Raw genomic sequence first — 72089 nt, forward strand, 5'->3', positions numbered from 1 at the left:
TCACACAACACCTAGTCACTACGAGGCAGAGAAAATCCCTGACCCCGCCGGGAATCTAACCCGGGAAACCGTGCGCGGGAAGCGAGAACGCTACCGCACGATCACGAGCTGCGGACGAAACGAGATGATGTTGCTAAAAGTGTGCTAAAAGATATTTTCGGGTTCTGGACTCTACTTACACATCACAACCTCTTTAAAAAGTATGTTGTTAATAGAATTTAGCAACAGTAAACGTATTTTTTTACTTTTTCAGAGATGGGCATAAAGTAGCCCCCCCCCCCCCCCCCCCCCCGGTAATGCGCGTTACGGAAAATGCGTTTATATTAACATTGTAGTCGACATGACGTAAAACCTCAGTGTTCTTTACTTCTGTCTCTCCAAGAGGAAATAAGCACACTGGACAAATAATTTGCCATCCCAAGGAAGCAGCACGTTAATACCGTGTAATGCCGCCTCTTTCCTTCATAATGCCCATCCTTTTGAGAGGAAGAGACTCCTTAAGTTTTTTCAGGTACTCCATATCCAGCTGCAGCCGTTCATTGATGTCCAGGTCCTGTCGAGCTACCAAAGTGCGGGGAAGCTGACAGTTAAGTTTCGCCCACTAGCTCATGTCTTACCAGACAGTTTGTGCGGGAAAGAAAGCGGAAGCTTTAGCGGATCAGTTGGATTGTGATAGGGCGCCTGATTATTCGTCAAACCAAGAACGTTTGAGAAAAACACCTAGAAAAGTCACAGAACCACCTCCGGGTTGAAGTACTACCTCCACACACCATAGATAAAACGCGTCACTAAATGAATACGACGTTTTGTATCATTTGAAAAGAGGGAAAATCGTGACTCGTCACACCATACTACACGTCTCGATCCAGTTACTGTCTTGTTTCGGTGATTTCTGGTCCACTGAGGGAGTGCTTCTTCATACACTGCTGTGAGCAAGGAGCTTAAGAATTACACGAATCTAGGAGTTGTAACATCATAGATTAAGGGTCGACCTGCGACAGAAATCGCACAACTTGTGTACGGGCCGCTAGACGCCGCCGCGAGCGCAACCGTATATAAGTGCCGACGGAGTTCGGCCAGGTTCATTTTGTTGGCATCTCATTTTTGCCAATTCTCTTATTTGCTTAGTTGCTTAGCTCTTATTCGTTTATGGCTCGTGTTATTGTGCTCTATTTCAGCCATCCTGATTGTTTTGATTTACTCCCAATTGAGAAGTGCTCATTTTGGCATTTCACTTTTGCATATTTCTCATTTTGCTAATAATATGCTCCTTAGCTTTTTACAGTTGAATTAATTAACATAGTCTCATGTACTGTTTGTTCATTTCAGTCTGTTCATATTTTGATGTTCTTTAAATACTGCAATAATTATAGGAAGCATTTCTTCCCTTAAACTTGTGTAAAGTATTCTCGATGTAGGATTTGTTCTGTGATACAGGTGTAAGGTTTTGAATATAAATTATTGAAACGTCCCCTTTTGAAAAATTATATACGACTGTGCTTAAACTGACACACAATATTTTCTTAGCGCAACATAGTCTGACTTTCAATAATCCCTACAAAAGAATGGCCCTGACTAATATTAACCTATACCTTTCATGAATCACTTACCTCACAAAAATCTTCGTTACTCGAACTACTGCAATATAGCAAGCGCCACTACTGACAGCTAAATAAAAGATTCTAACTACTGAAGGCACTAACTACTGATAGGCATAGTTAGCAAATGAAAGATTTTGATAGAGAACAAACAATGTATATACCTTAATAGTGTTGAAAAATCATAATATACATCATGACATCTAGTCTTACAAATTTCAAAACTCCGCCATTTCTCTCCCCACATCCACCACTGCTGGCGGCTCACCCCCAACTGCGCAACGCTATGCGCTGTTAACAGCCAACTGCTCAACACTGCAATGGCAGACAACAATGAAAACTAGCCACAGACTGCACACAGCACAGCCAGTGATTTTCATACAGAGCGCTACGTAACGTTGCCAATAAGAAAACATAAACAGCCTACTTACGTATTTCGTCTGTATTTTGTGAGCTGTTCATATTTTTTCGGAACCATTGTGATACTATGAGAGCTTTGAATGATGTATTTGGTATGGGATCATGATTTTTAAAGTACGTTTGAGGTAGATGACACTTTTGACATGAGCAGAGAATTTTTTTTTAGGTTTTGAAATTATTGAAGGAAGCTACGACAATTTTGAGATTTGGCTGAGGTTTCATGATGTTATGATGACGATGTGTATTACGCTGTTGCGGTATGTTTATGATCAATAAGCTGATGCTATATGAGGAATTTGATTATGCTACGTATCTATTATGATGAAATATTGAAGAAGTATCGACGAATATGTATATGTGTAATAAGGTAAGGAATAATGAGTAGTGGTTAGGGACTCTGACTTGTGGAAAAGGATGTTGGAAACCAAGAATCGTACTTTAAGAGTTATGAAATGTATGTAAATGCGTGAATGTATTACAATGCCGACGAAAATTTTTTGGACACTGTTATATCAATAGGATTTTGTTTCTACAGATTTGTAACGCAAATTCTAGAACTGTGAAATTTTGTATATGAGGCTGTCACTGTAGTGCAAACTGGTGTCGTAAATATTTCGGTAAGAAAGCCAAGTGACCTTGACGTAATGCGCCTTGAGCGGCCAGCTGTGTCAAACGCCTGGAGAAAAAGCCATTAGTGTGTGCCTTTTCAGAGGCACAGGTAGAAAAAAAAAGAGGCCATTATCCTCCCTATTGACATTTCTTTGTCGAAAGCATCGAAAATACAACACGCTCAAACTTAAAAATATATAATTACACTGTGGAGCTCTTAATTTATGATATTTAATAAAATACCTAATGAAACGATGAGAAACATTTCACGGTTATTGTCTTGCTAGTTGAGAAAAATGCCATATGGCTTGCTTTATGTATTTATTTACTCATTTTGTTTAATATCTACTTTCTAGCTGCACTGCAGCATTGGTTAAAACAGAATTTTATAGATGTACTAATATAAATATTTTCTGTCTACAGATCCAGTAAATACTAATTTTGTAATACACTTCCCAAAAAATGAGGGAGCACAAAGACATTTCCCTTCACAGGAACTGCATACATAATTTACTTTTCAAGTACTTGGTAATTTTTATGGTAGAATAAGTTGTGGTGCACCACTTTAATTACATAGACATTAAGATGTGAATAGACGTTTCCCTTATCTGCATTGCTGTCTTTAGTGTAATATCTTTTCTGCTTGAGCTATGTGATATTTAGGTATAAGTTATTGCATTTGCTGCTGCTGTTTGCCAGGCATAGTGTTACTGAATTTCACTTTGTATTACTCTGTTAAGCCAGTTTCACTACTGATTTATTTTTATTGTTTGCTGCACATTGCCTTATATTAGTTGTAATATTGCAATTGCTTTGGTAATTTCTATAATGCTGCTTGCTTCGCCAATTTCCATTTTTTTGTCATTGCTGTTTGTATTAATTGTTTTATGCGGCTACATTGCCTCGTCCCTTAGTTTATGCATCTGAGCTCAGTAGATTTAAGTTAGCTTAAGAGGGGGTGGACTATATAAGAAACTAACTATGATGAATTGGAAGAAATGCATTAAGAAGCTATAAGAAAATGGTTTGGCCAAAAAGTATTTTGAAAGAGGATATGAACAAAAAAGTAGGGTTTAGGGACAACAGGTTTAGGTAGGATTTTCTTGGAAATAAATGATGAGGTAAGATAATGGAAAATAAATAATAAGGTAAGAAATATGTGAACATATACATACAGAAAGCATGCTTGGATAGGATTTTTTTTTTGGTGGAAACAAATGTTGAAATAAGACGAAAGATATATGGAATGAAGTTTTGGGTTGGACTGCAGTACCAAATGTCACACTGAAAACAAACCCTGTCCTGTATTTTTGTGTTATTACACTATGTATATTTGTGTTTTTCCTGTCTTTATGTGTTTATCTGGTAAGACTTACGTTGTAGAATTTTTCTAATACTCAGCTACATGAATTATGATGAGGAATACTGTTATCCCTAAATATAATTTGCATTAATAATATGTTATTTACTTTGTAAAGATGTTAGACATTATTAATTCTGTTCTGATTTAATGATCATGTGTGAAGTTGATGTTTCAATAATTATTCTGATCTTTTATATATTTACTTATGTCATAATTCCTGTAACACTGATGTATATGTTTATTTCTATTCTTTTGTAAAGTCTGTACTACAAATGTTATCTGTATTGTTATGTTTTTAATGATGTATTTTGTACCTTTGTTATTGTATTCTTATGTTATGAAATTGTAATTGACACCAGTTCATCAAATTAAGTAACTTGTAAGTTACATTTCACTGCACACGTTTCTGTTGGTCATAGTATATGGACAATATGTGAGAAGTAGGGACTGATAGTGTTTGCATGTGTGTTAATAATTCAGCAAGGGACTGGATAACAGCATTGCTGGTTCGAAGGTCATTTCAAAAAAAATTTTGTGAGTGCACAAGTGGTGGTTTATGGACTTGCTATATTGTCCGCAAGACTCTTCGATGGTGATTGTGCACCTGCACAGTCGCAACAGATGGTTGCTGGCCGTCTCTACAAGGACTACAGTGGGTCTGCATCTTTGATGATCCACCAATACCATTATTTCTACAAGGACTGCAGTGGGTCTGCACCTCTGGTAGCCCACCAATACCATAATCTCTACCAGGACTACAGTGGGTCTGCTCTGTGATGACCTGCCTACCAATACTCTTCAAAATTTCGGCTGACTCTGCTGTGGGTTTGCTCTGTTGTGGACCAATACCTGTCTGCATGTCAAGAGTCAGCACTGTCTTTCCGTTGGAAGGGCAACACTACTTCTTCAAGACTGCATGGAAATCCACTACTTTCGTGTGCAATTTCTTTTACTGCTCAGACTTTGAGAAAAACACTGCAATTTTACTGTGATGAATGATCAGGACTGTCTTTATGGACTGTGAGAAAATTTTAGCTTCTGACCAACATTGTATCAATAAGTGTGTGCATTTGATTTCTTTGTTATTGTAATTATGAAAAATTTTATCAAATCATTATTGGCCACTGCCCAAAACAATTTGTAAAATTTTTTGTGGGGAGCATGGGGGCTATGTAAGTAGGCTGTTTATGTTTTCTTATTGGCAACGTTACGTAGCACTCTGTATGAAAATCACTGGCTGTGCTGTGTGCAGTCTGTGGCTAGTTTTCATTGTTGTCTGCCATTGTAGTGTTGGGCAGTTGGCTGTTAACAGCGCATAGCGTTGCGCAGTTGGATGTGAGCCGCCAGCAGTGGTGGATGTGGGGAGAGAAATGGCGGAGTTTTGAAATTTGTAAGACTAGATGTCATGAACTGCTATGTATATTATGATTTTTCAACACTATTAAGGTAAATACATTGTTTGTTCTCTATCAAAATCTTTCATTTGCTGACTATGCCTATCAGTAGTTAGTGCCTTCAGTAGTTAGAATCTTTTATTTAGCTGGCAGTAGTGGCGCTCGCTATATTGCAGTAGTTCGAGTAACGAAGATTTTTGTGAGGTAAGTGATTCATGAAAGGTATAGGTTAATATTAGTCAGGGCCATTCTTTTGTAGGGATTATTGAAAGTCAGATTGCGTTACGCTAAAAAAATATTGTGTGTCAGTTTAAGCACATTCATGTATAATTGTTCAAAGGGGACGTTTCATTATATACGACTCTGTGCTTTAAACGGAATTTACTTTTTCAGTTTGTACTACATCAGACGACAATTTTGTTATATGAGGAAGAAATTTGAGGGCCAACCCATGCAAAAAGTCTTAAATGATCCACTTTAAAAATAAAAATGTAGTACAAACTGAAAAAATAAGGTCGTACAGGATCCACGTGGGGGAGGGGAGGCGGACGCAATAGGCTAGGCGAAGAACATGGCATTCTAGGATCTGAAGGGATTTGTAAAACGTTGGGGGAGCGGAGATCCAGGCAGGGTGGGCGTAGCAAAGGATAGGGTGAATGAGGGATTTATAGGTATGGAGGATGGTGGAGGGGTCCAGACTCCAAGTACGGCCATAAAGGAGTTTGAGGAGACATAGTCGGGAGCGTGCCTTGGCTTGGATCGTCCGGAGGGGGGGGGGGGGGGGGGGTCCAGGAGAGGTGACGGTCGAGGGTGACACCAAGGTACTTAAGGATGGCGGTGAGGGCGATAGGATGGCCATAGATGGTGATGTAGAAATCGAGGAGGCGGAAGGAAGGGGTAGTTTTGCCTACTATGATCGCCTGGGTTTTGGCAGGATTGACCTTAAGCAACCACTGGTTGCACCAAGCGGTGAACCGGTCAAGATGGGATTGGAGAGGGTGTTGGGAGCGCTGCAGGGTGGGGGCAAGGGCAAGGAAGACGGTGTCATCGGCCTACTGGAGAAGGTGGATGGGGGGTGAAGGCGGCGGCATGTCCGCCGTATACAAGAGGTACAGAAGAGGTGAGAGGACGGAACCCTGGGGCACACCGGTGGAGGGGAAAAAGGTGTAGGAATCCGTGTTGTGGATGGTGACGTAGGAAGGATGTCGGGAAAGAAAGAAGCCGATCAGATGGACGTAGTTAATAAGAAGGGCGAAGGTTTGGAGCTTGAAGAGGAGACCGGAATGCCACACGCGGTCATAGGCTCGTTCAAGGTCAAGGGAGAGGAAGATAGCGGAACGACGGGAATTAAGCTGTTCGAAGAGGAGATGAGTGAGGTGAAGGAGAAGGTAATCGGAAGAGAAGGACGGCCGAAAGCCACACTGGGTAACGGGAAGGAGGCGGTGCTGGCGGAGATGCTGGTGGATGCGTTGGGTGAGAATAGATTCCAGGACCTTGCTGAAGACCGAGGTAAGGCTGACGGGACGGTAGGAGGAGACAGCGGATGGCGGTTTACCGGGTTTAAGGAACAAACCTGGCCGAACTCCGTCGGCACTTATATACGGTTGCGCTCGTGGCGGCACCTCGCGGCCCGTACGCAACACGCGCGCCTGCGATCGCAATGCACTCTTAGCGTTCGCGGCGGCGTCTAACGGCCCGTACGCAAGTTGTGCGATTGCTGTCGCAGATCGACCCTTAATCTATGATGTTACAAAGTCCACTGCATGCAGTTCCCCTCGTATTCATTCATGGTGTACTAATGGAAGCTTCCAAACTCCTCTCTTCAAAAAATGTTCAAACCTGTGTGAAATCTTATGGGACGTAACTGCTAAGGTTATCAGTCCCTAAGCTTACACACTACTTAACCTAAATTATCCTAAGGACAAACACACACACCCATGCCCGAGGGAGGACTCGAACCTCCGCCGGGACCAGCCGCACAGCCCATGACTGCAGCGCTTTAGACTTTTTTTTTTCTTTTTTCTTCGTTATGGTTCGTTGTATTTCGTCGTAGCGGACGTCACATGACATCCGTTGAAGCTCGTTGTTGATCTTTTCACTCAGTTTTTTTTATTACAGAGGCTAGCCAGCTCTCTGACCGAAAACGCTGAGCTACCGTGCCGGCAACCGCTCGGCTAATCCTGCGTGGTCCTCTCTTCCACTCTACCACGTATCCACGTCGATTCGCCATCTTACTGCGCTATTCCATACAACTGACTGGCACATACAGCACATGACTACCATGACTTACATCAGCGATGGAGGCTCACATGACCGCTCGGTAAGAGTTCTACATCATAAACGGCGCTCCAGACCTACCAGTGTGCTATTTTAAAGGGAGCATTCATATTTAGTGAGTTTACGTGACTTTTTCTGGATGACGTTGCTTGGTTTAATCACAGGAGCCAATTTCACGTTACAATAGTGCATGTCAGAAAAGCTAGGCTGGTGCAAAGAATTAGCTAAATGAGGCTTTCTTGATGGATAACAGATTATACTTCCCTTTTATACATCAATAGGAAAAGATCTGCAGTCACCTTCACGATACCCAGTTCGAAATTTTGCTTCACCATCATTTCATTCATTTTTATGTTGGTAGGCACACTCTTGTCGCTCACAGAATATTTGGTTATCTTAGAATTCGACAGGAACTGCATAATTTCTAAAGATAATGTGTTTGACACAATAGTTACTTAATTCCCATAAGTGTATCTACTTTCCTGTGCGGTGACTACAGCCTGTACATCATATTTGCTTATCGCAAGTGCTCAAATGTGTGACACAAAGAAACAAGAAACTTGTTCACAATTTACAGATAGTAAAAACTAAAGTATTTACAGGGTTGTTAGCTGAGATTTTTCCTGCATTTCTGTTGCTGTCTACTGCGAATCTAACAAGCCTGAGAACATTCGCGCTCACCCATTTTTGTTTTTGGAATTGCACAGTTTTATACGTCTCACCATGAACAATAGACTGATTATGTGCTAGCGTTCAAACTCCGGTAGACAACGAGGGTATTCGACACAGTACTGATTAACAAGGACGAAGAAATTCCTGTTGGCTTTGTACAAACCATTCTGCTATTCCCGGTTTACTTCAGTAAAAGCACTGGAAACTTACACAGTCTGACAAAAAAAGTAAGACACTCAGAAGGGGAGGAGTAAACTAAATTAAATTTCACAGGTTGAGAATATTTGTTCAAATGGTTCAAATGGCTCTGAGCACTATGCGACTTAACTTCTGAGGTCATCAGTCGCCTAGAGCTTAGAACTAATTAAACCTAACTAACCTAAGGACATCACACACATCCATGCCCGAGGCAGGATTCGAACCTGCGACCGTAGCGGTCGCTCGGCTCCAGACTGTAGCGCCTAGAACCGCACGGCCACTCCGGCCGGTGAGAATGTTTGTGATGTTATTTCAGTGATTACGAAATCAAGTCAAATATATGAAGAACTTGGTAGTATGAGCATACTTATCGGTATGATGTTGCACCCCATCTGGCTCGAAAGCATGATCTGATTCGGTTGGGATTGGTTACACAGATCTTTTGTATCCTCTCCTAAGGCAAGCTGAGCGACAACAGTTAAACGGGTCCTTTATATTCTGGATACTGACACTTGGACGATGTCCGAGCTGAAACCACTCATGTTCTATCTGTGACAGATCTGTGGATGTTGCAGGCCACGGGAGTGCCTTAACATCACGCAGAGAGCCTATAGAGATACGTGTCAAGTGTTTATGAGCGTTGTCTGTTGAAAAATGGCACCACGGTACTGTCCCATGAGACGTGACACATGTAGACGCAGGATGTTCATGACGCACCGTTGTGCCGTCAGAGTTCCTTCAATCACAACCAGCCATGACCTCAAGTCACACGCGATGCGTCCCTGCACCATAACGCCAGAAGTATCACAACTGTGCGTAATCAATACACTGGAAGAACGGGAGTCCTCCCCAGCTTGTCGCCATACTCGCCGACGATGTTCATCCGTCGGCCGGGGTGACCGAGAGCGGTTCTAGGCGCTACATTCTGGAACCGCGCGACCGCTACGGTCGCAGGTTCGAATCCTGCCTCGGGCATGGATGAGTGTGATGTCCTTAGGTTCGTTAGGTTTAAGTAGTTCTGAGTTATAGGGAACTGATGACCTCAGAAGTTAAGTCCCATAGTGCTCAGAGCCATTTGAACCATTTCTTTTTTTTTATGTTCATCCAGGGTAACGCAGAACCGAGATTCATCGATGAACACAATGCGACGCCAATCATCAGCATGTCATGCCCTCCAGTAATGACACCACTCCAAAGCCATCCGTTTGCGTTGTAGTGTTAACGACACCCTACGCATGGACGGTAAAGCAGTAGACCAGCTGCAACAAGTCTACCACCACTGGTGTGGGATGACACAGAATGTTCCATTACTTACTCCGGATAGTCGGTGCAGATGTGATGATGTGTGCAGTCCGACTATACTTTCTTGTGGTGGTCAGATGTCGACAACTGGAGCCTTGATGACTGATACATGTGCTGTCACATTCCCATTATCGCGCCACTGTTACATCCAAATGCCTCACAAATCTGAATATTGCACGATTCGATCAGCCGGCTTAATGGAGACCTACAGTGAGACCCTTTTCAAACTCTGTCAGCTGCTCATAACGTCTCAGAAGAATACACGGCGGCTCCGTTTCCAACACAGCGTTCACTCAATATTTGACCCTTTTCACGTACCTTATATTCCCTATCAGGTCTAATAACAACACTAAACGCGAAAAACGCTAACGTTCTCTAGTAGTCGTTGTACCAGTCACAGATAATCTGAACTCAAATTATTTACATTCCCACCATTGTTGTGTACACATACGAAGTTAACTGACATTTGAGTATGTCTTCTGAGTGCTTGCCTTTTTTTGTCAGGCAATGTGCCTCAGGACGCCCTCGGTGGGATTTTAAAAGATTCTTCCAACTTTTTAACATTACTCAACTACCGCCGACATCAATCTCTGAAGCCCTTTTGTCACTGAAAAAGATCAGTAACCAGTTATTCCCCACTTGCACTTCTCGGTACGAAGTACCTAGTTTTAAAAACACTTGAAGCCCAGCAAATATAAAATCTGCGGTCATAACAACGTTGTTCTCTACATACTTGCAGTCCCCGTCTTACTATCCTTGTGTTAATCAAAAGCTCACAGTCTTTTCTTTGTAACTGAAGCTATTATTATAAATTTTTCCCATAGGCTAGGAAGATATGCTTCTCCCCGACTTTTACTGGACCAACAAACATCGTTCGCTCCACAGCTCACGGAATCATCAGAGTTGTTTCCTATTCCTTCTAATGTTCCCACAATTTATAAGGAAATGCCAACATAATTCGAGTAAATGTTTAAGAAATTACCTAATGAATAACATATATGTGTGCCTTCAGGAGAAGTAGGTGGTTTCGATTGGATACCACGTTCCTCATATTTCATCTTTGCAAGTTTCTTTGCCAGAGGAAAATCTTAAAAGGGCAAGGCCAGACTAATGACGGCTTTTTTCGTGTTAGCCTCAAGTGGCATCCACATCTCGTGTAGTAAGCAATATTACTAGTATTATGACTCTTGTAAATTTTTTCTAAGCCAAGCCCACTGGAGAGACGAATTTTTGAAAAATTATGATATGCCATACATATTCCAGTAAGGTACACACACACACACACACACACATATATATATATATATATATATATATATATATATATATATATATATATATATATATATATCGAATTACAACGATAGTTGCCGGCCGCGGTGGTCTCGCGGTTCGCTCAGTCCGGAGCCGCGCGACTGCTACGGTCGCAGGTTCGAATCCTGCCTCGGTCATGGATGTGTGTGATGTCCTTAGGTTAGTTAGGTTTAAGTAGTTCTAAGTTCTAGGGGACTGATGACCACAGACGTTAAGTCCCACAGTGCTCAGAGCCATCTGAACCATTTGAACAACGATAGTTTTTCTTTCATTAAGAGCAGAGTTTTTAGCAAAAAAATTGTACTAAAGTGGTACAAAATGGAATGAGTAAGCGCAACTGTTCTCCAGCAATTTTAACAAAGTAAAAATAGGTTGTGAGATAGTTGCAGGGTAGTCTTATATCCACCGACAGGGCATACTAGATATTGAAATAGGCCGTGTATACGACGAAAAGAATAATACTGTATATATACCAGTAAGGAAAAGCAAGTTCTCAAAATTAGCCCAAAGCACGCACCAGAGGCGTTGCGTGATTCATTGGTTAGCAGACACACAGAAGATGCAAGAGATGTGGATACCACTTGAGGCTAACACGAAATAAGTCGTCATTAGGTTGGCCTTGCCCTTTTAATTTTTCTTTTGGCAAAGAAACTTGCGAAGATGAAATATGAAAAACGTATTATCCAATAGAAATCACTTACTTCTCCTGAAGACGTACAATATGCTATTCATTAGGTAATTTCTTGAACATTTATTCGAATGATGATGACATTTCCTTAGAAACTGTGGAAACATCAGAAGAAATAGGAAACAACTATGATGATTCAGTGAACTGTGATACGAACAATGATTGTTGCACCAATAAAAGACCGGGACAAGAGTACATTCCAAGCCCAAAGCAAACATTTATAACAATAGTTTCAGTTTCGAAGATAATGCTGTGAGCTTTTGATTAAAAGAAAGAGAGAGGAAACGGTTGAATTTAAGAAGTTTGTAAAGCCAGTTCCAGTTCATAAAATCTGAACGTGAATCTTGTAAACGGACTTACACGATGTAAGAAATGTGCGCCTAAATGAAACTGGCAGAAACGTGAAAGAAAAACTGTTCGAAAGAGCTAGAACTTCTCATGAGAGACAATGAAAGAGATCCGCGACACTGGACCTTCTGAACTGCAAGTGTGATGAGCACTACTGATTTCCAGGTTTGTTCGACCTGGTTAATCAGATTCAAGAAATCATACAAATTAAGAGGTAGCAAAATTACGAAGTTTACCTCAAGTAACTATGTAATGGCGATGCCGATAATAGGCACTACTACGGAGAAATACGCAGCTGACATGAAGACAAAGCTTCCTGCTATCCCAGCATCAGCTTTTCAGAAAGCCTATAACCAAGGTTTCGTGAAAGAACTACGTGCAAGCAGCTCTTTATCAATTCAGGGCGAAAAAACGCCAGATTAGTTTGTGAATGCCGGCGATAAGTATGAGTGGATTACTGTTTCTGCAACCATATATCTGTCTTCAGGAACCTCAAGGCATACTAGGACCAAAATTAGAAAAAGGACTGTTTAGTTGCAAAGACTTGTAATCTACGTAGCTGAATCTCGAAAAATGGGAAAGAATTATTTTCAACATTTCATTCGAAGTGTTTTGTTGCAAATTGCAGAAAATAATTCACTGCATTTTTTGGACTCTTGCCCTGGATATAACGATACCTCAGTCGTCGAGAATGACGAAAAGGCAGTTGACGTAATTCAATTTCTACCCGGAATACTAATGTGATTCGACCTCCCGATAAAAAGTTTTTTCGAGAGTGGAAAACATTTTTCAGGAAGCAGCTAGACAATGTCATTTCCAATAGCTCCATGCAACTTCAGGTTTATCAACGGAACAGTATTCTTGAACTTCAGTCGTTTATGCATTATGAGTTTGCATTTCCATGTTATATGAACTGTGTCAGGTGTAACGTCTACCTAGCACTGTATACAGGACGACTGAGACCATTTCTTACATCATTCCAATTCCGTCTAAATAAAAGTGGCGTGTATTGTACTGCGTATTAAACCGGGGACCTAGAAACGACGGAGCGGCTTCGTACCGCCGTAGCCCTCGGTAGTGGTTCACAACTCCAACACAGGACACAGCAGTCCACCCACCCCACCGCCGCCCCACACCGAACCCAGGGTTATTGTGCGGTTCGGCCCCTAGTGGACACCCCCTCCCCCCTCCACCCTCTCCGGGAACGTCTCATACCAGAGTAGTGTTTTTCGCAGCAATCGCCGACACAGTGTAACTGAGGCGGAATAAGGGAAACCAGCCTGCATTCACCGAGGTGGATGGAAAACCGCCTTAAAAACCATCCACAGGCTGGCCGGAGCACCGGACCTCCACACTAATCAGCCGCGCTGATCCGAGCCGGGCACCGCTCCGGAAGCAGCTCGTTAGTTCGCGCAGCTAGCCGAGCGGGCAACAAATAAAACTGGGAGTTAATATTAAATGAGATGAGTGATTTTTCTTTTGTCATGCATGCCTGGTGTAATGAAAAGTTTGTTTTCATCATTCAACAGACAATTCGTATTTTTGTGACGACTATAGCGCTTAAATAAGGAACTGCCACATTGTTAGTAAAATATACAGTATTCAAAAATTATAATACCTCGGAAACAATTTTCCTATGGCTGAAAAAAAATTTCATCAACAATGACTAATCTCCGATATACTAATACACTGAAAAAAAGAAACATCACACAGGAAGCGTGCGAATGACCACGAATATCTTTGGTGCGCGCCTTTTAATACAAGAAATAAGACATTATGTTGTAATGAAACTGTTTCCCGGACCAGGAATTAAATTCGAAACCTTTGCACACTCTAATGTAGGGCGAAAGATTCATTCTGGGTGTAGTCAAAATAATTCCGGTTTCCATACATTTAAAGGACATGACAAGTAGCCTCTGCCTTCCAACATCCTAACTCTCATGCCGGCTGGCCCATTACGCTACTTTAAAAGAACAGGGGATTAATCAGAGTCCAGTTATCCTTCTAAAGACGAAATGTGTACTCGAACATGACGAGTTTGTGTCGAACTGTTGTGGTGGCGAATCCAAAGCACCACCACCACCACCACTACGAAAGGCCGCGTCTGGCACTGTAGTGTGTCCACCACGTGACTGCTTCATAGACTACAGCCGTGGCCGCCCAACGTCGTCTCTCTCTTCGTGGTCAAAGGAAACCACTATGTACAGTCACAGCCATCACTGTAATGGAGCTAAAAGTGAACCTGCGAGCTTAGTGTTGAAGTGAAAATGATCTAAGTGACATTTCGTACATTTGGCAGAAGAATCAAAACCTATACATCTCATTTTGTTCATAATTTATTTATATCCTAAAACTGGGAAGGTATTCTGATACCACAGAGTTATACTGCTCACCTCATCACCGCAAGGAACAGGAGGCAAATTAGGAAACAAATAATTTATTAAGAACGTTCTAAGTGCATACGAGGAAAGTGACTGGTTATTAGGGCCAATATGGAAGTTTTTGTTCCAAGTGCCATTAATACCGGGGTTCTACGTTCTATTGGTGGTAATACTAGTACAGGTATACACCATAAAAATTTTAAGTAATAAAACTGTAGTTAACAAAAACAGCATCTCATTTCCTTTACATATTTTTACAAGAGAATAACATACTTATATGGATGAAAAGAATCTGTCAGTATTGAATTACGTTTTTTACACAACTCCATTCTTGGGATCACATGTTGCAAAGTTACTCCCTGTGCTGCTGAGGAAGAAATGACGAATATTGTCAATAGGTCTTTCTGAGCGATTAACACAGCGGACCTTTCAAACAAAGTACGGCGTGATATAACTCTGCCATGCCATTTCCTCTTTTGAAAACAATGACATTTTTCTATTCTTCTGCTTAAGAGTAACGTTTTATAACAATTAATTTGAGGTGGATGAGTATGAGACACGTTGCTCATACTGTGTTTGGAGATCTTACACGCCAGTATTGACAACAATGTTTCAGCAGCATATTTAAAATCAAACAAGTCAGTTGTACACACTAGAATGACATCTGGACCTCCTGAGGACAGTACTGCTTGGCACGAAGTCCGTGAACCTTCTGGTAATGAATACGTTAAAAAATTTCCCGATGATCAGACACTTTTAATAAGTCTAGGGAAATTCAACAGAGAACAGAGAACGCAACAGCAACGAAAACACGTTTTGAAAAAAATGGCACTTACAAGGTTTCCTATGTCCACTCTTCAATTATAAAGGGTCATTGCGGATTGTATATTCTGTTCAGTCTGTCAACATGTGTTGATGGATAATTTTTAGTTTACATTGTGCACGTAGCAAGAAGGTTTGTCCACACAGCAAATTACCAGCATAATCGCCGTATACCATAGCAAAAATTTGAACATTGTCATTATCATGAGACACTAACTTGTAAGTGCCCCAATGGTAATGGAATAGAATTACATCCTGTCTTTGTTGAGGCAAATGATTATGTCAACCAGGACAGTACAAATATTGCGAAAGCCCTAAGCACCGTGCTGCGTGAAGTAGGCGAAAACTTGAGCCAATACCTTGATCAACGTTATTCGCGTTTCTTCACTGACGAGTGCAGGAAATGTCTTACGCGTGTTGATCATCGTAGAAGAGCCGGGTATCAATGTACGTCTCAGGCACGTTGTCCCATATATTCAGCAGAGAGGTGGGTCAGCCACGTTTTGAGCCGATGTTCGATGTCTTTTATCGCTATATGGGATAATTTCAATGCCGTGCAGAATCGAGTCTGACATCTGTAACCTATTGTCAGCTGTTAGTAAATATCACAGATGTACAAAGATGTGACGTTGGAACACTGCCTTAACTTTTAGTATTTTTTGTTTTTATTTAACATTGAAGCTGTATATTCAGATTCAGAATGCATAGTCTTCTATTTTCATGTTCACTTGAATTTAGACCCACGCTTGTTTGCAGATATGCAGGCGACGCAAAACAAGACGTTGTTTGGGTGCGGTTTATTATCCGTGTGGTCTAAATCTACAGATGTGACGTTGTGGTGACTGATGTGGTACATACTACCAGAAACTGTTTCCGTACTTGGAGATATCCAAATGGGACGAATATCGGTAGCTGTGATGTACTGGTACAAACAAACAACTCCAAGATCAAAAAAACACGACGCACCACAAAGGAATTATCCGAATAGGACGGAAATCGGTAGATATGTTACAGTCAAAACCCGTTTTTAGTTATAACGCGTTCTTACTAGTTAAAACTAGTTTTTACTGAGCCACTTCGTCAAAATGCGTTTTGACTAGTTAAAACTAGTTTTAACTGAGTTTCGCTTTTGACCAGCAGTAAATTCTAGTTGTAACTAAGGCTATCAGTATCATCTAATTTCAACTAGTAACAACCCGTTCTAACTAAACGAGACAGAAATAGCTTTCACTAAAAACTACGTGTTGATTGAAATAAAAAACAGCATTTTTGTATTGTTCAATGCAATATTTATTGGAAAATTGATCATACATCCAATCACATTCCAGATAGTGAAAACAAGAAGGCGCTTCCACGAAAATGGCGAGTGTTGCTGCAAACTGGATGACAACGGGAAAAACATAAGAAGAGAAACACGTGTGTATTGTGAAGAGTGCGATGTTGGATTGTGCAATACCATGCTTTGAGCTGTACCGTGAAAAGAGTCATTTATAATAAATATTCTTGAAGAAACTGGGTTTCCTTTAGATCTACAACTAAAACCCTTCCTCATTATATAAAAATTAATAATAAATAATTTTTAATCCTGCAACAGCGTTACTGCTGTGAAAACCTTCAAATTGTTAGGCATTCAGTTGTTAGATAATCACGGCCCCACAACAATCGCACATAAGCGTGTCAAATGCTGCAGAGCAAGAGAACAGAGGAAGTGGCACATCATTTAGCAGATATATTTTTGACATTTGGTGCTCCTTGTATTTTACACTCTGACAACGGCAGAGAATTTGTTAATTCTGTCATAAACGAGCTGGTTGTATTTTGGCCTGAGTGTAGTCTGGTTCACACAGCCAAAGCCAAGGTTCTGTTGAACGCTTCAACCAAGACGTAGAAAAAATATTGGCTTCATGAGTGCAATACAACATCACCACCAACTGATCAAACGGTCTTCGTTTTGACAGTTTATGAAAAATCGGGCATATCATTCTGGTATGAAGCAAACACCTTACAACGCTATGCTTGGCACATAACCACAGGTAGGGCTTATGACTTCGAGTTTGCCTCTAGATGTTATTAAGGAGATACAAGATGAAGATGATCTTAAAGAGGCTTTAAATAAATTTAATGTTATAGACGCAGTAAATGAGGCACCTGATGAACTGGAACTATCACACGACTCAGAGGAGATAGCGGTTATGGCTCGTAGCAACGGACAGATTACAGTTGCAGGCAGACAAGAAGATGCAGAAGCTTTGCCCAGTACAAGTATACAGTCTCCAACAACAGCAGCAGCCAATCAAGAGGATCCAGAAGCCGTAGTACGAGCGCAGAGTCTCAAATAACTCCACCTTGTCACGAAGATACAGAAGCTGAAGCTATTACAAAACGACAATCTCAAATACGAACAGCTAGAGAAAACGCTCATGAAAACCTGACGAAACAGGCCAAATAATGAAGATGGCTTCAGCTTCAGTACACGCCACTGTAGAAATCAGTAACAATATAATTATACCGATTCCTGTTATCGACAGAGGAAAAGCAGATCTCCCCAATATTATTAGAGTTGTTCTTCAGAAAGATGAACAGGGGTTGCCCAAGATTGGAACGAAATATGGGATACTCGACAAATTGTATTGCAGGTATGTATTTCTGAATTGATTTGAATAATTAAGGACAAATGTCACACATATTCACTACTTCACTGATTTAATGCTCTGAAAATGTTGATAACTATTCAAGTATAATTATAATATATTAAAATTTAAGTTTTAATACTTACATTGTAATATATTTTATAATATGTATTAAGTACCTAAAAGCCTGTCAAACAAGCTAATTAAAAGTTTTCTTCCAGATCCGAATTCGACGTGTCCAAAGAGAAATTCTTGCTGCTGGAAGACGTGCCAGAGACAAAGGTATCATTCAGAACTGCTGCCAAGATGGCAGCCTTAGGATCAGGACAAGGATATGTTCGCTGTGTGTGTAAGGAGGCATGTATTTCAAAAAGGTGCTTTTGTAGGAAAAAAGAAAACCTTTGTAACTCAAAATGTCACAACAGTTTGCCTTGCAACAACAAATAATCAAAATTTAATTGTTAAATTTTTTTGGTACGTTTCTCTTTTATTAAGACTGTAGCAACTTTTGTCAAATGTATGAGTAATTAATATACTTTTACTGTATGATTATTTTTTTCCACTTCCGTAACTAATACTGTTAATATGACTCTGTAATGTTCCTTAAAATGGTTCTTTAGTGTACGGTTATTTTTGTATTTCTGTAGTTAATATTAATGACTTAGATGTATGATCAATATTCTCAATAAATATTGCATCGCACAATACAAAAATGCTGTTTTTTATTTCAATCAGCACGTAGTGGCTCTTAATTTTAATATTTGCCCCTAAATAAATTTAGTGAAAACTAGTTCTGTCTAGTTTAGTTAGAACGCATTCTTACTAGTTGAAACTAGTTGTTATTGATAGCCTTAGTTACAACTAGAATTTACTGCTGGTCAAAAGCGAAAGTCAGTTAAAACTAGTTTTAACTAGGCAAAACGCGTTTTGACAAAGTGGCTCAGTATAAACTAGTTTTAACTAAAAACTGATTTTGACTATAACAAATATAATGAACATCAACAGACAAACATTACAATTTCATAAAAAGTGAATGATTTATTCAAGAGAAAGAGCTTCACAAACTGAGCAAGTCAGTAACCCACTGATCCACCTCTGGCCCTTATGGAAGCAGTTCTTCGGGTTGGCATTGATTGACAGGGTTATTGGATGTCCTCCTTCGACGTAGTGCTGTGGTGTAAGGGTGCCGTGGTTGACAACCAAAGGGGTCCTGCTGTGAAAAGAAATGGCAACCCAGGCACATGTCTTGGCTGGTCATCGAGGCTCAGTTCGAAAAGGGACTCATCTCTGAAGACAATTCTATACCAGTCAATGAGATTCCAGGGCAAAGACACGTCTGGAGATGCCCCGGAGAGCAGTGAGATACCAACCTGACTGTCGCCCGCTGTACGGCCCGACAACCAAGGTGATCGACTGGTGTGCCATTTCTTTTCGTAGCAGCGGTACGTCGACGTCATTCTATACCCCGTCATGTTACCTTTAATGGCAAGCCATCCTGGACTTTCATTTCACCGCGATAATCTCCTCCCACACACGGCGAGAGTTTCTACTCCTTATTGTCGTGCTTTCCAAGGCTTGCCTTGACCAGCCATGTCACCGAATCTCTTCCCCATTGAGAACGTCTGCTGCATTTTGGGTTGGTTGGTTTGCGGGATTAAAGGGACCAGACTATTATGGTCATCGGTCCCTTTTTCCAAATACTAAAAACACCCACAGAGAATAAAAACGATCAACAGAATAGATGACAGACGACACAGAACAAGAGAAACCTAGACAAAGACCAGACAAGACGAACTAAAATCACACAGAGTGTGACAGTGGTTGGCCGTCCATAGAAACAAAAAAGGAAAAGCCAAACACAGAGAAACACATTAAAAAATCAGACTAAAATCGTAGGCCACAGGCCAGAATCAGCACAAAAAGACACACACTTACATTAAGCGATAAAAGCCCCCTGCCCGAATAAAACGCAAAACTAAGTCCGCTATGGCAGAGTCGTCAGTTAAAAGAGCAGGGAGCGTAACAGGCAGCGCAAACGTCTGCCGGAGCACAGTTAAATGGGCGCACTCCAACAGAATATGGACCACCGTCAAGGCCGCCCCACAACGACAAAGAGGTGGGTCCCCACGGCACAGTAAATAACTGTGTGTCAGTCGGGTGTGCCCAATGCGGAGCCGACAAAGGACGACTGAGTCCCTGCGGTTGGCTCGCATGGATGACCGCCACACAGTCGTCGTCTACTTTCTGCCACGGAGTTTATTGGGCGTGGACCGATCGCGCCATTCAGCGTGCATTTTGGGCAGAGCCCTCCAACCAACCAGGGATTTTGACGAGGAACACGACAATTAGACAGAATTTGACATGATATCCGGCAGCAGGACATCTAAGTCTATCAATCATTTACAAGACGAATAACTACTTGCATAGTGACCAGAGGGGGATCAACCCATTATTTTCTTTCTTGATTTATGAAGCCCTTTCTCTTGAATAAATCATTCAGTTTTTCTGGAACTATAATCACTTGTTTGTTTGTTCACGTACATTAGATCTACCGATTTCCGTCCAATTCGGATAATCAAATGGTTCAAATGGCTCTGAGCACTATGGGACTTAACATCTGAGGTCATCAGTCCCCTAGAACTCAGAACTACTTAAACCTAATTTACCTAAGGACATCACACACATCCATGCCCGAGTCAGGATTCGAACCTGCGACCGTAGCGGTCACGCGGTTCCAGACTGAAGCGCCTAGAACCACTCGGCCACATCGGCCGGCTTCGGATAATCCTTTCGTGCCGCGTCGTGTTTTTTGATCTTAGTGTGTGTACTGATTTTTCTTGTTAGAGTGTCTAGTGTTGTAAAGGGTCGTCGTTGCTAGTTCTGGTGCTTAATGTCTGCGCTGAAGATCAACGAAGCAGAAGAATCGCATGTGTAGTCATCTTGGACACTTTCAGTACTTTCAGTGGTAGGAGCACTACTACATACATCATTTGACACACCAGGGCGCTAATAAATATCTAGGATGTTTCAGTCTTGATGCAGATTTTGCTGCCTTGTCAATGTACTTTTAGTACACTGAGACAGAGGCATCATATCAAAGAAGGACAAACTGTGGAAGTCGTGAGGGGGTGAAGAACGCTTCTTACAGAAACAATACCAATACAAAAAAAACTATGATTTTTTTCATGTAATAGTAATTTTATGTCAGTTTTAGCTCGGTTTTCTATTACATAGCTTCCAGTTTTGTGAGTATTGGTGTAGAGTAGTGTCATTATCCTTTAGTATTAGCTCCATTATAAATACATCTATTGTAGAACACATGACAGACCCGAGATTTGGTGATCCTCTGACTAAATCGAAGTGAGCCGTTAGAGGTTCACAATTACACAGGTATGATGAAACATTCTCCTATTATCAGCCGAGTCGTGGCGTTGTCTTTTCGCAACGTTCCGTGGTTTTCACGATTTATCTTCAGGTGTTGCCTGAGAAGATTCAATCAGTGGAATTCGCAGACAAAGCCACCATTCCCACACATACAGACATGATAATAGTGAGCCGAGAGGTGAGAGAAAGACTGGATTTTCATTCCGAGTCAGCCTTCCAAGCGCACTACATCAGCATATGAGTATCTTCACCTTATACGGCTCTTATACATCACTTCTTCATAATAGCTTACAATATCAATTGTTTCAGAGAATTGTTTCGTTGTGGAATAGGTTATATGGTTAAGGGCATTATGTATTTCCCTCATCACGCTTTAACCTTTTGGCTCTGTTTGGTTTTCAATAGTACTTGTTTATGTAAATAAAAATTAATTGTCAGTCTCTCTTTAGAAATACTGGATCAAGTATTATTCAGAAACCGTGTCTTGTGTGACCTGATGGCTGCAAACATCACAAGTCTGGTTAGAAACCAGCGGCTGGAATGGAAGTTGTTCAGGGAAGAGCACTTAGATGCTCGTTTGCTCTTGATGAGCAAATAATTTTTTAACTCAAAAACCCTGGATTCTATGCCACCTAATTCACCAGAAGATGGATGCCTACGCCTCCCCGCTACTCACTGTACAGTACAACAGCACACACAAAGCATTCGTTATAGAAACGCGCAAACTTCACACAGCACGATTTCGTTGTGCTGGAGCGTTTTGCATGACATTTCACTACAAGTAGAGCACTTGAACACGTATGTCTGTAACAACCACAACGGATTTTCCAAGTTCAAGACCGATGCTGGCGCATCTTCAAAAATGTCTTAAGCAAAATGTGAGTTTTATTGCTGTCTTTCAAGATAAATCTCTTACATATTGTATTCCAGCCATTTATCCCAAAATTCCAGTTTTGACAAACTACCAAATTTTTAAATTTCTTCCGTGGCTATCCCAACATGATCATATCGTTCTCTGTAATCCAAAGAAACCTCCTGTTTAGGAACTGGTATTTAGCAGGCAGAGAATGAGTTAACGAGTCACATGTTGGTTTATCATTCAGCGTGTTACTGTTAGCTGGCGAGCTGCGCCGGCAGCAGTTTGCAAGTGGAGTGCTGTTGTGGGGGCGAGTAATGAACAGGAGCGCCTGGTTAACTAAAAGTTGCGGCACAGAGTCTCCGGCCGCGCGTACCTGTTGATTCTGCTACTAAATTGATTCCGCAGTTCCCACCCAGACACTTACGAGAATATAACTTTTCACAGGACAATTCAGCGGAACGTAAAGGAGACCGAATCTTTCCCCCAATATTTACCGGTTCTCTTGCTATCAATTTCCTCCTAAGATCATTCTTTGCGAATGCTGCAGATATTATCAGAAGTGAGTTACACAGCTACTTGCAGGTCTTGCCACGTATTTGCGTAAGACTTACGTCCTCCTCAACGATAAAGCGCTATTCCATATTTGCGATTTTTTCCGTCGTCCTCCACAGTGATTCTTTGCTTTAGAGAGAAAAGAGAGCGCTTTCTTTTATGCAGATCCAACGGCCATTCGCACTGAGACAACGGAGGGGATCACCATCAGGAAGTACTTAATTCATACGTTCATATTAGTAAATAGAAAAGAATAAATCTCCTAGCGTTGCGGTACTATGGTACGATATTGACTTCTGTTCAGGACACGATAGACATGGTAGGCTCTTCTGGATTTATGTCACACGATAGAATCGGTCGATTAAAGAGAGAACGGCACAATCTTTCAACATTATTCACAAAAGAGATCGTTTCGTGTCTCTGTAGTGACTTGGCAAGACAGCCAAGCCACTCGGAGGTAGCCGAAAGGCACGCGTTTAGCTCACGCAGACTGGCGTGAGGTCTGGAACAGGACAATGTCTTGAGAATTGCAAATAAAATACGAAGATCTTGGAATACTTAACTTTAATCCATAATTGGAGAACATCGCTCTTGTTGATACATTAATATAATCTCAATATAACTGGTAATGGCGCTTTGCTAGGTCGTAGTAAATGACGTAGCTGAAGGCTATGCTAACTATCGTCTCGGCAAATGAGAGCGTATTTCTCAGTGTAGCATCGCTAGCAAAGTCGGCTGTACAACTGGGGCGAGTGCTAGGAAGTCTCTCTAGACCTGCCGTGTGTCGGCGCTCGGTCTGCAATCACTGACAGTGGCGACACGCGGGTCCGACGTATACTACCGGATCGCGGCCGATTTAAAGGCTACCACCTGGCAAGTGTGGTGTCTGGCGGTGACACACAGTCTCTTTCTCTCTTAGTTATTCCTGGCATCAGTGTCTGCTCACACTGAGCACTTACTCATAAAATAATTAGCATTACTTTGTTTCTGTGTTAGAATGACTTGTATCCACATCAACAGTTCAGCCACAAATGACAGACGTCTCTCTGAAAATCGTATAACATCTGTACCGTTGGTTTCAACTGTCTGCGTGATATTTCCTTTTTTTTTTTTTTCGTTATTGATTGTTGTGTTTGCTCGTTGCGGACGTCGCAAGACATCCTGTGCAAGTTCGGTGGTTGATCCTTCCACTCAGTTTTTTTATTACAGAGGCCAACCGGCTCTCTGACCGAACACGCTGAGCTACCTTGCCGGCATTTCTAGTGGAGGGACGTAAGCCGGCCGGGATGGCCGAGCGGTTCTAAGCGATACAGTCTGGAACCGCGCGACCGCTACGGTCGCAGGTTCGAATCTTGCCTCAGGCACGGATGTGCGTGATGTCCTTAGGTTAGTTAGGTTTAAGTAGTTCTAAGTTCTAGGGGACTGATGACCTCAGAAGTTAAGTCCCATAGTGCTCAGAGTCATTTAAACCATTTTTTGGAGGGACGTAGGCAATCAGCATAGTCGTCCCACCAGATGTCAAGTAACGCTTAAAAACCGGTCGATTTACTATGTTAACAGTTGCTAAACTGGTGATAGTTGTTCTTACATGCCTCGCTCACCCCACAATGAAGGAATTTGTGTGATAAGCTATACGATCATACACAACACTTTGCTTCTAATCCTCTAGATTTGTTGAAGATATTGGTTAATATGTGACAAATGTGAAGGTTGAGAAACATAATTTACAAACTTTTAAACGTCTATTTTCTGTCAATCGTCTACCGTATTTCGGATTGTTGTGCTAAGAAGGAGCTAGGACAAACATTCTTTTCTGGTCCATCGTAATCATCAGACCTTTGACAGCCGTTGGTGGATAAAACTTCTGCACTGTGATCTCCAGTGATATGTATCCATGCTGCTCTTATATGTTTCTGATATAATCCAACCAGGTTTCGTTGGGTTGTCGTCTCACACTTTGCTAACCAGGGAAAGAATTAGGTTGATCAATGAAGCAGTACTCGCTCGGCTTAATGTCCAGCCCATCCCTACTTCATTTTCATAGAGTCGTGTAGCTAGGTGTGGACGCATGAGTGCTGGGCCTGCCCCATTACAAGACGCTATTACCTGAATCCCCTCAGTCCACCACTCGGAACCATCCTTCACCCAGGCCGGAGTAACAAAGCGGGTGAAGGTCACACGAGGTGACAAAGCCTTCGAAAATCTCAGTCATAGTGCACTAGCCTGCCGTAAGGCGAAGAACTTGTCAAGACAGCTATAACTCGGCAAGACTGTCCTTAGGTCGTAACCGAATATTTCTAAATCTCTGATCCCGTTAGCATCAGGACGATCAGTATGCGAGCACACATAAAAATTAAATTTATTCGAGAGGTGGCAGACTTTGACTCTCACGTAGCCTAAAACGACGCTTTGTGAGTAACGCATCCATATTTGTTCCCCATAAAACGATGTATCAAGATTTTCTGAATGGTACTAACAGCAGCAAGGCATGAAGATCTGGCTTGACACTAACACCCATTCCTTTAACGGAAATGAGAACAACGAATGTCTGTGTGTAGATTTTGCTGTGTCTATGAGTATAATGTATTTTGGCATTAATGAGAAGGAGCAGAGTATAACAGAAAGCAAGAACACGCGCGGCTCTCCTTGATTTAACATGTCCGAGATTCTGAGACTTCTCGTCTTTTAGCAGACTCACGTACCACAGTATGTTTTTCAAGGATTATTGCAAATTTTGTAAAAAGTGCTTTTGCAAAAACGACTATAACGTACTATGTTCCAAAGCGCTGGAAACAAAAATACGATTTTCTGGTGTTCATAACTCGTGTTCGATTGGTGATAAAAAAGTGAGGTCAATTGTTTTGGATATCCCTTGGGCTAGAGACCATTTATATCCCAACAGAAGGATCGTCTTAGTATCACTATCCTACAGTACGGGGCCAAAGTACGAATATTACACATTTCCTCCTACTTACGCAAATGAAGCAAATCCGTTGCTTCTTTCTACATTTGATGTGGGCTTCGTGGGACTTATGGAGGGACCATTATTCACAGGCGGTTCAGGTCACGAGTGTCACGAGTGAACCAAAACACAGACGAGAATTTCAAGACAGCTATGAACAGAAAATGGCTGAAATTTTTACCATATACTACTAAAACATGGACCTTGAACAGCCTTGAAAATTTTCTTGATATCTTTATACGGGTCCAAGATACCGAGGTTCAGAGTTACCCTACTTCTACATGTAAAATCAGGTGTGAGGCAAAATCTAATAATAAATAATCTCAGCTAATTGCTCAAATTTTAACGATATATTCTCTACGCATTTATCTAGAAAAGCCATCTCCTAGTTTTCAAAACTTTTCATCCGTTATCGAGAAATATGGGATTCCAAGACGGCTATGCACAGAAAATGGCTGTAGTTTTTACGATGTACTTCTAAGATCCCGATCTCGAAAAATCTTGAAAATTTTCTTCGTATGAAACTTCCTGGCAGATTAAAACTGTGTGCCGGACCGAGACTCAAGCTCGGGACCTTCGCCTTTCGCGGGCAAGTGCTCAACTTCAATATCAGCGCAAACTCGGCTGCAGAGTGAAAATTTCATTTTGGATTTTCTTCGTATATTTATCCGTTTTCGAGACACAGAGGTTCAAAGTTACCGTACTTGTACACTTAAAATACGCACATAAAATCTGGTGAGAGGCGTAAATGTAGTTTATAAAGTGATACAGCACGGAGAAATATGCAGTAAAGTGTCTTCGTTATCATTTGGGAGTCCCATATTGTAGTACTGAAGCATAAGTAAAATTTTTTTTACGTAAAATCCGGTCTGTGGTGTAATATTAGTGTAGCGTTATTTCAATTTCACATAAGTAAACTATTTAAATTTTAATCTCCAACAAATATATATATGTGTTACATGCCCTGCTGCAGCAGGGAAAAGAAAGGAACCAGTGGAACAAGGCTCTTCTCGGAGCACAAAATGCAAATACGTTCCTGTCTGTTGAAAAGTGGGGTACCAGCTGCCTCATTCTAGCTTACTCGGCACCTTTGAATAATTTCCTAAAAATTCGGGCATACGAACATATTCGCGCTTTTTTATGCTGGGAGAGAAGAAGACAGTGGCTAAGAGACAGAAAAATAATAAAATACCTGAAGAAAGTAGAAAGTGGTCGTGTTATAGAGGGAACGAAGGGGACAATGGCTGTGTTAGAGAAAGAGAGGGATGCAGTGGCAGGAGTGCATAGTTGACAATGACAGAACAGGGTAGGAAAGAGTGAAGGAGGCAGTGCCGGGGAAGAGGAGGGGGGGGGGGGGAATAAAGAGAAAAAGAAAGTGGAAGTGGGTGAGAGCCAGTGATAATGACAGAGTATACGACAATGACAACGAGAAAGAGAGAGATAGTGACAGCAAAAATAGAGAGCATCAGTAGGAAGGGAGGCATGAGATATTAGCAGCAACAGAGAGAAAGAGGGAGATAGTGACAGTGAGAGGAGATTGTAGAAGTAGGACAGAACGATGGGGACTGTGGCTGTGACACAGGAAACAATGACAGTGAGACACAAAGAGATAGTAACAATGAGTAGGGCTGAACGAATGAGTGTGAAAGGGACACTGGGAGTGGGTGGGTATGAGCGACTTACTGAAATGGACTAGTAGGTATGAGTGAGATACAGTTAGGGAAGCTTGCGAGAGTTTGAGGTGCGCTGCATGTTAAAAAACGGAAATATGTTCGCATACAACATGTCAAAATTTTTAAGAAAGTTTTGAAAAGTGTTGAGGAAGGTAGAATGAGGCAGCTGATATCCCTCTTTTCAGGTAAAGTCTTTTAAATAAACAGGAACATATTCACGTTTCTTGCGCTCCGACAAGGGCATTTTTCCTACGGTTAATTTTCTCTTTCAGATACAATGAATGTAAGCGTAACTGATTCTTCCATCACTTCTCGGTAGAACAACACGTTTACAAATAAAAAGAACAATATTGTATATGTTCTACATCATGAATTTATTTAGTTAACCGGTTTTTAGCTTACAAGGTCATCATCAGGTTTTAACAAATATTTTGGAAACAACATTGGGAAACTGCAACACAGAAGCAATAATCTCAATTTTAAGATCGGGAGAAACATTACTCATTTAGAGTGAGACACGAACACAAAGCAAATGTCATATTTGACAATGCAGTTGTAATATAATAAAAAAGTTAAATTTGAACAGTAAATATATATAAAGTGAGCAAACTAAGAAAAACACTAACACAAAATTCGAAAAACAGTGCCTACATAACAGTTTAAATTAAATTAACAATACCAAAAAATAAAATACAATAAGCACTTTATCAGACTACTAAAATAGTACGAGGTGGTATTACACGTGGAAAGTGACACAGAAACAGATAAAAAGATAGAATTGACAATTATAACAACAGCATAGTGCACTGCCTCATACCTGTTTTCATGTCCAGAGAAGTTTGCTAAGGAGAGTGTTGTCTCAACCAATTGTTAGATCCCTGTTCTGATTGGCCACACCTTCCATAGGAAACAAAGATTGAAAATTATGCCAGTCCTGTATGTTCTCTCCGCTGCACCTTGTGACATCTTCTGGAAGTGGAGTACAATCCAGTGCCTACGACGAGTATCACAGAGTGTGGTGAAAACACTTAAATCTTGTAAGCATAGGATTTCCTACTATGTGAGGAACACCACACCCCATTGTATTTTTAATGACAGAGAGAAGACCCAGTTGATAGCCAGCAGTGGATTACATAAGATTACTTGTACTCATTGTGATAAGATATTTGTTGGTCAGTCAGACTGAGACATTGCAGCTACATTGGCTGAACGGGAATGCAGCTGGAGGTTGCAGAATTATGACTTCAAATGTATAGAGCATGTACTGAGTGAAGGCCACAGCTACTAGCCATGGTCCCATGTCCTCCACGTGGCAAACGAAGACTAAAAACTCAGATTGTGGAAGTCTTACAAACACGTAGCCAACAGTTTGGACTCAACATTAAATGAACAAACTCACCTCAGTATTTCCCTCATCTAAGCTTCAGTTAATGCTCATTGTTTTCCAGTGCTTCCCACTTCCTTTCATTTCCCCCTTTTTTCCTTATTTATTTATTTTAGTGTCACTGTCTGTGTACTCCATATATTCTGATGTTACAATTATCAACTCTACCTTTTATTCTGTTTCTGTATCATTTACCATACGGAATACCTCTTTAAGTTATTCCTCATTACGCTTGTCGAGTACTAATTTTCTTTTATTTTTTGGTATTGTTATTTTAATTTATACTGTGGCACAGGTACTGTATTTCGAGTTTAGTATTAATGGTTTTCCTGGTTTGTTCCATTTACATTTTTTTATTGTTCAATTTTTTGAGTGTGTTACCACTGGACTGTCGAAGATAACACTTACTCTGTGTTGGTGCCTCACTGTAGATGACTAACGTCTTTTTCAACTCTTTTCTAACACTAAAACTGGTTAGCTAAAAGAAATTAATCCTATTGAGCATATACAAAATTGTGCTTTGTATTTATGATGTAAATTTAGGTAACACAATATGTCCCTTTCTATCAATGAAGTATAGAATGACAATTGATAATCAGAAGCAGTAATTCTATCCCATAAGATAGTATGCACTATAGAATAGCGATCTTTCCTCTTTTGCAGAGAGGCATATCAATTTCAAAGTATCGCCTGATACACCAAACAAAATTTAAGCGTGAGTCGTGCTTGGGTAGCTCAGATGGTAGAGCACTTGCCCGCGAAAGGCAAAGGTCCCGAGTTCGAGTCTCGGTCCGGTACACAATTTTGATCCGCCAGGAAGTTTCATCATTGCAGATATCAAAAAATAAAATTCAGTGGATAAAAATACTTTTGGATTTGCCTGTGTAGCCCAGAAATGACGTTTATCAACAAAAATGTCGCCCAAAAGGCGTTGTTGCTTTTGAGGAGCATCGTTTCAAATCGTATTAAGTGCGCAGATCCTAATTTTACAGGAAACGAGAAAAACGTTTCTCTTCCGAGCCAAATCAAATATGTCAAAATTCTCTACTGCAGGACCTAAGTCTTTCGATTACGTTCCGGAACCAGTCATGATCGAAATCATTTCCCACTCCATGTACACGCCACTTTAATTTTTAAACTGCATGTGGCGGAACCAGTTTATAGTATTTCGTGACTTGAATTACTTATAAATGATATTTCAGGTGGATCTCAAAAATGGTTATCCTGGCTAATATTTGTCACTCCGCTAAAGAAATCTCCACTTGAAGTTGTGTAGAAATGTTGTCTGTAAAGTCGTGTGAGTGGTACTAAATTGCATATCATTTATCAGATTTTACACAACTGTTAGTTAAGATGGAAGCACCTTTCTCTAGCAAAAGGAACATTTAGTCACAAGATACTACCCGCGCACAACACTGACGTATGTCTCCTATTAAAATATTTCATGTAAATCGTCCGAAATAATTAGGTTTCACACATCAGGAAATAAGAAATTGATATTACGTAACGTGCTGTGAGCACTATGTTTAAACATTCAATCTGAGTTGAATTCTGTCTTTTAAAGTAGATTCGGGACCACCGGTGCACATTTATTTCCATTCATTTATATCTAACAACATTTATGGTTGTTAAAATTCTCTTTCAAAACTGGCGCAGAGATAATTTTGCTAAGATGGCGGCAGACAGACGATAGTCAATTTGTCTATTGTTATTTTCCATTCCTTTTATATCAAGTTAATATATTCAGATAAAAGTCTTTAAACCTTTTGCTTTCTATTCCTTAGCATTTCAAGTTACTCTTAATGATAAATACCAGCCTCTAGTGAACTCCGCTGTAAGTTACTAGCGCTAACGGCTGCTCTCCTAATTGCGGAGCTGAAAATTAACAAAGACATTCATTACATTGGATTAAAACTGAAATAAATACAAATCCACGTATAGGCAATAGCGACTCTATTTTTCAAATAATAATTAACAATATATAGTTACAGGTTTTCTCTTTGCAGACCTCACACGTCTCACGTCCCAACAGTTCATCGGTTAGCACAGGAAGAACAACTGAACCACAATTATCACAGATAACAAAAAAGATTATAATTGTCGTTGTCCATGAATGTAGTTCTCTGATAATAGTTTTAATTCACACAGAAATTAAATTATTACAGACATAATGAAATAATTATCGTCATTTTTACACGATACAGTCTTTTATACGTAGTACCGATAGTATTTGTTGAGGTTTGTACACTTAGTTCATTTTAACATCTTGTGGCTAGAACATAGTGTCGTGGATATTAAATGCACTTTATACATTTTGAATAAATTTAGTTAACAAAATACGTTTTGATTTTATCATATTTTCACGTAATATGATCTAAAACGTTCATTTCAATTTCTATTTATTTTATTGTTGTACACAACCCACCATTAACCCCTAACTAACATATTTTTGACTTTAGATCGATGTGTTATAGTCTTGCACTTAGCCCTTCTTCCTCGAGCTGTCGTCCTCATGAGTCGGCCTGACAGTGCCAGCTGATTTCGCATCGATGTTAAGTAACTAAACATAACATTGCAATCAATCAACCTATTTCCAGTTGTCTCTTAATCTTGTTTTCAACTGTTTATCGACTTCCAGTTTCTTAGTGTCAGGTAATTCGGTTTATCAATGGAACTTCGACTGCGCTTTCATCCTTAATGCTTTCCAGTTCTTCATCATATAACTGAGTTACGATCTCGTTCCACTTTGTTCTGTACGATGTAAACTTTTTGTTTTTGCTTTCGTTAGGCAGAATATCGGAATTCTTTCATACCTGAATCTGCCTCCTTTGTGATTACAAGGTGACTCAAAATTACTTAAATGTGGATAAGTTGAAGTACCTAAAACGAAATACGTCTTGTCACGTCTTAACTACAGATAGTAAAGCTCAATCAAAGTACAGAAACGTGCATTAATGCAATATTTCCCACATGAATAACACATCAGTGCACAAACTGAGGGTAATCATTCGTAAATACATCAGGTGTTATTACTTACTAAGCTTTCTTTTCACTCTGTCTTTTAATTTTCACAGCTCTAATTCTGATTCTACTTCATTTAGATCGCTCTCCCACGGGTAAATTTACCTCCATGGTTATCGGAAATATACAGTAATGAATTCATCACCACACTGTAAGCTGTAAGATGAAAGTAACGAAAACAGCAAGCAAAAGGGCGAGCTAATAACGCAGCCTGCGAAACTTACTGTGGACATAACACGTTTTGAACCGTCGGCTGCTATGTGCATAACACGATTTGACCCAATTCAAGTTTTTCAACACTAAATTAGTATGGTAAAGAATTCTAAATGACCTGATCTGACTAAACAGCCCTAAGAGCATACCACAATTGTGGCGGAAGCTCATCAAACTGTATTTTGAACTAGGCTGCATTTAATACATTTTGAAACGATGCTCCTCATTTCTTTAAAACAACTGCTCAGAATTCTATCATTAGCTCCGGAAATGCAAAATATTGGCCAACCTGGTCACCCGGGTGGTACTCAGTTACGTAAACTGTTTCGGATGCGGAACGACAGGGTGGGTTTTGTGGAGAGCAGAAGAGGTATTTTGATAACAGCACATTCTGCAGTTCGTTCGTTTCTTAGTTTCTAAGAGATTTTTTTTCAGCGGACTGCTTCAATTCGTCCGAGTGACTGCGCCCTACGTCCTCCCGCGCCTCCCCTCCTCCCCCCCCCCCCCACACCAGTTCTGCCAAAATCTATTTACGCTCTTGTAATACTATAATAACTGAAGCCGGGAATTCCATGCACAATTAAATCTTAAAATATGGATGCATTCATGGACTACGAAATGACTACTCACGCTCAATTAAAAGGAAGGACATACAGTATCAGAAAGAATTACATCTTTTGAAACAATTTACGGCAACCAGTTCTTGCCAAATTCTCCACCAACCATGGTAACTCTACGCGTTGTGGCACTGAGTTAGCAATCCCATTATTTAGAGGCGGGGTGGTTCGAATCCATTCACCGGCAGTCTTGAAAATGGTTTTCTATGGTTTCCCATTTTCAGTTCAGGCAAATGCCGAGGCTGGTCCCGTACTATAGGCCACAGTTAATTCCTTCTGAATATCTTTCTTTCCTTAAGGGCTCCAATTCGCCTAAAGGTGCCTGAATGAAAAGAGCTGCATCGAAAGCGAGCCAAACATCTCTTCCAATGACGCACTGATATATCAGTCTTCAAGATTTACTACAGGAATGACGGTCTATTGTGAAATGTCTTATTTGTGATATCCTTGAAACAGTGAGTCCAACCATCACAACTCTAACATATTTGAAAATAAAAGTTGTACAAACGATAATGTATGGTGTACATCGTAGAAGGCTTTATTAGCATCAGAGCTGTATCACCGTGTTGCTGTGAATAAATACAATCCGATTTATTAGGTCACATAGATTAGAAGTCTAGTTAAAGTCAATGTTAAGATCCCGAGACTGTATCTCATAGTATCTGTGTATTCCGTTTTGTTTAGTACATGATTTTGGTTCCTGTAGTTTCAAGTTGACAGTTGAAATAATAAATTTAAAAACAGATTTTGGTAACATAAGGGAACTGAAGCATTTTAATCAAATGAAATATATTTTAATTAAGTTTGAGACTGAACTGATGTACTGAAGGAATTCTGACTTGCTTTAAGATAAGTCATAAATTTCAGTACAAGATTGTTGTAGGAGAAAGATAGCTATTGTCAAACGAGATTTGAACCTGGTTAACTTTATGAGCTATACATCCCAATGTTCAGCTTCCTTTGCTGTATGGCTGTGAACCATACACTATAAGACTGAGCTGTTTCTTTCTTTTTTTTGTAGAAAAGAGGTAATGCAATGTATTATATTAGTTTGGCAATAGAGTGAAGTTACCCCATTGATATATATAGTGTTTGTTATACTTTTTTTGGGAAACGTTTTTCTCGATTTAATTTAGAGAACAATACTTTTGTAATTGAAAAATAAATGTGTTTTATGAATAAATGAAAAATATGGCCTTTTTAAGGTCGTCTTTAACAAACCTAACAAATCCGACTCTCCCTTTGTGAAACCCGTGGCTACGTCCTTGCTTAGACCCAAAACCCCCATAACTATTTGTTATGTTCCATTAGAGCCTCGGGATATTCCCAAGACTCGATACATCTTCTATTGTAAGCGCGTTCTAGACCGCTCACCAAAAATTGTCAACTTGTTACATCCAGTTCCATCAAGGGTTTCTGCCAAGACTCGTTGAGTTACAGGGTGCGTTTGACGATCAATTCTGAACGTTTTTCTTGAATAACTCGAAAACTATGGCCTATAGCGGTAACGTATAGCGGTACAAAATTTAACAACATTAAATTTCCTAAAAAAGGTCCTATTCATTCTTTCTGTAGGACTAATAGTTTGCGCATAGCGAGCGAGAGAATATGAAAATCTAGCGCGTGGTTTTTGATGGCCAGATGTGACATTGCAGGTTGCATAAAACTACAACGGTAGGGGCAGCTGACTTACCTGTGTCTATACTATCGAACATGTTCGACAGAACAGACACAATAGTTTTTGACACATCGCCTGTAAACATCAAAATTCGAGGGAGGTAGCGAAATTCGCTCTACGGTGAAAGAAAAAAAAAGGACACGCAGCAGGGAGAATTATCCGAATGGGGCGGAAATAGGTAGATGTAATACACATGTACAGGCTAACAAACGATTATATTTTCAGAGAAACTGATTTATTTATTCAAGACAAAGAGCTTCACAAATTGAACAAGTGATTTTTATCTATGATGGACTATTATCGATAGTCACATTTTAGCTTTGACTAGTTTTCTCTCTGCTAGTATGTGCAAGCTAGACCACGCCCACTTTCCTCGGTATTTAGGCCGCTCTCCGACGCCCGACTCGCCAGTTGGCAGGACTCAACAGGACCAGCCATACCTCCGAGGATGTCCGACGTAGTATTGGACGAAACGTTAGGAATTGAAGAATTCCATGGACCACGGCCATATAACCTGGAAGAATTACCAACAACAGTACCATCCGGTCGTGAAAACCTTCATTGTGTGATTAGTTTTCACTTCTGTTGTTACGTTCTTTGTCCCGTATATGTTTTTCGTATTTTAAAATGTGACATAATGATTCTGTTCAATGAAGTTTGTGTCTTTGTTATGTTTCTTAGGTGTTTATTTGTGTATGTCTGGTGCCTCATTTCTTTCTTACAGTCTCAGTTTTTCTGCGCAGTCTATTGTGGAGACACTGGATGGGAAAGCTGATAATTTTCCAGACTGGTGCCTACTCGTTTTTAAGCTGTATAGCCTACCTGCTTGCGCCACAAGGGAGCAGGTAAGCTCGGCGTTTCTGTGCGTCCATTAGCGAAATAAGCCGATACTTGTGGATACCCGCTACCAACTTCCCACTGGACGCAACGACGCCACGGATCTATGATGAATTATGGACGAGTCTGTAGCACCCATCCTGCTAATGAGGTACCAGAAAACTACATGTTTGATCAAAGTGCGCATTAACGGTACTAATTCACAAATATTAACAACCTTGAACGATGGAGTTAATGTCGATCAGTATTTACAGTACAAGAATCCGGTGTTTTGCGAACTAACAGTCGGCTCTGCTTGTGCTTCCTGGGTTGCCAAGGTAATTTGTTCTTTCCCCCGGCGCGCCAGATCGAGTGTTGAAGGGAGCTCCCTTGAAACCAGCAATTATCTTGGTGAACCAACTGTGCGCATAAAGGGAATGCTTGTTATCATACTAGGTTTTATCGTGACCGTGAAGGCTAGCTTATGGTGGAAGAACCTGCTGCACTCAATGTGAAAATGTTCCCAGTCACCAAATGAGATTCATAGATCTGACAAGACAATTTATTCAGTAAAACGATAAGTGAAGTTAATGATTTGAAATTCAAACAAAAATGAATTTATACAGAATAATAACAGGTCGCCACCTGTGGAAGGCGTTGGTCAGTTAACATCCAAAAGTCGGTCACTAAACAAATGTAACTACATTACAGCTCATAAACTGACACTTGAGGGAAAAAAGACAAATCCCAAAATTGGGATTTTATGGACATAAGAACACCTAGCTTTAGCATCAACAGGTTAGTGGCTATCTGCATCATTAGTTAATAACATGAGTGATTATTTGATCCGTTACCCTCACAAGAGGAGAAATATAATAATAATGCTCGTGCTGCACCTCTGAACTTGCGCACTGCGTAGATACTAAGAATTCCCGTGAACTTAAACGGATGGTCAAGTCACTTGTAATCCCTGAATAAGACTGACCAGTCGTCATATCTCTGACTTCCCATTTAACCTTGGAGCACCGATAACATTTCTCCTTCATAGCCTGTCCTTGCGCAGCCCCGTAACGCTCTTCTAATTACAACAGGTTGTTACGACCTTCTTCCTTCCATCAGAATGGTAATAGTGGACCAACGAATCAACAAATTTTGCACGAAGCATCGGCCAGCTGGCCCGATTACCACTGTGTGGCGATCGCTCGCCCTTTTCATAAGACTTCTAGAAACAGGAACTGGAAATTCTAGAGGTATACATTCTGAGTCTGTATTGCGGGGAGTATTCTCGAAGGGACGTTTTTTTTGGCTTGGCAAGTCGTGTCCCACTGCCTTCCTGCAGAATGTTTGCACTTCAGGTCAGCAATTATCCACTCCATTTCCGCTCTGGCTAACAGGGATGGTTCACTCTGCCCTGTCTTCATGCTCGGTTACATTATTGTGCGGACCACCTTACACAGAAACTTCGACACAAGGTCCTCTTTTCTCTATAGGTCACTTAGCCATGGTCTGGTGTGTGAAGGTTCGCCTGTGTCAGACCGGTTGGAAACCAGAGTTCAGAGGCACCCCACACCTAGCTCCAGAAACCGCTCCCACATGCACAAATGGTAGACAAAAAAAGTTTGTACTAAAACAGGTTAAAGAAGATTGTAATCAGTATAAAGCCAACTGCAGCACCCATCCAATCTGATAACCACTCACATTTCATGTTCCATTAAAACTGGAATGCAAGACTCACTTATTTACATGTGATGTGATTCTACGCTGGTTAAAAAGTGAGGAAAAGACCAAGACGAGGCCGACGTCTCACAATAAGTCACAATCACTAAGACAGCACATGTAAATCTAATGACAAAAAAGGAAGCGAGAAGCCTATATAAGACAACAATTGCTTGGCGCAGTTGTTAGATCCGTTACCGCTGCTACAATGGCAGCTTATCAAGTTTAAGTGAGCCTGAACGTGGTGTTATAGTTGGCGCACGAGCGATGGGACACAACATCTCCGAGGTAGCGATGAAGTGGGATTTTCCCGTACGACCATTTCACGAGTCTACCGGGACCAGGAACATCAGCAATCCGGTAAAACATCGAATCTCCGACATCGCTGCGGCCGGAGAAAGATCCTACAAGAACGGGACCAACGACGGCTGAAGAGAATCGTTCAACATGACAGAAGTGCAATCCTTCCGCAAACTGGTGCAAATTTCACTGCTGGGCCATCAAAAAGTGTGAGTGTGCGAACCATTCAACGAAACATCATCGATATGGGCTTTCGGAGCCGAAGGTCAACTCGTGTACCCTTGATGACTGCACATCACAAAGCTTTACGCCTTGCCTGGGCCCGTCAACACAGACATTAGTCTGTTGATGACCGGAAACATGTTGCCTGGTCGGACGAGTCTCGTTTCAAATTGTATCGAGTACTGTTACGGAGGCAGTGTCACGAATCAGTGGACCTGCATGTCAGCATGGGACTGTTCAAGCTAGTGGAGGTTCTGTAATGGTGTGGGGGGAGTGCAGTTGGAGTGATATGTGACTCCTTATACGTCTAGATACGACTCTGATAAGTGACACGTACTAAGCATCCTGTATGATCACCTGCATCCATTCATGTCCATTGTCCATTCTGATGGACTTGGGCAATCCCAACAGGACAATGTGACACCCCACACGTCCAGAATTACTACTGAGTAGCTCCAGGAACACTCTTCTGAGTTTAAACTCTTCTACTGGCACCATACTTCCCAGTCATAAACATTATTCAGCATATCTGGAATGCCTTGCAACGTGCTGGTCAGAAGAGATCTCCAGCCCCTCGTACTCTTACGGATTTATGGACAACCCTGCAGGATTCATGGAGTCAATACCCTCTAGCACTACTTTAGACGTTAGTCAATTCCATGCTAAGTCGTGTTGCGGCACTTCTGTGTCTCTTTAGTTCACATTCTTTACTGTCTTTTCTTGTTAACTATATCATCTTATTCCCAACAATTAGCAGCTTTCACTCAGTTAATACGAGGCAGAAATGCAATCTGCATTTGGATCGCACTTCCTTAACTCTTGTTCAGATAGGTGAGCAGTATACTACTACATCTATTTTCAATAAGCTACCACAAGAATTCAATTTTAACAGTAATCAACGCGCTTTCAAATCGGAACTGAAGAGTTTCCTCATGTCCTCATGGGTCACGCCTTCTATTCTGTGGAGGAGTTCCTTGAAAAATTAAGCTGATTCCTATGTTATATTGTTGATTGCATTTATGGTTTGACATTTTTGGATTCAAAAACATTTTATTTTACCTGTTATTACTTTTGTGTTGTAATTTCATGTACTGACACGTTCCATGACTTTGGAGATTTGCTCCTGAGTTTGGTCCTACGGAACTATACGTGTAAATAATAAAAAATAAATGAAAATAAATCATTTTACAAAACCTTCACGTACCGTTCGGTAGTCATCGTGCCACCAAGGAATGTCACACTGATTATTCTGTGACTGGGCATTGCACATCCTACAGTCACCAGTTGAGGGTGAAGAGAGTTCTCGATCGCGAAATGCAGTTTCTCAGTCCCCCAAATGCGTCAATTTTGGTTGTTGACGGACCCATCCAAATGAAAGTGGGCTTCGTCGCTAAATCAAACGCGCATGTGCACACTAATTTCCATCATATGAAGATGGCATCTGTTCTTTCGGACATGTCCGAAAAAACAGATGCTACTGGTGACCGTGCAGCTCTCTAGAATGAAATTACAATTAAATCAATACCATTAGCTGCTGACAGGCGTTGAAATGCATCAACGGGGACAGTTGAAAATGTGTGCCCCGACCGGGACTCGGACCCGAGATCTCCTGCTTACATGGCAGACGCTCTATCCATCGGATAGTGCGACTGCAGGGACTTATCGCTGGCACGCTCCCCGTGAGACCCACATTCTAAACGTATAGTCCACACACTGCATTCGTAGTGCCCCTGCCATTATACCAATTACTCGCGGCAGACAATCCACCGAGTTCTGTAAGAGTTCAGGCAATTCGTGTGCATCCGCACTGAAGAAGGTCATCAGACGGTCCGAAAGAACAGATGCCATCTTCATATCGTTTAAGGCTAACCGGCTGATGACCTTCTTCAGTGCGGATGCACACGAATTGCCTGAACTCTTACGGGATTGTCTGCTGCGAGTAATGAGTATAATGACAGGTGCACTATGAATGTTGTGTGTGGGCTATACGTTTAGAATGTGGGTCGCACGGGGAGCGTACCGCCGATACGTCCCTGCAGTCGCACTATCCTCCGTGCCCTCGGGGGCTCAGATGGATAGAGCGTCTGCCGTGTAAGCAGGAGATCTCGGGTTCGAGTCCCAGCCGGAGCACACATTTTCAACTGTCCCCGTTGATGGATTTCAATAGCTGTCAGCAGCTAATGGTAATGGTATTGATTTAATTGTAATTTAATTCCCATCACGTTCCGCGGCAACCGTGCAGTTAGAATGTTCTAACGCAAACCGTTCAGAAGTTATGATGATTTTATTTCATATAGTTCAATAACTGTCATGCTGTAGATGTTTGCTACTAATTAAAGGTAACTCACCATCATTATCCAAGTTGCAATTTATGCACATAAAAAAATAATGTGTTTCCTGTGGCATCGTCTTCGTAAGCCCACCTTTTACATCTAAGGCATTGGGTCTATTCTTGATAGGTTGTATTGTTTCAAGCAGTAAAACAAAGGTAATTTTCATCCTCTTCACCAGACTGCTGCAGGTTATTAGAGGAGGGAATAAGGAATGGGTGGGATATTGGCTGCAACTGGATGCTAACAGACGTTTCGTAAGGACTGGTTTGTAAGAGGAGACTGAGAAGAAGGTGGAGATACAAGTTGGTGGACGGCAGGAAGGAAAGCGGGAATTACGCGTACCTGAAGAGGATGACAGAAAGCAGGAAAGCATGGAGGGTTGACATCCGAAGACCTGCCTCTGGGCATAGCACTAATGATGCGATCAGTAGTAGGCCTATCCACATTTTTCCTTGTTCTTGCTTTTATCAATTTGTTACTCTTATAAGTTCTTACTTTAATAGAACTTCTCCTTTCTGCTTGAGATTCGTTAGATTTACGTAGTTTCTTAGCCATTCATACCCTTTATTTTTCTTTGTCTTCATTTCTTTAGATTGCATTTCCAATTGTTGTTCTGTTAATGTTTCCTAAACTTGGATATCAGTTACGACGGTAATGCAAAATAGTGCGTAAATGTGCCACAGAAGAACTTCCCTAACGTGTTCCGTGGCAATGTTTGAATTAATTTCGAAAGGACAGTAGTAACTTTCAGATTTTCAAATTATACAAATGTAGTTTGTAAAGTAGAATAATCTCCTGTGAACAAACAAATATTTATCCATTCTCAGTCATCAATGGGATGCTTCCTAGGAGCTCCGTTATTTGAATAATAAAGTTTGCTCACCTTGCACAAAAACACAACTATGTGCTTCATGCTAACACGTTCACTCAACTGGTGCCCGGAAGTTTGTAAAAGCCCTCAGTAGATGGCAGCACTAAATCTTCCATTGTCGGTAGCGCACTAGCAAGAATGGTTCCCGAGGAAAGTGCTCTGTGTAAACATGTCCCGTGCTTAATCGTACCTCCGCTCCCCTACTAGGTTCAATTACTTTAAAAGTTTTCGAGACATTTACATAACTCAGAACCTACTGCATCTGCACAGGCCTTCGCTAACGGTCTGCAGTGTCCCACTCTGTCAAACTGTTTCCGGAATTCTAGGAATACGTTATCTATCTGTTGCCCTTCACCAATAGTGAGCAGGATATCGTGCGAAAAAAGGGCAACCTGAGTTTCGCACGAGCAATGCTTTCTAAATCCGTGCTGATTTGTGTACAGAAACTTTTCTCTTGCAAGGTAATTTATTATATTCGAACTTAGAATATGCTCAAGAGGTCTGTAGCAAGCCGACATTAAGCATATTGGTCTGAAATTCGGCGATTCCATTCTTTTACCCTTCTTGAATGCAGGAGTTAACTGCACTTTTCTTTCAGTCCCTTCGGACTTCGCGTTGGGTGTGAGATTATCGATAGATGTAAGGTTAGTAGGTGGTCAGATCTCTATTTTTTTGTACCCAGTAACGTGTGCCTTAACGCAAATCACTCAATATTAAACAGGAGATTAAAGCTTTACCTGGAATCATAGTCGTAGCTTCGATCTCGATATAGCTGAGCTGTCTTCCTTCTGTGTAAAAGCGAACCTATGTTTCTTAATTCCTTCCACACAGTCCACAACATCCACGCTTTCCTGATAACTATATACTTCTGTTTTCTTTCCTCCGTATAGTAAGCTAACCTCACCCTATCATTTTTTGCTCTTTTCCAGATCGGTAAACTTCCTCTACAGATTTGATTCCTCCTATACCGCTGCCACATTTTTTTGTTAGGTGTCATTGCTCACATTCGACAAACACGTAAGGAAGAAATTATTTACGAGACTGTTAACTAGACTGGTACTTCTTAAACACTACATATTCATCAGTACAACTAATATTATTACTACTATTACGTAATGATCAGGGATTACGCATATTGCAATGACCGCTATATCTACACTCCTGGAAATTGAAATATGAACACCGTGAATTCATTGTCCCAGGAAGGGGAAACTTTATTGACACATTCCTGGGGTCAGATACATCACATGATCACACTGACAGAACCACAGGCACATAGACACAGGCAACAGAGCATGCACAATGTCGGCACTAGTACAGTGTATATCCACCTTTCGCAGCAATGCGGGCTGCTATTCTCCCATGGAGACGATCGTAGAGATGCTGGATGTAGTCCTGTGGAACGGCTTGCCATGCCATTTCCACCTGGCGCCTCAGTTGGACCAGCGTTCGTGCTGGACGTGCAGACCGCGTGAGACGACGCTTCATCAGTCCCAAACATGCTCAATGGGGGACAGATCCGGAGATCTTGCTGGCCAGGGTAGTTGACTTACACCTTCTAGAGCACGTTGGGTGGCACGGGATACATGCGGACGTGCATTGTCCTGTTGGAACAGCAAGTTCCCTTGCCGGTCTAGGAATGGTAGAACGATGGGTTCGATGACGGTTTGGATGTACCGTGCACTATTCAGTGTCCCCTCGACGATCACCAGTGGTGTACGGCCAGTGTAGGAGATCGCTCCCCACACCATGATGCCGGGTGTTGGCCCTGTGTGCCTCGGTCGTATGCAGTCCTGATTGTGGCGCTCACCTGCACGGCGCCAAACATGCATACGACCATCATTAGCTCCAAGGCAGAAGCGACTCTCATCGCTGAAGACGACACGTCTCCATTCGTCCCTCCATTCACGCCTGTCGCGACACCACTGGAGGCGGGCTGCACGATGTTGGGGCGTGAGCGGAAGACGGCCTAACGGTGTGCGGGACCGTAGCCCAGCTTCATGGAGACGGTTGCGAATGGTCCTCGCCGATACCCCAGGAGCAACAGTGTCCCTAATTTGCTGGGAAGTGGCGGTGCGGTCCCCTACGGCACTGCGTAGGATCCTACGGTCTTGGCGTGCATCCGTGCGTCGCTGCGGTCCGGTCCCAGGTCGACGGGCACGTGCACCTTCCGCCGACCACTGGCGACAACATCGATGTACTGTGGAGACCTCACGCCCCACGTGTTGAGCAATTCGGCGGTACGTCCACCCGGCCTCCCGCATGCCCACTATACACCCTCGCTCAAAGTCCGTCAACTGCACATACGGTTCACGTCCACGCTGTCGCGGCATGCTACCAGTGTTAAAGACTGCGATGGAGCTCCGTATGCCACGGCAAACTGGCTGACACTGACGGCGGCGGTGCACAAATGCTGCGCAGCTAGCGCCATTCGACGGCCAACCCCGCGGTTCCTGGTGTGTCCGCTGTGCCGTGCGTGTGATCATTGCTTGTACAGCCCTCTCGCAGTGTCCGGAGCAAGTATGGTGGGTCTGACACACCGGTGTCAATGTGTTCTTTTTTCCATTTCCAGGAGTTTATTATTACTATCATATACTGCTCATTTAATACATATATTACTAAGAACATAGGTTAGATGTAAGAGAGGGCCTGAAGGTCCTAGTCTTACCAGGTGAAATGCACGAGTAAATAAATATACCAAGAAATTCAAATTTCGTGTGAGTTGCTGCGCAGGCAGTGCGGAAGCTCAACGGCAGAAGAGGTGAATGCGCTCATAGAGAAACATGCCGTTTACAGGAAGAAAAAGTATGTTGAACGTTAGGCTGCCAGATACCACCCGAAATCCCCGCGTTGCTTTTTCCCGAGGGAAAGCCGGCAGCCTCGCACCTACCGTTACGCTTCCACGCAACGTACTTTTTCCTCCTGTAATCCATTGGACTCCTCAGGCGAGGAAATAAATACTGGCGTCCCTAGAGTTTCAGAAAGTTCTTTATTGTGTAAGGGCAAGGAAATGTTTTCGGGTTAGAAGATACGTTTATTTTCCTGACACCACACGGAATGAGATAGAATATCGAGAGTATCCCATAAAAATAAAAACAAATTACAGATCACAACCTCATGACGTACTTTATCTGTTTGACGTACTTTATCTGTTATATTTCAGTAATCTCTTACAAAAAGCTTGTTTCATGTTGAAGGGATTTTGTCAGTCGGTGGACTAAACATACCACAGCATTGAATCGTAACTGTAGATTGTTTGCGTTCTGTAGTTTTGGGGGTGGTTAGAATATTCTACAATTTTTCAGGGGTGCAACCAGGACACCATTTTTGCATTTCCGATATTTCCACCGAGAACTTTCCAGCTATCGACAAGTAAAGTCGGTGATAAACTCCCGCAGCTGAAAACGTGCATATTTATTCATTGAGACTCCAAAACCAACTGATTCGATGTTGTAGTTGGAGGTTCAAGGCGTATGGGTCAACAATGTAATAGATGGCACAACAAGCAGGCAAGAGACAAAATTTTTTTTTCTTTATTGTTATTTTAATCGCCTTATTCAAGGCGGGCTGTCAGCAGCATATTACGCTGCTCTTCAGCCGTGAGTGGTACAACAATATTACATATAGGTGGCACAGATAATACAATAAAAAGGGCAGGCAAAAACTGTAGATACGAAAAACAATAAACATGAAGCCGTTCACGCTGGACGAGAAAAAACACTAACACTTGTTGACACGGCGCACATAACACGGATGCACTCGTGAACAGTGGTGGTGTGACGGCGAAAGAACACTAAACACAAAACGAAGGCACACACACGAGACACTGATGGCGATGATCTCCAGCGCGAAGAAGCAAAAATCAATCAATGTATCAAATATAAAACGTTGCAAGTGCCGAGTAAAAGCAAGGACAGAGTGCCTACAGGTGCTACAAATGCTCTGTGTTTGTTTCTCACTGGATCATTGTTCAAATCAGTGGCGGTTGTGAAAGGTGGGCAGTGAAGACACAGAAATTCTGCAAGAGCGAAGACGTGAAATGACAATATCCCCTTAATTGTGTACAGGGAGACCTACGTCCACGTAGTCTGCAGTTGTATTTCCCCTTCTGCCCTTAACGTTGAGACTGTGGCCCGTAAACGTTGTCGTAATTCATGGATTGACCATTGGAAATACAGTGTTCAGCCACCAGCTGTTTGTTCGGCTGTAAAACGTAGATAAGCCGTTGTAGCTTTCATAACATCTCTTTCCTCTTCCTGTGCTTGGACTGGCGGAGATTTCTTATTTTAACTGTGTGAGTATTCATTTTTTCTGAATACAGTCTCTTAATGTACCAGCCCGTCCTGGAGACTGTCGGTGTGACACTACATCATCCCTACGAACTGAAATTCTAAGGATGCTCCTCGTGTTCAATAAACGATAGAAGCATAAGGCATACAAATTTAATCTGTACGGATGCGCTTACGGGGTCACATCGTGCCGTGAAGGCTTATTCTCGTTCCGTCGAACCACTACGTCCAGGAGCGTTGGAAACCAATTCTTCTCCTGCTCCAAAACACATGTAATACTCATATGAACGCAGATGAGGTGCTCCAAGAGGTCTATTAAATTATCCTCGCCATACGTCAACACTATAAATTTATTGTCGAAGTACACTACTGGCCATTAAAATTGCTACACCACGGAGATGACGTGCTACAGACGCGAAATTTAACCGACAGGAAGAAGATGCTGTAATATGCAAATGATTAGCTTTTCTTTCTCTGCCTCGTGATGACTAGGTGTTGTGTGATGTCATAAGGTTAGTTAGGTATATGTAGTTCTACGTTCTAGGGGACTGAGGACCATAGATGTTAAGTCCCATAGTGCTCAGAGCCATTTGATTAGCTTTTCAGAGCATTCACACAAGGTTCGGGCCGCTGGCGACACCTACAACATGCTGACATGAGGAAAGCTTCAAACCTATTTCTCATACACAAACAGCAGTTGCCCGGCGTTGTCTGGTGAAACGTTGTTGTGATGCCTCGTGTAAGGGGGAGAAATGCGTAATATCAGGTTTCGGACTTTGATAAAGGTCGGATTGTAGCCTATCGCAATTTCGGTTTATCGTATCGCGACATTGCTGCTCGTGTTGGTCGAGATCCAATGACTGTTAGCAGAATATGGAATCGGTGGGTTCAGGAGGGTAATACGGAACGCCTTGCTGGATCCAAACGGCCTCGTATCGCTAGCAGTCGAGATGACAGGCATCTTATCCGCATGGCTGTAACGGATCGTGCAGCCACGTCTCGATCCATGACTCAGCACATGGGGACGTTTGCAAGACAACAACCATCTGCACGAACAGTTCGACGACGTTTGCAGCAGCATGGGCTATCAGCTCGGAGACCATGGCTGACCCTTGACGATGCATCACAGACAGGAGCGCCTGCGGTGGTGTACTCAACGACGAACCTGGGTGCACGAATTGCAAAACTTCATTTTTTCAGATGCATCTAGGTTCTGTTTACAGCATCATGATGGTCGCATCCTTGTTTGGCGACATCGCAGTGAATGCACATTGGAAGCGTGCATTCGTTATCGCCATACTGGCGTATTACCCGGCTTGATGGTATGGGGTGCCATTGGCTACACGTCTCGGTCACCTCTTTTTTCCATTGACGGCACTTTGAACAGTGGACGTTACATTTCAGATGTGTTACGACCCGTGGCTCTACCCATTCGGGAGGACGACGGTTCAATCCCGCGTCCGGCCAGCATGATTTAAGTTTTCCGTGATTTCCCTAAATCGCTCCAGGCAAATGCCGGGATGGTTCCTTTAAAAGGGCACGGCCGATTTCCTTCCCCATCCTTTCATAATCCGATGAGACCGATGACCTCGCAGTTTGGTCTCTTCCCCCATACAACCCAACTACTCTTGATAAATTGTGGTATCGTGTTGAAGCTGCATGGTCAGCTGTACCTGTATACGCCATCGAAGCTCTGTTTGACTCAATGCCCAGGCGTATTAAGGCCGTTATTACGGCCAGAGGTGGTTGTTCTGGATACTGATTTCTCACTATCTATGCACCCAAATTGCGTGAAAATGTAATCACACGTCAGTTCTAGTATAATATATTTGCCCAATGAATACCCGTTTATCATCTGCATTTCTTCTTGGTGCAGCAATTTTAATGGCCAGTAGTGTAGTATGACACAGTACTTGCCAAAACTTGAGAAACGTCCTATAAACATATGTCCAGAAACAAATACTTATTGAGATACTGCCCATTTTGTTCTCCAGTTGCTATCTGACTGTCGACATGAGGTGCTCGATGTGGTTTACTCTAACACATCCTTAATACCTCCTCCTCCTTCTCAAACAAGTAGCAGCTCGTGCAAACACACCTGGTGCCCTGGGATTTGGTCACATCCAAGGGCACACGCAACTGTAACGTGTTCACGTCGTCGATGCTTTTGCATTAGATCAACCAACCGCTCGTTAAACTTTTATGTTAGGTGCTTTTGTTGTGAGTCGTGGAAAATGGGGTAGTGCCCTGTAGCGCATAAACCACATTCATTCTCATCTTACAATGGTACCGTGCTCCACTACCGAGCGTATTGTGTCACTCAGAAATTAGCGATAAAGAGCACCTGCTATATTGCCTGGTGTGACGAAGATATCGCTATATGCCTCAAAATAACTATCCAGATGTCAGTCACAAACAAAGCCATCTACTGTGAGAAGTACACTCCAACACATTTAACTTCGTCTTAGATTGTCGTTGGTATATCCTAATGGTAAGGAAGTGAAAAGAAAAATCTCAGCTTACTTCTTGTCTTGATTCGAAGTTCTACCAGATTATTTCATCTTTTTAGAATTACTTATAAAGCTAAAACAGAAAATTCCAGCGAACAAGGCTTTTTTCATGAAGGCACAGTAAGTTTGTGATTGAATCTTACAATTGATTTTTGGTATTTGAATACGTTAAGAATAGCGTAGGTGTACAGTCGCCTAGTCAAGTCAGTGCATGAATAATTAACTGCAACAAAATAAATTTCTACGCCAAGTGGGAATTAAAAACATTTTTAATTGTTACATAGTAACTATAATGAAATTCCTTTTACATGCATTTCTCTGAGATTCATACAATGAAAAATTAGGTTTCAAATAATCCCTTACTTTTTTCTTACACTATTACTCTATACAATGTTATATTGGTCAAACTGAATAAAAAAATTGCAATTGACGTAGACTTAACAGAGAAATCTTAGCCTAATATAGGCTTACAGACAAAGACCTACTTACCGTATATCTCAACTTATAAAATAGATTTCACATATGTACTTTCCTCAAAGATTGATAACTAATTAATCGTTCATCTTCCTGACGCTCTTTTTTTTCTTTCTTTAAAAAAAATCATCGCGGGGACACCTGTATATGCTACCCTCCCGCCGTCTGGCCTCAGAATAACGTATTGTCTGGTTCCTTGCAGAGCCATAAGGAAGCACCGTCGTCTCTTTGCATATGTACTCAGACACGAAAGCAAAATAAACGTACGACTGCGTCAATGTACGCTCTTACAGCTCATCTTCTACGTTTAAGCGTTGTTACCGCTTCCAAAAGTCAATCTTTGATAATCATGTTTTTAGACAATCAAGCAGCACACATATAGGAGCAACGCGAAACCGCAGCAAAATAAATAGACCGTCAAAGAATGGAAATGAAACTCGTTAGATTGTAACTAAGCAATCGCTCGAAGACTTGCAGTTGCCCACACGTGATTATTGTGGTAACTTAAGCGTATTATTTCACTTTGTGTGAATCCCGTCTCATCCTTAAATCAAAAGCCAGTTGTGAACTACGGACCTTCAGTGCTGTCTTATAATTCGTTGGCCGAACCGAAGTTACGCAGGGTGATGTTGTGGGCTGAGAGTTAGCACACGCTGTAAATGATATCGACAAAGTGCACTGCTAATTCAGAACTGACAAAGCAAGAAAGAGTGAGTAGCTCCACTGCTTTGCACTCTTGTTTCAGGATCATCTTGTACTTGTCGCAACACTCGCTCATTCGTGTCCGTCATACGAACTGTGAGAGGCCCATGGTGAATCGTTGTTCTTGTTGAGATTTATCGGAGTCTGCAAGTCGCTGTATTACTCTGCTGAACAGTTTTAAGATGGGATGCATCAATGAATCTGTTGTTAGGTATACATGACACGTGCCTCTCAGTAATGCCGTTGGCTATACCCCAGAAGAATGCCATGTCTTCCACTTCCTGTGTTGAATAATAGGACACCATTTTACTGCTTATGTTGTTAACACTCCACAGAAACACTAAGCTTTTTCCGATGCCCGCACAGTCTCAGAAGACTGTTGTACGTGCTATGTCTGACAACAGCCTCAGTCAGTGAACAAAGTACAGAAACAAGCGCAACCAATAAGAAATGAGCCATGAACTGCAATACTAAAAAAGCTTACACCACTGAGTACTGATCTTTCTCGAAACAAGTAGCAGAAGACGTATTTGTTTCCAGACACAGACTTACAGCCACTGTTTCTAGTTTTGATGATTACCATCTCCCGCAAGAATATGTGACAATTTCTAAGCACCTTGTATTTCTACGTCGTTGAGACATTGTTTAGGTAAATGTGCACTCCATATCCATGATATGGGTGATTTTATTAGAGAGCGTAAAATACTCTTAACAATTATCTTTTCTGGCGTTTCGCACTTGACTAAAGTATTCACTGCTGATTCTTTTATACAGTTTGGCGGAAAGTTTGACTCCGTGATAATGTGTTAATTTTATCAAGTGTTAACCTACAAGTAATTTAATTCTTTAATGATTAATATTTTGAACAGTTTGACAGTGTCGCCATGGGTAGCCCTCTTTGAGATTGCTGGAGGATTTAATTCTGATTCAAGAAGTGAAGTACAGGTCTTCAATATGTCTAAGAAAATAAAACAAAAACAGTAACCGAATTAGGAAGAATGGATGAATACAAGCAACTCAGTAAAAGTGAGACAATAAGGGGGCTAATAAATTGTTTAATCAAAGCATTTGAACTCAATGGAAAATTGTTATGAGAATATAGTTATAAATTCTTATCCAGTGGAAAATTTAAGAGATATTTTCTCTTCATGATTCGTAACTATCAGACAAAAAAGTATACGTCTCACAAAGTCAGGTGATTTAGGCTTCAATGGTCATTTTGAATTGCGCTTGAGGCGAGGTTACCAGCGCCATCGTTGGAATATCCTGAAACGAATGTCGTTAAAGTCGTTCAAACTCGTACATTGTCAGCCATTCGCATTGCCCAGTCATATCCAGCTGTGAAAATGTACCGGGTGGTTATAATTAAAGTACAGCTACTCAAGGGTCATCGTATGTTAGCGAAACTTGGTAGATATACTAATGCGTTAATGAAAAACCGATTAACGCTGAAAAAAAATTATTTCCAGTTTAGCAAGAAGTGCAAACCGGCGCTGTACAGTATCTCGTCGACGTCTCTGATGCTCATACTGAACAAATTGCGTAAGCGGCAGTTAATAATAAAATCAACGTTATGCCATTCTTACCTGTTTGAACTTTTCCTTTCCACGCCCCGTTTCTAATACATTATATGTGTAAACATATAATTCCACAGTGCCCTGTTTGAACCTGGTGACCAAAACTGGAACTAAGTGTTTTACAGTGTAAGTCGGTTTCACATTAGCGCATTAGAATATCTACCAAGTTTAGCTGCTATAACGACAATTACAGCCTACACTGGACATCTATGACTAGCAAAACTTTAATTACACTGAAGCCCCAAAGAAACTGGTATAGGCATGCATGTACATATACAGATATATGTAAACAGGCAGAATATGACGCTGCGGTCGGCAACGCCTATACAAGACAACAAGAGTCTGACGCAGTTGTTACATGGGTTACTGCTGCTACAATGGCAGGTTATCACTATTTAAGTGATTCTGAAGGTGGTGGTGTTATAATCTACGCACGACACAACATCTCTGAGACAGCAATGAAGAGCGTATTTACCCGTACGACCATTTCACGAGTGTACCGTGAATATCAAGAGTCCGGTAAAACATCCAATCTCTGTCATCGCTGCGCCCGGAAAAATACCCTCCAAGAATGGGGCCAGCGACGACTGAGGAGAATCGTTCAACGTGACAGAAGTGCAACCCTTCCGCAAATTGCTGCAGATATCAACGCTGGGCCATCAACAAGAGTCAACGTGCGAACCATTCAACGAAACATCATCGATCTGGGCTTTCGGAGCCGAAGGCCCCCACGTGTACCCTTGATGACTGCACGACATAACGCTTTACACCTCGCCTGCGCCCGCCAACACCCACGTTGGACTGTTGATGACTGGAAACATGTTGCCTTGCCGGACGAGTCTCGTTTCTGATTGTATGGAGCGGATGGACGTGCACGAGTATGGAGACAACCTCATGAATCCAAGGACCCTGCATGTCAGCAGAGGACTGTTTAAGCTGGTGGACACTCTGTAATGGTGAGGGACGTGTGCAGTTGGAGTGGTATGGGACCCATGATACGTCTAGATACAGGTGAAACAAACGTAAGCATCCTGTCTGACCACCTGTATCCACTCATGTCCATTGTGCACTAGGGCAATTCCAGCGGGACAATGCGACACTCCACACGTCCAGAATTAATACTGAGTTGCCCCAGGAACACTCTTCTGAGTTTAAACACTTCCACTGGCCACCAAACTCCCCGGACATGAACAATATTGAGCATGTCTGGGATGCGTTGCAACGTGCTGTTCAGAAGCGATCTCCACCCCCTCGTACTCTTACGGATTTGTGGACAGTCCTGCCGGATTCATGGTGTCAGTTCCCTCCAGCAATAGGTCAGACATTACTCGAATCCATGCCAGTTCGTGTTGTGGTAATTTTGCGTGCTCACGAGGGCCCTACACGATATTAGGCAGATTAGGCAGGTGCACAGTTGTCTTTGGCTCTTTAGCTCAAACTGAGCTATAGGTTAAAAGTTTTAACAAATTTAGGAAAGTGTAGCTAGCTGATAACTTGCCTAAAACGCAGAATGAGCCAACAACACATTAAAATAATCTTTCTAATACGTTAGGGAGCAAGTTCTACATCTTACAGCATTCTACATCTCACAAAATCCTAAAACTCGTACAACATTCATCTCACTGTCTGTTACAAGAGAGAAAAATCTGTTAGCAAACTAATATCTGTCCTCTTGTCTGAATGCAAAGTACATTCATTTAAAATGTGGCGTACTGCAATATGCACGTGAGACGTACATCATTGCGCTTCAATGGCCGGAAGGAAGTACGCCATAGTCTAGTAGTTTGTTTTGCCAACTATAAGAAGAATAGTTCCTCCACAATTGCTGACAGAGGTAGTACTGCCAATTTCAGGGTTCCTTCCGATGGAATAGCTCCTTCTGTTCAAAAATGGTTCAAATGGCTCGGAGCACTATGGGACTCAACATCTGAGGTCATCAGTCCCCTAGAACTTAGAACCACTTAAACCTAACTAACCTAAGGACATCACACACATCCATGCCCGAGGCAGGATTCGAACCTGCGACCGCAGTGGTCACGCGGTTCCGGATTGAAGCGCCTAGAACCGCTCGGCCACAGAGCCGGCGCTCCTTCTGTAATAGCGGCTTCTGACGTCATTGTTGTGGTGTTAATAAGGCCATATGTCTCAATCACAACATCTCTTTCAATTCAAACTGATCTTTAAATAATTTTGAAACCTATGGTGCCTTTTTATCGATGTTTCAATTTCCGTGACAGTGAGGTATGTGAATGGAGGTATTTTGACTTCCTTCTTTGCCGGAGATACCTCAACTGCTTCAAAAGGTTTTTTAAGGTGTTAAGAAAAAGAAAATAAGCCAGCAGTGCACTTGTATGAGACTTGATAGGATTAGTTCATGGACGCTATGACTGAAATAACATAATATTTTTCTGCGAATAGGAGGTGATTCTGACAGAGTAAATGTTAGAAATGCTGGGCAAAAATCCCAAACAGAAAACCAAAAGCGAAATCTTATTTCTGTGCAAAACTTTACATTTATTTATGTTGAGTTTCAGCTGTTACTTCCAATCGTCTACAGGTCTTCTCACATTTCGCTACAATTTTCTGGCGTTGCTACTTACCTATATACGAGACCAGATCATCAGCGCACGGCCCCGTGAAGTTTCCATTGGCGTCCACCATATCATATACGTAAACTACTCCAAAACAGTTCACATCACCTACATATCATTCATAGCTTTTTTAAATATGAAACCTCTTTGTCAGCACTCTTGTGACAGTAGGAAATCGCTACCACGAGACCTAACATTGAATAAATGTCTCTTAGTAGTCGCCTGCTGTGAAACATATCAGCTAATAACAACTAAATATAAATTATCGCTCTTTGGTACCAGAGGAGAAGGCAACGCTAGTACGTTGTGTCGACCCAGACAGTGTGTGACATTCTCCACGTGGTAATTTGGCCTCTAGACATCCACTATGAACAACAGAGCAATACTCACAGCACCGTGGTGCTCGAAGAAGGTGAGCAGCGGAATACCTGCGATGGAACGTGGCTCGAAAGCGTCAAGTTCTCTTCATCGACTTCAAAAATATCTGTCTGACACCTAATGAAAGATAATGAACTTATGGTATTTTTGGCCAGGAGATAGTCTGGACTTGTTTAGTCGCCTGGTGCAACTCTTTCTATTTCTCGTCACTACGGCGACTTACGCGTCGATGACGAGAAGATGAAATGATTAGGAAGAGCGCCCAGTTCCCAAGTGAAGAATATGTCCGATCAGGCAGAGAATGAAACAAGGGATCCAGCAGCGATACTAACCACTAAACCACAAGCAGCGGACTGGTGCATCATAGAATAGTGTGGAGACAGCTCATACCAACGCACGTTCAGCCATGCGTACCAAGGGTCAAGAAGGTAGATGCAACACTCATGTGTAGGATCAATCTCATGTACGAAGACGGATACATCTCATTGCTATTAAGGGTAAGTTGGAGGCTCTGTAGTATCAGGACAGTGCTATACACCAAATAGTACGGGAACGGGAGAGTAAAAATTTTCGAAGTCTCCACAGCCCAGCACGGCTTCAGCACACGCATGTGTCGTCAAAACCCAGCTGTGAGGTATCATTTCGGCACAGTTAGTCGCACCAAGAGTGATCAACACTTCTGCGTGTAAGTGCGAGCGAGTTTAGCAGAAAAGAGTAAGACAAGTGCACACCAAACTGCCCTCGTTTCCCTCGTAACATTCAGCAAGACGCACTATATAGAACACAACAACGCCAATCACGTATCTGAGAGAGCAGTTGTGGTACTGAAACAAAGCCATTAAGCATATGTAGCAGGCCAGAGGCCACTGGTCACTCACAATAAACGGGACCTATTCAGTCATTATGAATGATGTCTCACAGCATACCCTCTCCTCAGTACACCATAAATACTCCGACCAATTAGCTTAGGAGTCGATCAGCAGGATCAATGGCGTCCATGCCATTCTCATTTGATTCTCTGATTATTGTGTTGTAACATCTTGTGTAAGTTTGTTCCAATACTCTTATACTGTGCCAATCATAGCCCAGCTGCCTAGCGTAATGACATCACTTCCATAACCACGGATTACCAACTCCAGAGACCAGGACCGCAGTTGCCACTGATGGATCGTGCATGGTTCCACCATCATCATTCCAGTTCAGAGCACGGACATACTTCACTTTCGTACAGACCGGATGACCTACCTAACCAGTGGGCCAAGATCATCGTATATCACGCATCAGACTTCACGGCATCCTACTCCACAGTCCATCCTATGGGACAATGCGGACAGTGACGAGAGATGGACCGAAAATTCTCAGGGTGGCGCGCGAGTAAGTTACGTACGCACCACGAGCGCGCCTTCTTCGCATCTATCTGCCATACGGGAAGCGCCTATGGATCGGCGTATGGACAACCTGCCACACTATAAGTTACTGGCCGATGCCCCGGCTGACACAGTGACCTCCGGTACTTTGAGTCTGCCACTGATGACAACAGATTCCACTACGGCCCACACAGCAGCCAGCTGTTGCCGAGGCAGCAGCTACGAGATTTGTATTGAACAATTAATTGACTAATTAATAATCTTGTCTTATTAGCGTCCAACACCCCACAGGTCCTCAGGCCACATATCGTGACAAAACTATTGGAGTTACACCCAGGAGCGGGCGACCACTACGATAGGACTGTAGACAGATAACACAGTCTTGAAGAATTTTCGTTCATTTTCAAAAAATATTTAAAGGATTTTTTAAGATTATTTTGGAGAAGTATTGAAAATTTCTTTACAGTACCAATTATAATCTAAGCTGTGGTTGCTCTCACTACAAAACACTCTGTACTAACGTGCCTGCCGTGCAAAAAAAGGCATATTCTAAACTTTTAAATTGCAACAGATCTGTCACCTAAATATGCATCTGTAATGGTGTGAAACCATTTATGTTCCCAAATAAAGGAACGTCTATACAGCCTATACAGCGTTAAAGAATTTTTATTCGCTTTCAAAAAGAATTTTTTTAATTCTTTAAGATTATTCAGGAGAATTTTTGGAAATTTATGTACAGTAACAACGTACACAACTGGCCATTAAAATTGCTACACAAAGAAGAAATGCAGATGATAAACGGGTATTCATTGGACAAATATATTATACTACAACTGACATGCGATTATATTTTCACGATATTTGGGGGTATAGATCCTGAGAAATCAGTACCCAAAACTACCACCACTGGCCGTAATAACGGCCTTGATACGCCTGGGCATTGAGTCAAACAGAGCTTCGATGGAGTTTCAGGTACAGCTGCCCATGCAGCTTCAACACGATACCACAGTTTATCAAGAGTAGTGACTGGCGTATTTTGACAAGCCAGTTGCTCGGCCACCATGGACCAGACGTTTTCAATTGGAGAGAGATCTGGAGAATGTCCTGGCCAGGGCAGCAGTCGAACATTTTCTGTATCCAGACAGGCCCGTAAAGGACCTGCAACATGCGGTCGTGCATTATCCTACTGAAATGTAGGGTTTCGTAGGGATCGAATGAAGGGGGCGATGACGAATACACGCTTCCAATGTGCGTTCACCGCGATGTCGCCAAACGCGGATGCGACCATCATGATGCTGTAAACAGAACCTGGATTCATCCGAAAAAATGACGTTTTGCCATTCGTGCACCCAGGTATGTCGTTGAGTACACCATCGCAGGTGCTACTGTCTGTGATGCAGCGTCAAGGATAACCGCAGCCATGGTCTCCGAGCTGATAGTACATGCTGCTGCAAACGTCGTCGAACTGTTCGTGCAGATGGTTGTTGTCTTGCAAACGTCCCCATCTGTTGACTAAGGGATCGAGACGTGGCTGCACGATCCGTTACAGCCATGCGGATAAGATTCCTGTCATCTCGACTGCTAGTGATACGAGGCCGTTTGGATCCAGCAAGGCGTTCCATATTACCCTCCTGAACCCACCGATTCCATATTCTGCTAACAGTCATTGGATCTCGACCAACGCGAGCAGCAATGTCGCGATACGATAAACCGCAATTGCGATAGGCTACAATCCGACTTTTATGAAAGTCGGAAACGTGATGGTACTCATTTCTCCTCCTTACACGAGGCATCAGCAGGCAACGCTGGTCAACTGCTGTTTGTGTATGAGAAATCGGTTGGAAACTTTCCTCATGTCAGCACGTTGTAGGTGTCGCCACTGGCGCCAACCTTGTGTGAATGCTGTGAAAAACTAATCATTTATATATCACAGCATCTTCTTCCTGTCGGTTAAATTTCGCGTCTGTAGCACGTCATCTTCGTGGTGTAGCAATTTTAATGGCCAGTAGTGTATAATTTAAGCTGTGATTGCCCTTACTACAAAGTAGTAGATATAACAGGAACCTCTAACCTATTATCTAGCCATAAAGATAACATCTCGGTGTCGGGTTCATTTTAGTAGACGCCAATGCATGAGCTCACCGCAATCACACCGTGAACACTTTCCCCAAGTTAACCGAATGGAATGACGTATGGACGCATACTCATTTCTTTTAATTGCGCTGGTCGACTTTGCTGCAATGTGCTTAAGATATTAAATCGTGAACCTCTACAAGTCTGCAGGTTTTCATTCCTAAAACTCTACAATAAACATGTTTCAGACTGCCTGAACTTTAAAACAGCACACAACTCACACTCAATCAGCAACTGTTAACGCAATATGTAATAAAAACGGTAGCATACATTTGCAAAGAATAATTTTTAATCTGTTGGCCAAAAGTGTTACTCGAACTAATCCTGTCAGTTTTACATTACACAAAGCAAAATTTTTAGCTACATCTCTGCCAAAACGAGCGTTCTTGCTTCAGATACTTTTCTTCGAAAATGTTTTGTCGCATTACAAGGAAGCCGTACTCCCAAAATTTCCTGGTATCTTGTAACACCTCTAATGATAACTGTTTACTGACGTCACTTCAAGGGACTCACGAGGAACGTCTTACTCTCTGACTAGTTGAAAGACGTGATGTCATAACTCTCTCTACTGCCACAGTTATAACTGATGACATAAACTCTTCCAAATCTATGAGATTCATATTGCGCTACTTGGCCTGGAAGCTCCCCCTGAGACGGGTCAAGATTCTCCCTCTAGCGGACCTCTGTATTTAATCAAGTTTGTGCTTTCAGACTGTGACAATTGCGTAGTTTTGCTCCAATGTTTGAGCGGAACTAAAGCAAGAATCCCTAGAAATCAAAAAACGGATAGTTGTCCGAATTTTCATAGCCAAACGAAGAGTCGGAAAGGGACAAGGTGAGTATCAAATGAAAGAGCGTGAGGTCTAGCTTTGCAAAAAATAGTTTAATTTGCTCGAAAGTACTGAGTGTAAGAAAAAATTAATTAATGATTTGAGATAAAATTTTTCTCTGAATTTTCATCGCCAACCGGAAAAAAATTAATTGCTTGAAAGTAATGAAGTTATTAAGGAACTTGTAATTATTTATTTGAGGCAAAATTACACAATGGATTTTCCTCCGAATTTTCATAGCCAAATGAAGAGTGGGAAATGGCCAAACGGTTATCAAACAAAAAGTCTTATTGCCTGAAAGTAATCTAGATAATTATGAAAAAATTCAAATATTTCATTAACAGCCACTACTGTCTACGTAAATGAAGTGTAGAAAAGTTCCTCTCTTCAGGACTTAGCTATTTTGCGCATAAGAAGTTACTTTGGTGCACAAACTGTAAAATTCTTTCTTTCAGGTTGAAAAATAAAATAAATATCATATTACAGTATGAATTGATACTTCCCTGCTTTCTCATTATATGTAAAATCCTCATAGCAATAGCACAACGACGTATGTTTAAATATATTTCATTTCATGCTTTCTTAACAAAAGTTGAAAATTTTAAAAAATTGTAAAGATACCGGTCAAATGTTTTGTGAAATGATTTGTCTGAAACTAGTAAGTACAACAATTTGGAGATGTATTTCGCGTGCCTCATTGGCTGTAAGTGATTTCGAGCACCATCAAAGGCATGTCAAATGTTTCACTAATTTATTTTATTTCTTACTTTCAGACAAATCGTTTCAAAAAACATTTGAGACTGCTTCTAAAAAAAGTGTTTGTCACTTGGAGCATTTAGGCAGCGCCATTTGATACAGTGATCGATTGTTCATGGTTCAAATGGTTCAAATGGCTCTGAGCACTATGGGACTTAACATCTGAGGTCATCAGTCCCCTATACCTTAGAATTACTTAAACCTAACTAACCCAAGGACATCACACACATCCATGCCCGAGGCAGGATTCGAACCTGCGACCGTAGTGGTCGCGTGGTTCCAGACTGTAGCGCCTAGAACCGCTCGTCCACCAAGGCCGGCGATTGTTCATTGTCTTCAGTTATCTATCTTTCGGTGCTTTTTCTGGACTGATCTTGTTCTCTTACAAAAACCTTGCTTTGGTTTTGGATTCTGTTTAAAGTAAGGCATTCACGACGTGAACTTACTCCTCACTCACTACGAAGTGCCATTTGCTCTGCTGGTCACCGCGTCACTGCGTGCCTATGACATTCGACCTTCTGCTACCCACGCCGTGTCCGATACTAAACGTTCCGTGTGCTTTGTTACTCTAATCGATAACATTTACAGTGATCAACGGTATTTTGGGTTCCAAGTGCGTCTTTTCGGAGTTAGTGAACTGTTATTAAACATAGCAATGGAGGAGACGTCATCCCATTGACAGAGTACTACATAAATGCATGGAATTTTAAAGAAAATGTGAACAAGTGCAACGAAGATACAACGAAAAGACAAACACAACACAAATATTGAAATATATCAAAGTTGATCTACAATGGTGACAGTGGATAGTGTGTATTCGTTTTCAGATACCGCTAGCGTGTTCAACCTGCGGCATGCATCGCTTCGACTACAAAAATGACCTTGGCTGCATTAGCTCTTCATTGTTCTAGCGTACAGTAATGAGCAGCCCGTTTCAAGTATTCGGACAGAACAAGGAGGTGCATACACCATTTTCCGTGTTAAAAACGTTATCACGATTTCGGAAAACAATTATGCGTACCTCATGGGGCTACACCGCGGATGCCAGATTGTACAATCATGTTTAGCCTTACTAAAGGTCAGATTAATGCTGATCACGAAGAAGACTTTCCCTGGGCGTTGGTTTCGTTCCGTCTCGGCCAGTCTCTGCGACCTTCTCTTCCTGTCGAACAAAAACTGCGGGAACTTCAAATAAATGGCTCCTGATGCCTGCCCTCTGTTTACGTCAGAAGGTAGTCTTTACCACAGATGTTTCAGATGAGAGTACTGTGCATCGTTTGTGTACTTTGACACTGATCATGCCAATTACTTAGAAATAACGTTAACTGTAAGTGTAAATTGCTATCGCTATTTCACACGTCAAACATGGAACATTGAAGCGCTTTACTTGACGTGTATGCACCTCTGGCAAGGAAACGGCACATCTCTATATCTTCCCAGTGATCTCTACACATCCTGCGACTTTCTGATTGGCACTTGAAAACAACCTGCACGTTGATAATGATTTAATGAAATCTGTTTACAGTATGATGACCACTGCATCAATTTCAGATTGTTTCCGTGGTAGTGATACACACTTTCGATGATTGTGGCGAATGCAAATCTATGAATTTAAGGTCTGGAAACCAGGTCCTGAAATAACAGAGACTAAATCTATAATCGAAAAGAAAATGTTTGTGATCAAAGGGCTCTATAGATCACTTGTTTGTACTATAATTGCTGTTTTCGGCTGAATTAGGCTGTATACAGATGTAAAAGAACAATAATAAAAACCATTAAAATAGTGAATTCTTTTATCCAAGTTCTTTATATGTAAGACAGTAAAGAAATTTTAAGTATATAATACGATGGCGTGCCGAAAGCATTGCCTCCAAATTTTTTACTCTGTTCTCAATATCGGCTGGGATATTGCATGTCATAAGGAACACTGCATCGTACGTCGGAATAACATAGGCAATGCAATATCGTATTTATCCGCCGGCACCGGGCAAGCGTCTTCCAAGTAAAATGTGTACCCTGTACGGGACTATACACAATTGGTGCACGAGTACATGTAGATTAGATTAGATTAGATTAGATTAATACTAGTTCCATGGATCATGAATACGATATTTCGTAATGATGTGGGACGAGTCGAATTTTCTAATACATGACATAATTAGGTTAATTTAACAACATACTTAAGTTAATATAACAACTTTATTTTTTGTGTTTTTTGTTTTTCTTTATTTTTTTATTTTTTAAATTTTTATTTCTTAATTTATATCTAAAAATTCCTCTATGGAGTAGAAGGAGTTGCCATTCAGAAATTCTTTTAATTTCTTCTTAAATACTTGTTGGTTATCTGTCAGACTTTTGATACTATTTGGTAAGTGACCAAAGACTTTAGTGCCAGTATAATTCACCCCTTTCTGTGCCAAAGTTAGTTTTAATCTTGAATAGTGAAGATCATCCTTTCTCCTAGTATTGTAGTTATGCACACTGCTATTACTTTTGAATTGGGTTTCGTTGTTAATAACAAATTTCATAAGAGAGTATATATACTGACAAGCTACTGTGAATATCCCTAGATCCTTAAATAAATGTCTGCAGGATGATCTTGGGTGGACTCCAGCTATTATTCTGATTACACGCTTTTGTGCCATAAATACTTTATTTCTCAGTGATGAATTCCCACAAAATATGATGCGATATGAAAGCAATGAGTGAAAATAGGCTAATTTACTAAGATGTTTATCACCAAAATTGCATATTGCATAAGTAGCTGAACTCAAACGTTTCAGCAGATCATCAAAGTGTTTCTTCCAATTTAATCTCTCATCAATGGTCACACTTAAAAATTTGGAATATTCTACCTTAGCTATACGCTTCTGATTAAGGTCTATATTTATTAATGGTGTCATACCATTCCCTGTACAGAACTGTATGTACTGTGTCTTATCAAAATTCAGTGAGAGTCCGTTTACAAGGAACCACTTAGTAATTTTCTGAAAGACAGTATTGACAATTTCATCAGTTAATTCTTGTTTGTCAGGTGTGATTACTATACTTGTATCATCAGCAAAGAGAACTAACTTTGCCTCTTCATGAATATAGAATGGCAAGTCATTAATATATAATAAGAACAACAAAGGACCCAAGACTGACCCTTGTGGAACCCCATTCTTGATAGTTCCCCAGTTTGAGGAATGTGCTGATCTTTGCATGTTACGAGAACTACTTATTTCAACTTTCTGCACTCTTCCAGTTAGGTACGAATTAAACCATTTGTGCACTGTCCCACTCATGCCACAATACTTGAGCTTGTCTAGCAGAATTTCATGATTTACACAATCAAAAGCCTTTGAGAGATCACAAAAAATCCCAATGGGTGGTGTTTGGTTATTCAGATCATTCAAAATTTGACTGGTGAAAGCATATATGGCATTTTCTGTTGAAAAACCTTTCTGGAAACCAAACTGACATTTTGTTAGTACTTCATTTTTACAGATATGTGAAGCTACTCTTGAATACATTACTTTCTCAAAAATTTTGGATAAAGCTGTTAGAAGGGAGATTGGACGGTAACTGTTGACATCAGATCTATCCCCCTTTTTATGCAAAGGTATAACAATAGCATATTTCAGTCTATCAGGGAAAATGCCCTGTTCCAGAGAGCTATTACACAGGTGGCTGAGAATCTTACTTATCTGTTGAGAACAAGCTTTTAGTATTTTGCTGGAAATGCCATCAATTCCATGTGAGTTTTTGCTTTTAAGCAAGTTTATTATTTTCCTAATTTCAGAGGAAGAAGTGGGTGAGATTTCAATTGTATCAAATTGCATAGGTATGGCCTCTTCCATAAACAGCCTAGCATCTTCTAATGAACACCTGGATCCTACTATATCCACAACATTTAGAAAATGATTATTAAAAATATTTTCAACTTCTGACTTTTTGTTCGTAAAGTTTTCATTCAATTTGATGGTAATACTGTCTTCCTCTGCTCTTGGTTGACCTGTTTCTCTTTTAATAATATTCCAAATTGTTTTAATTTTATTATCAGAGTTGCTGATTTCAGACATGATACACATACTCCTGGATTTTTTAATAACTTTTCTTAATATAACACAGTAGTTTTTATAATTTTTGATAGTTTCTGGGTCACTACTCTTTCTTGCTGTCAGATACATTTCCCTTTTCTGGTTACAAGATATTTTTATACCCTTAGTAAGCCATGGTTTGTTACAAGGTTTCTTACGAGTATATTTAACTATTTTCTTGGGGAAGCAGTTTTCAAATGCATTTACAAAAATGTCATGAAATAAATTATATTTTAAATTGGCATCAGGTTCACGGTACACCTCATGCCAGTCTAACTGCTGTAGGCTTTCCCTGAAATTTTCAATTGTCAGATTGTTGACTGAACGTACTACTTTGGAGGACTGTTTAGTATTGCTGAATGGAGCTATGTCATATATTGTAACTAGCTGTGCACCATGATCAGAAAGACCATTCTCAACAGGCTGAGCATTTATCTGGTTAAACTTATCTTGGTCTATAAAGAAGTTATCTATCAGTGAGCTGCTATCCTTTACCACCCGAGTAGGAAAATCAATAACGGGTGTCAAATTGAAAGAACCGAGTAATATTTCAAGGTCATTTTTCCTATTACCCTCTTTCAGAGAATCTACATTGAAGTCCCCACAAATAATAATTTGCTTCCCCTGTGTGACAGATAGCACAACAAGGAGTCCAAATTTTTCAGAAATAGATGAAAATTTCCTGATGGGGACCTATATACAGTTAAAATTATAAATGTGCCTTTATTTAATTTAAGCTCACATGCACATGCTTCTATATGTTTCTCTACACAAAACTTTTTTGTTTCTATACTTTTTGCACAATGATAACTTTTGACATATATGGCAACTCCTCCTTTCTCCATATTTTCTCTCATTACATGTGCAGAGAGCTTATATCCACTTACATTTACCTTATGTTGTAGCCACGTGGTCGAGTGAGTTGTACTCGAATAGCCAAATGGAAGGGGAGGCCACGACGTTTGGAACGCGGATTTACTGCAAACTTCGTACACTCGTAGTACTCCATGAGGACAACAAAATGTGTTAGCAGTAGCGCCTACTTCTCAATCGTTATTGAGAAAATCGCAAGATAATTTCGGTCGTGAAATATATACCTGTGCGTGGCCATTTTTACCATGCAGCGGCGGCAGCCGAGAGCCAGTCAGTGCAACACCGACTCAAAGGAAAGCCTCGGCGCTTGTTGGTGACGTCACGTCAGCTAGGCACGGCGAACGCCAGGTCTGTTGCAGGCATACTCATAATGGTGGTGTCTCCCTCACTAACAGAGGAAAATGTGAAACTATTGGCGGTAGTTGATCAACACACATTGTTCTGAGAGATTTCCGCAATCAATTAGTTGTGCAATTCATTACACTTCTTAACAAATAGTGTCCTCCTGACCTTAAATTTCCACCTGTTTTAAGGATTGACATACAAAAACAACTTCATGGTCCAGCAGCAACAGAATTCGTGATTCTTTACCTTACTTGTAAATCTGAGGAAATTACGTTTGTAATGGGTTGCTTTTACAAGAAACTGTGAACATATTGGTCTCTTCTTTAGCTATCTTGGTTGACTATGGGGTGAGGAGCAGTGAATGTTAATGAAATATCTTGCGATTGTACACGTTGGGGGAGGGAGTGGGGGACAGAAGAGGCAAAAGAGAGATACTTGTTTTACCAAATAAAATTTTTTACCTTATAAAGTTTCTCCTTTCAGTTGCAACAGGGGAATATTTATCTTTTCTAATGCGCATGTTTAAAAAAGTTTAAGCTCAGCAGTATTTTCGATGTATGAAGCTATTTTGTTTCCTGTTTAGAATTCCTTTCGTTGGAAACGACTGTAATCTAATAACTGGCAACAGTTGGACATTTACACATGAAAATTAGTTCACATTTCAAGTGACGATGTCAAACGGAAATAAATAAATAAAAGAAACGAGTTAATTGTAAGGGGGTTGGGGTAAGGTTTGATAACAAAATGGATCAAGTAAATATAGTTACTTGAATGTAAAATATCCGAAGCTTGCAATAGGGCAAAGCATCTTCTCATATTGATCTACGTTTTTTTCGGCAGGATTCAGTAACTCAGAGCTATGATCTTCATTTGTAGCTTTACGATAGTAAGAAAATCTTTCATCTAAATAAAACTGCAGAATCCAAAACAATACCAAACATTTTGTCCAAAAATAAGAGATTTATAGTGATAAGCATGCCCAGGCGTTTCTGCCTGCAACATACCTGGCGTTCGCCGTGGATAGCTGGCGTGACGTCACCAGCAAGCGCCGAGGCCTTCCTTTGAGTCGGTGGTGGTCAGTGTCGCATTGCGCGTCGAGCGAGCAGGTTGTCGTTAACTTCCGTCCGTGCCGCAGCGCCGCAGCTACTCAGCCTCGGCCGGAGTCACATCGTAGTTGCGTAGCGGAGTTTGTTGTCTTGCTCTTGGCGGCGGTGTTTTCTGCCCGCGCCATGGTGTCTGTCGAGTCTCCTAAATCTGTTCCTCGTCGAGCTACTGTTCGTTTCAGTTTTGACTAAAGTACGCGTCGTGTTCAACCTGGCTCCTTAGAAATTCACGATTGGTTGGCTGATGTGATCCGTGTTACACCTGATCAGGTAGAAACTGCTTACTTTTATTCTGATTTGTATGCATTCTTTGTGAAGTTTTATGATCCCGTTCAAGTAGAAAGACTTCTCTCCCGGGTCGGTTCTAAAGTGTTTACACATCGCGATGGTTCCGTTGGTCACGTGCTCCTTGAAAATGCGGCACTCGAGTGTACTCCGGTTAGAATTTATAATCTTCCTCCTGAAGAGGACGATTCATTTCTTAAAACAGCGTTGCTTGCGTTTGGAGTCATACGGCATATCCGGTGGTAACGCTGGTCAACACTACATCGCTTCCAGTGTTATAATGGTATCCGGACTGTGGACATGTGCGTTAAAACGAATATTCCATCCCACTTAGCTGTTTGTGGTTACCGAATCCATGTTACGTATACAGGACAAGAAGGAACTGGTTTTCTCTGTAACGATAGCGGTCATCTCACATCTGATTGCCCGCGCCGTACTACTGTTCTTACGTCTTATCAAAAACGTCTTCCTTTAACGTTAGCAGACATAGTAACTTCGCAGTCAGCTGTCAGTCAGTCTCCAGCTTTAAGCGATGTAGGGGCAACATTACCCCCTACTCCTCGCGAATTTCCACCGTTACCGGCGCGGCCTCTGTCCACGAGGAGACGACGGCTCCTGCAGCGCACGTCAAACGCCGGCGGACAGAGGACGATACAGATTTCGAGGACGTCCCTCTCCAGTCTCGTTCTTCTGACACGGCGTTGACAGAGGGTGCACCTTCTGGCGGTAATGTGTTGTCTACTGATGTTAATTGTGATTCCAGTATTACCAGAGCGGATGTAGCTGCTTATGTTGATGTTGAAATGCGCGTTCAATCTGCGTCCCCCACTTCACCCGTCGACGTGACGGTTCCCGTGGGTTCCGTTGTTCCCGCACAGACGTCGCCTGCTGGCCAGTCTTTTCAGTGTTCTAGTGCAGTACCATCCCGCCTCCACGCTGCGACGGTCGAGCAACAGGCTTCTACGGGTTCCCTTCCTGATGTTCAGGAGATGCCACCTGATACCGGCACTGCATTACCTGTCTCTTCTGTACCTGATGTTGCTGTTGGTCGTTTTGAGTTGTGCTCCCCGATTTCCGATAAGTGTGGTGACAATGGCTCCTCTATCAAATCGGAGCTTGACGTGCCCCCAACCCCTCCACATCAAGAGTGTGTTTTCACGGAGTGGTGTGAAACAGCGTTTTCAACCTGCACGTGCCGCGGCGCGTCGTAAAAAGAAAAACGAGGACTCCTCGGCGACAGGTGGTGAGGACTAGCATTATACTTTCTCTTCCCCGCCTCCGGACGCTGGGGAGAGACAGACCCGATAGTCCTTTTTCCTTAATGTTGTTTTATTGATCTCACATGTCTTAACGGATGCAGGCGTATACATTTCTGACCCTCAATGTTAATAGGATACGTTCCCAGTTACGGCTTGCTGCGTTACGCCAGTTTATTTACGATTCCCGAGCTGATATCGTGTGTTTACAAGAGGTATTATTTGATGTGTTTTGTCTTTCTGGATATTCTATGTTTTTCAATGCCGCGCCTGAACATTCTACGGGTATTGCTTTGCTTTACCGAGATGGAATCCCGCTGACGGACTTCGAAACGCTAGATGATGGTCGCGGTATAGGCTGTAGTTTTTGCGACCTCACCTTAATTTTTCTTTACACCCCGTCTGGATCCGGTCGTTCATCCGATCGCGCGCGGTTTTATAAGGAAGAAGTTGTTTATTTACTCCGACGGAACCCGCACAAGGTTATGTTAGGGGGCGATTTTAACTGCGTCTTACGCCGTGTAGATCAGACCCCCAATTATACATTTTGTCGTGAACATAATGATATGGTGACGTCCTTGCATCTCCAGTATGCTTGGGTTTGCAGATATCCTACATTGGTGCGCTTTACGTTTTTTATAGCTACTTCAAGTAGCCGATTGGGTCGCTTTTATTTATCTGCCCCCATAAGTAGTCAGCTTCTATCGATTGATGTAATTGCTGCCAGTTTCACTAATCACTGTGCTGTTTCAATGACTTTTAGCCACGTCCCGCAGCGGGTCCATTTTTCGCGCCCTTTATGGAAGCTAAACTCTACATCTCACGGACCCCTCTCTGGAAGGTATCATCGCAGACGTATGGCGGCGGACAACCCAGTCCCAGACGCGTTATTCCTCACTTCTAGAATGGTGGGTTACCTTTGCTAACCCCGGATCGCAATACACTCAACCATTTTAGCGCTGAAAAAGCGGCTGAAATAAGGCGCACTGGGGAATTTTATTATGCAGTCCTTCGCGATCTTTACGATAATGCTCGTGATGCCCTCTTGAGGGTCGTCGACATCCGCCGTGTGAAGGCAAAACTTCTCCAAATCAAACGTAGGCAAATGGATGGGGTCCGACTGCGTTCCCAGCCTCGTTCAGTCGTACAGGATGAGTTGACCTCTCACTATCATCTTCTCCGGCTTCACATGTAATCTCGAAGGACGTGTCTTTCTACCATTCGTTCTCTAGATGGGCGTGGGTGGTCCTCCCAATCTGAGATTACGCGTGAACTTTACCAGTACTACTCCGAGCTTTATGCTGAAGTGGATTCAGACGGTCCACCGTCTGTTGATGTCACCTCCCTCCTTGATCGTATTACACCAGCTCTCCAGGAAGAGTTTTTCTCTGTATTCCATCGCGATGATGTACTTGATATTGTGGCTCGTTCTCCCTGCCACAGATCACCTGGCCCCGATGGCCTTCCCAAAGAATTTTATATTCGACTTTGGCCCCAAATAGGAGATACGATAACTTCCATGGTGAATGAAGTGTTACAAGGAGGCCTTCTCCGGCCCAGCTTTAAGGTTGCTAAAATAGCTCTGGCCCCTAAAAAGTAGGGACATCTGCGAGTGGATCAGGTCAGCCCGATAACCCTCTTCAACTATTATTATAAAATAATGGCGCGAGCGGTCAATAGCCCACTATCTGTATTGTTGACTACCATCATCGCGAGCCATCAAAGTTGTCTTCCGGGTCGTACTCTCCTGACTCCCGTTGCTGAATGTCGAGATTTATTTTCGATTGCTTCCACCATTCCCGTGCCAAGCGCTTTGCTTTTCATTGATTTTCGCCAAGCGTTCGACCGCGTCAGTCATGGATTCCTTATGCGAATACTGACGACTGTTGGTTTTAACGATGCTGCACGACGGCTGTTTAGCTCTCTAATCATTGTTATTCGGGCGTCCATTGACGTAAATGGCAGTCTTACTTCCCCCATCGCGGTGTGTCAGGGCGTCCTTCAAAGGAGTCCATTATCAATGTCGCTCTACGTGCTGTTTCTGGAACCATTATTGCGAACTATAGCTGCTCGTTTGAGTGGCTGGTCGCCGCTGGGAGAAAGGTTTACCGTTCGTGCATATGCTGATGACGTTATGGTTCTCCTCCGGACCCATGATGATATAACATTGCTGAAGGAAGTTTTGGATGCCTTTTGTCGTCATATGGGAGCGCGAGTTAATGATCAGAAATGTCGTTTATTCAGTTTGCGAGGATTTAACGCTGTTGAAATTCCATGGGCTTCGAAGGTCACCCGATATCGATCGTTGGGTGTTATATTTGACAGTTGTCGGCTAAAGATGGCTACGATAAACTGGAAGTCTGTCACGGATAAGATTCAGGGAGCAATCATTGAACATGAGCGTCGCTCCCTCTCACTTCTTCATAAGGTTCGGGCCATGGAAACGTATGTGTTAAGGAAGGCTTATTTTATTGCACAAATCTTTCCACTTTGTGATGACCTCAACCCACAGGAAAAATAATTATCAAAAACTGAACTGTGAAGTCATCCAAAATTCTAGTTGGAAAACCACACTCTTTGTTATACTTCTCAATTGGTCACGATCCCAACTTTGTTTATGAACTGATAACTCTAATATTCACGAGAAACTGTTCTGAAATTAACCTGAACCGACAAAATTGTGTATATATTCTCTGAAACTTCAAAGGAATTAAAAAAAGTGACAAAATTTCGTGAATCACACACAATACTGTTAACAATCGCATGAACACTGGGGGGTTTCACCATGCATCTACCCACTTCTGAGTATCTGAGTATAACCAGTGTCTCTTAATACTACGACTCGTAGCAATGCAATATCAAAAAACTTTTATTACTGGGTAAACAGTCACTACGTGATTTGACAGCTGACATTTATAATTCCCGTTCACGTCAGGAAAAGCACCAATACGGGAATAGCAGCTTTTACATTATTGGTCAGAACGCAAGCAATTATGGCAGTCGCCGTAATTTTCGCGCGAAGCCATATTTCGCGACAAAATACTCTTATTAGTTACTGCCATATATCTAGTCTCATAACAATACATAAAACTACATAAAATAACTACAATAATTTTGACATGCAAGGAGAATTAGTCCTAATGAGAGGAAGAAGTTTATATTTACTGGTGTTTCAACAATGACTACCAGGCAACTTTTAATTCACTGATTGTAATTTTATTTTCGTTAGCAGAAAGCAAACAAACTAAACAATAATTTAATTAAACAGTCTGTAATTCTTGTACTTTTAATAGAGAAAGAAAGTTTCTAGGTCAGGGGATTGCGTTCAGCGAAATTCCTTAACTTTTTGTTGCACACGAAGCGTTGCGTTAGGCAGCACGATGTCGGCGGGTTACGATGATGAGAGCAGGATACAGACAGTTTCGCTGGTTAATCTTCTCCGGCGAAACGCAAATAAAGTTCCGGCACAGCTGTATCATTAACCCCGTGGTGATCAACAAACCACAAGACGCCAGTATACGAACGTTGTTGACATGTCCTCTCTTTCAAAGTACATGACATAGACATCGCTCATTTTTACATTTTATGCACTGTCCGTGACGCTATCGTCCATAATTACACGGTTCGTCACATTCATATAGTCTTAGCCACAAATACACAGTTCATAGAATTGTTCTTGTGTGTGAAGCTCACCGTAAACAATACCCACTCTGTTCTCGCATTTCAAACTTCGACAACGTGACTGAAAGCCATTTGTATTGCACAGTTAATTAGTCTTCACTTTCATGGCTTGATAGAATGTGATATACAACAGTTCCACCACCCAAAACCAATACCAGCAATGTTCATTCGAATAAAGGCACAGTTCGTGTCGGCCACAACAAAGTAATGTTAGCGGCACTTTCAAAGTCCGGTTTATTTGCTCTTAAAGTTCGCTGGCGATGGCATTACATACCGCAGTGGTAAAGAGAATTAACAATCTGATAGTTCGGTATCACTGTCCATACAATTACGTATGCTTTTCATGGAACACAGTACTATTTTTCCCGCGCACGCTTCACAGACACGCCATCCACCATCCCCTCTACTATGCAACAACCTTTCAACTCTCGATATCACTATCGCTGTCCCCTGTCTATAGATGTTACATCGTTATCGTAAATTACATAAACATTTATAAATGTTATTGACTGCATTTTCACAATTAATAATATTCTAAAAGAGAACTTTAGAAACTTTACCAGAGGTACAAAGCAAGAAACATATTTATCCATTGGCAAAGGAAATAATCACAATTACATCTTCACATTTAAAAACCACAGTAGAATGTTACATAATCACAATTAGAAATGCCCATATGAACAAAAGAAAAAGAACAGAAATCCAAAGAAAATCACGAAAAAATATTTTATATGCGTAATTAGCAATGCCTTCACAACTTCCTGCGATGATGTCCCGCAAGTTGCAAAGTCTAACTGGCAGGTTTATCTGGCGCCACTCTATTTCGCGTGCGTTATGGGGTCATTCATCCGTCGCACCATTTTAACATGTCAACGCGCCCCCCAGTCACTTACAGCTCGCCTTTGTGACAGTATCAGACCGGCGAGCTTAACACTTCCAGTAGATATTGGTCGAATTAGTTATAAATTACGGCACCCTAAGGAATTTTTTCTTGAGGTCAGTTATTTAAGAGTAAATATTCTTTCCCAAGCGAATCTCTCCCTAAAATGCTATTAAGCCGCTGACCAGTTCGTTATAGTCTTCCCTCTGTGGAAGCCCTGTCGGCAGAAACGAACTGGAAGATTGTTTGGTCTAACAGCAGCCTCCCGATTTTCCCGATGGAAGTGGCGTCCTCGTGATACCAAGTTGTTCATGATATTGTACCTACCAACGTGCGACTTTTTCGTATCGGCCTCAGTGTGACGGATCGCTGCAATCGGTGCCATGAAACTGATACATTACCTCATCGGTTGATTTCCTGCGGTCATAGCCATTGGAGATGGCTTCGCCGACAACTGGTTTTTCTCCTCAGGACGTCGGAGGCGGCTATCTCGGGGGAGATTCTCGTACGCCCCGATTCAACGTTCTTTCCTCGATCAAAGAACAATACCATCATGTGGCTTGTTGGTCATTATGTCCACTACGTATGGTGAGTGGATATGACGCAGATCCGTGAGCCTTTTCCCAATATATGGCCACCGCACATTGGACGTGGCTCAGGATGCCCTGTTATGGTGAATTTTTTTCTAATGTGTTGTATCTTGTTTTTAATCGACAAGGCATTGGATGAGTTGCCATGCCCCCCCCCCCCTTTTTTTATTTGTGGACACTTCTATGGATTTAGATGTTCCACGATGTAGAAGTGACGGAAGAAAGAATGTGTGGGCACGTTAAAATTGACGCTCCATTCCTTCCTATACGTTTTTCTGATTTCACCCTTTTGTTTTTGTCGAAATGACTTCTTTGTTTTATTTTAATTAATTGCTTTCAATCAACGTTCTGGAAAAAAAGAGAATACTTTCGTTTTTTGAAGGAAAACACTGTCATTTGAGTGTATATTTCGGTGTAAAAATTGTAAAAAAAAGAGTGCTAGTTCTGTAAGGTTAAAAAAAATGGCCTGTTAGGGCAGAGAGTGTTCTTGTTTTCATATGATGAAGTGCTAGTCGTGCCCTACACATTGTGTTCATCTAAAAAAAAAAAAAAAAAGTGGTCAGCGTTCAAGCCCCGTGAACGCTGGATCGAGTCCCGTTCATCAGTTGTTTTCTTTTTACAATACAGTCATTTTCTTTACTATTTATATTACAACTGATATAATGGAAAAAATACGTGTAATAGGATGGACTTTTATTAAATTTATTTGGCAGTCTACAAATTTATATTGTCACAATAATATAATATTTATAACTATCGACTAGTAAACG

Source organism: Schistocerca piceifrons, chromosome X, assembly GCF_021461385.2.
Source record: "Schistocerca piceifrons isolate TAMUIC-IGC-003096 chromosome X, iqSchPice1.1, whole genome shotgun sequence".
NCBI lineage: Eukaryota > Metazoa > Arthropoda > Insecta > Orthoptera > Acrididae > Schistocerca > Schistocerca piceifrons.